The sequence below is a fragment of the Camellia sinensis genome, chromosome 10 (genome assembly GCF_055761805.1).
Source record: "Camellia sinensis isolate YWXY chromosome 10, ASM5576180v1, whole genome shotgun sequence".
NCBI lineage: Eukaryota > Viridiplantae > Streptophyta > Magnoliopsida > Ericales > Theaceae > Camellia > Camellia sinensis.
The window spans coordinates 12,293,975-12,366,063 of NC_138970.1; the positions used below are offsets into that span (position 1 = coordinate 12,293,975).

At 41.8% G+C, this 72,089-nt stretch overlaps 2 protein-coding genes across 4 annotated transcripts; both read right to left on the reverse strand.

The window, feature by feature from the left end:
- Positions 1 to 9,184: 9,184 nt before the first annotated feature.
- LOC145801498 (disease resistance protein RGA2-like) lies at positions 9,185 to 12,120 on the reverse strand. The gene is made up of 2 exons (XM_082893203.1): positions 9,608 to 12,120; positions 9,185 to 9,511 (listed from the first exon to the last, which is right to left on the reverse strand). Exon 1 carries the CDS (start codon positions 11,340 to 11,342, stop codon positions 9,960 to 9,962), a length of 1,383 nt encoding a protein of 460 aa, XP_082749329.1. The 5' UTR covers positions 11,343 to 12,120; the 3' UTR covers positions 9,185 to 9,511; positions 9,608 to 9,959.
- A 1,574-nt stretch (positions 12,121 to 13,694) lies between these two features.
- LOC145801497 (disease resistance protein RGA2-like) lies at positions 13,695 to 26,109 on the reverse strand. 3 transcript variants are annotated; one of them, XR_014343081.1, is made up of 3 exons: positions 23,677 to 26,108; positions 23,395 to 23,577; positions 13,695 to 14,534 (listed from the first exon to the last, which is right to left on the reverse strand). XR_014343081.1 is itself a non-coding variant. In XM_082893201.1 (2 exons), exon 1 carries the CDS (start codon positions 25,962 to 25,964, stop codon positions 23,718 to 23,720), a length of 2,247 nt encoding a protein of 748 aa, XP_082749327.1. In that variant the 5' UTR covers positions 25,965 to 26,109; the 3' UTR covers positions 23,279 to 23,577; positions 23,710 to 23,717. The 3 variants fall into 3 exon arrangements, 2 of the variants coding, with proteins under 2 accessions (XP_082749327.1, XP_082749326.1); XM_082893201.1 differs by lacking the exon at positions 13,695 to 14,534 and having other exon boundaries at positions 23,279 to 23,577; positions 23,710 to 26,109; XM_082893200.1 differs by lacking the exon at positions 13,695 to 14,534 and having other exon boundaries at positions 23,279 to 23,577.
- Positions 26,110 to 72,089: the final 45,980 nt, after the last annotated feature.

The following is a 72,089-nucleotide window of genomic DNA, read 5'->3' on the forward strand; positions in this document are numbered from 1 at the left end:
GTATATTGTAGAACTTACCTTGATATGGGAGTTGATTATGATATTGCATATGTTGGCTATATTGTAGAATTAGAGTTGTATCATGTATATTGATTATGATATGAACTGTGAACCACGTGTGTGGGAAATGGTTGAAAATGGAAGGAAATTGCATGTTGATAATGCACTTGTAATATATGTTGTGAAATGCCTCTTGAAAAGAGATGGAATTGACCGGTAATGGGTCGAGTTGTTTAATATCATGTTGTGATATCGTTGAGAATGGAGAAAAACCTGTTTTTGAAAAACTTGTGTTTAATTTCGGGGACGAAATTCTTTAAGGGGGGGAGGTTATAGCGATCTCGGTTGCCCCTTTTACTGTTCTGTTGTATTCCGGACTCGGTTCCGTGAAGTTGGTAGTGGTATCTATCTTGTTGACGTCCTTTAATTCCACTTGTTTGAGTTTTAGGATGTTTTGGGCAGGGTTGTTACAGGTTGGTTAGGCCTTGGTTTCAATCCCCTGTTGCCCAGTTTTTAGGCGTTCTGCTCGAGCGGGTCTTCTTGCGCTCGAGCGGGGATTGCACACCTCTAGTATTTTGTGTCCCTGCAAAACTTCTGCAGATGTGATTTTTACGCTCGAGCGGGTTTGCTTACACTCGAGCGGTGGCGCTCGAGCGGGTTTGTTGGCGCTCGAGCGGGTAGTACTTTCTGGGTTTAAGTTCTGGGAGGTGGAGATCTACGCTCGAGCGGACTGGTTTTCGCGCTCGAGCGGAAGTGCTTTATTCTTGTGTCTTGGCGCTCGAGCGGGCCTTGTTGCGCTCGAGCGTGTTCAGATTTTTGTTCTTGGCGCTCGAGCGTTGTGTTCTTCGCTCGAGCGGGTCTTACGTATATGAGTTATCCGCTGGGTGATTTTAAATCACTTTTTGCTTTTCTTTCTCTCTCCTACTTTTTCTAAAACCCATTTTTGAGAGCCTCTCTCTCTAGAAACTCCCTTCTCTCTAGGGTTTGATCTAGTTAGAGTGTCCTCCTTCTCTTCGGCCTTTGTAAAAGTTGTGTGGATCGTCGAAGGCGTCGTTTTGATCCGAGAATCTTGGTCTTTGGAGCACTTTGGTTTTGGTTTCTTCTCCATCCGAGCTCTAACTTCGAGGTAGGGATATCCTACTCCTCTTTATGAGCTTTGTCTTTAAGTTTTAGTATTTTGAGATGTTGGGGTTGGTTTGGTAATTTTGTGAAAGTTTGGGGCCTTTGTGTAAATTTACAAAAGTTAGGGTTTTAGCTGTATAAAACCTAGATGCATGTTTGGCATGGAAAAGTGAAATTAATGATAAAACATTAATGAAAATGGAACCTAAGGGTTGTAATGTTAATTATGGAAAATGCCCTAATTACATTGGTTAATTAATTTGCATAATTAATTATGAGAAATGAGGAATTGATTTGGAAAGTTGTGGGATTAAAGGGTGTAGTTGAATTATTTATCACTCACCTAGTTGAAATGTTGATTATATATCCATTGTTGCATTTATTTTCTGTATAGAAATAACTGCTTTGGGCTATCGGTGGAGGATAGTCTTGATTGTTGTAGACAATGCATGATGATTAGGCAAACTGGAACTAATCACTGGAATGTGTCATTGAGTATGACGGTTGAAAGAACACATTAAATTTATGTGTTGTGTGATGATGTGTATAATTATTGTTTACATGCATTGTGTTGTGTTGGAGGAGATAGGGGATGTACTCCACAGTTTAGGGGAAGATAGGGGATGGACCTCTAAACCGGATGTTGTTGGGAGGAGATAGGGGATGGACTCCATAGATAGAGCTCATATGCTTATCTATTAATGTGTTGACAGAGCTCATATGCTTGTCATTGGAAGTGTGATAGTGCTCATATGCATATCTGTGGAAGCGATGATATAACTTGTATGCTTATCTGTTGGTGTGTGATATAGCTAGTATGCTTATCTGTTATGAAAGGGAAAAGTGTTTAATATGAGTTACTGTCTCATATGAGTTGTTTGGCCAGGTTCTGAGCCATGGTTATAAATTGAGAATTTGAAAGGAATTGGAAAATGAATGGTAATATGGACTTGTACGTCACGAAAATGTAAAGTGTGATAAGGGAAAATATCAGTGTTGGCCATCTATCAACTGCTAGACTTTTAGTCATTGTTCATATTTGGTTTAGTATATTTCTACTGGGCTGTGGCTCACCCTATATGGGAATATCATTTTCAGGTACAGGTAGCATGCCACCTCCAAGGACGTAGCTTGGGAGGCTAGAGGCAGGCGGACTTTTGTTGTTTTATTTCTTTGATGTATTACATGTATATTCAAGCCAAGGGCTTAATGTGTAAATGAGTTAGTACTCTTTTGTTGTAACCAAGTGTTAACTTGGAAAGCTGTAAGCCTATAGGGCATTTGCTTTTGTTGTTAACATGTAATACTTTTGGTAATGGAACTCTGATGAATAGAAGAATGTGGAACTTTTATATATCAATCCATGTCTATATTGATGGGTTTAATGTTATTATTTTGAGGGCGTTACATATACTATCAATATCTTTTATAACTAGTCTGATTTGTATAAACTTAAAATTAAGCTTAACATAAAGCAAAAATTAAACCTTATATATAGATTTTCTCTCTATTCCATAATTAAATACAATTTTATTCCCAAATGAAATTAAGCACATCTATACTATATATATGTATATATATTTTTTTAAAATCTCATGTTTTTTTTTTTTTAATGATTGCATGATTTCTTGTGAACTCTTTCTCTAATCAATTTTTTCTCCAACCCTAAAATCATAACTATCATATATTATACTTTTTTCAAGCGGTTCAAGTCTTCCTTTCCTTATAAATATTACATTCATAGAGAGCGATGAAACTCATTGTTTTTTAACTTTCTTTATGAGACAATTTGGAGGTTAGTCTATGTTTAGTCTATTGTATTCTTTAAACAAATTCTTTCATCCTTTAGGTACACTATTTTTTGTTTTTGCATTTTATATTTTGTGTCATTTCTCCATCATCTCTACCAACCATTATCTATTTTTTGTTTATAACTATTTTTTGTTGGTTAATATTGTTTTACTAGAATTTTTATACTAAAATGGCATGATAGGGTCATTTGTATAATAAAAAGTATGTCACTCATTATAAAGTGATAGATTAAAATCAATACAAAATCATTATTAATAAGTTTTTTGTATTGATTTTATGTTTGTATATTATTACTTTTTGTAAAAAAAATTAATTTGCTTTTAATATTTTTTGATATTATGATGCGTGTTAATTGACAGTTGGTGTAGAGTATTACTTCAAAGGCATATAATAGTTTTTCAAAGCTATAAAAAGAAAATCTTATTTTTAATCTATTTTTCAAAGCTATTAAGGGTATTAGTCAATTATTTAATTATTTATCTTTCATATATGTAGCTCCTCTCTTCCTTTATGGTACTTCTCTCCCAATTAATTTTAATCTACCTTTACCTATCCTTATTTATATTATTATATAAACAAAAATATTGTACAATAATTAAAGTTGAAAGTCCTAATGTATTTTTTTCAAAATTTAAAATTGTTAAAATGCGTATGTTGCAATATCAATAATTTCTTCATGTTATAAATTTTATTTTAAATATGATAAGATTTGTTGAATGACTAATATTCAATTTTTGTAAAAAATTCCAATATGTTCTTTCCAAAAGTTAATATAGCAAGTCTACAAAATCATATTTTAAAACTCAAAATTATTAATATTTTTATTTATTTTTATTTTTGTTTTAAATAAGCATGGTAAAGTATAAATAGATATCCAAATAAAATTATACTTATTAATAAATATGGCATTAGTTTTAATTGTAATCACATCTTTTCAAAGTCCTAATTCATTTTTTTAATTTTTGTTTGATATTTTAAATTATATGTTATGATGATTCTTTCTTACTCATTAAGTTTTTAAAATTTCTTTAATTATTTCCCTTTCAAAAACCAATATAACCATTTTTTAAAATTAATATATTTTTATTATAAAATAGTGAAGTATTAAAACTACGTTAAATTTTTTTTTTTTTTTTTATAACAAAGCATAATGCTAATTATTAATTGTCAATACAACAATATAGTAAAGGAACATTTGAAACAATAAACTTATATATAAAATTTTATTTACGAGAGACAAAATATAAAAAAAATTAAATATAATAATCATATTTTTAATAAATAATATATTATTTTATCTTGTGCATGGCACGGGTGACATACTAGTATTAATGTATGCTAATTTGTGAAGCTTTGCCAAAAAGTTGATAAATTGTTGTTCTGTATTTTCACACATTCTTTTCTAAAGTCTGCTAAGAAATTTTGGACTAGTTGATTTTAAAATCTTACGCTCTAGTCAAATCCATATCGAAGAATCTCGTCGTCTGATTACACCTAGAGTGTTTTTTTCCTAAAATTTCCTAAAGTGGTGTATTGTGTGGTTGAGATTTAATGTTGAAAAATTGATGTGACTTGTCATTAAATCTCAACCACACAATGCACTACTCTAGGAAACTTTAAGAAAAAAAAACTCTACAGGATCCTTGCTCGTCTGATTACCTATACTCTTCTTGTTTGGAAGAAAAATGAAATATTTTCCGGCTCTATATGCAATAACCCTATATGTGAGAGTCAGTGGTAAAGTCACAAGCGTCGATTAACAATCTGAGTTACAGAACATTGATCAAGTTTTGCCAAATGGGAATCACATGTTTGCATGAAAGTATAAATTAAGGACTAGCAGTTGATAAATTTGAAACACATTGAACAGGCCAATTAAGGTAATATTAGTAAGCTAAAGAGGCTAAGATGGACAATCCAGAGCTATGAAGAACATTTATTGAAAAATGCAGTAGTTAAATAAAAATAGGAAACACAAAAGTTCAGAAAAGTATTTCACAAGAACACTACATAGATAACACACCCAACAAAATCAACATTAATATCAGAATCCTGAATAACTTAGGTCAAGAGATTCAACACAAGTCCCTTTTAGATACAAGCCATTCCTCGATTGATTGTACATTGAAAACCTGTGACTTCACGCTTCGCAGTTCTCTTAGTGATCTGAACACATTCATCGGCTGATTTTCCATTGAACATCTGTGACTTCAGGCTTCGCGGTTCTTTCTCCTAGTTATCTGAAATTAGTAATTTCATATCCATTTCGTGCACTCAGAAAATGTCAAGAACAATATTACATAAAACAAAAAAATATAAGCAATACTTTTTGAGTTCAAAGAGTTTGACTCACCTGGGAGAGCCATGAACTATAATATCTTGTACCCTTCAATTTATTGAAGCCTCCTAAGGCCTCTAAAGTCCTCCCACCCTGCCAAGTTAAGATTCGCACATTTACTAATCTCCAAATTCCTCAAGTTGGCTGGCTTCTTCATGTTATTTGGTAGAGAAATCAAATTGGGACACGCTGCGAAGGTCACTGTTGTGAGCGCGGTGAGGAGTTGCATCTCTTCAGGCAGAGATCTAAGGTTTTCACAGCCTATAATATGAAAGGATCGGAGAGAGGTCAATCGTTGAATCTCTTTCTCTGGCAAACAACTCTGTTGTGTGGTTAAGTACAACATATCGGTGTTCTTAATAGTAATGCATTTATCTTATGTGCCCTTTGCAAAAATGAAAATGAATCTACTTCACACGTTCTATTACACTGTCCATTTTCTTGGCAAGTTTGGTCTAACCTAATGCTATGGTGGGGGTGTGTTTGGGTGGTGCCAAGGACAATTAATTGTCTATTTCATTGGTGGATAGGTTGGGATTATAAGAAAGTGGTTAGGAGATTGTGGAGAGCCTTACCATCTATTGCTCTATGGTCCATTTGGAAGTTAAGAAATGATTGTATGTTTAACGGAGCGTAGCTATGTGGGTCTGAGTTATGTGAGACAATTAAGTTCAGATTTGCTATGTGGGTTAAAGCATCTTCTAAGGGATTCATGTACTCTACCATGGAATTAATTAATAATCTGGATCAGATTAAGCAATGCAGCTGAGGTGGATCCAGTTTGGAATTTTGCTGTGTGGATTCAGTTCTGGATGCAGGTTAATGGTCTGTGTTGGGCCCAGAGACTTGGTTGGTTTTGCTGACGGTCTGGGCAGTTAATTTGAGGTGCTCTTAGTCTTCAGAGGTTAGGTTGAGGGGCTAGCAATGTGATATGTTGCTGGAATCTGGTCTGCAATTGTGGTGCTCTGTTTGCTAAGGTTTATGCTGCTGATATGATGGATGGCTACTGCGTTCTGCAGATGGTGGAGTGGTTTGGCCTACAATTGGTATGTTGCTTTGTTGTGGCTGTAAGGTCTGAGGCTGGGGAGTGGTAATGCTAATGCCCTTTCTGTTATGCTTTTGAGATCCTGAGTCAGATGCTGCTTTGCTTGTGAGAGGATCTGCAGGTGGATGGCTACTATTTTCTGGTGTATGAATGGCTTACAGTGGCTGCTGTGGACTGCTGTATGTTAAGCTTTATTTTGCTGGACTGCCTTACTCAGTGGGTCTGCACCAGCAGATTGGTGGTGTTTTGCTGCTATGCGCTGTTTGTGGCTTGGTTTGTTGGTCCCTGCTCAGATAGGATCAATCTCAGATATGATGTGGCTCTAGGTTCAATCTCAAATTTGGTGTGTTGTTCTGTGGCTCTAGTTTCAATCTCAATATGATGTGGCTCAAGGTCACTAGCCAGGTTTGTTTCTGGTTTTGAGCCAGGTTCAATTCTGTTGCTAGTATGAGGTTGGTCTGTTTTTGGACTATTGGATTTCTTTGTTGTTCTCTTCTTTGTTTCTTTTCTTCTTGGGTTTGATTCCTCACCAAACTCCTGGGGGAGCAAGCTTGCTGCTCATCCCCTCCTTTGTTGATGTAATCTCTGCTTTTGTATGGTTTTTGCATCAATGAAGGTTCTCTTTGGCTGATCAAAAAAAAAAAAAAAGTACAAATGCCCGAGACTGATCAAGTTTCCTATTTTTTTGGGCAACTCTCGAATTTTAACACAATGCTTCTATGATTCATTATCCTCATTAACTGTACTTTGCGTCGCAAAGCTTCGTAGTGGAATTCATCGAGCACGTTGTCAGCTTCATAGAAAGCAGCTTCGAGTCTTTCTAGCCATAGGCTTATGACAAGGTTGTTGTTCCCTTGCTGCTGCTGCTGCTGCTGCTGCTGCTGTTTCTGATCAGCATCTACGAGCACCGCCTTGATCATCGACACCCTGGCCTCGAGTGTTTTCAACTCATCTTCAAGACCCAATGCCAAGCCAACTTCCCTTAGAGCAAGAGAACCTATCTTCTCCACAACTTTACTTGCTAAGTTGAATAGAATTGCTTCAGCCATGAATGTTCTTGATGATCAAGAAGATCAAATATAAGATTATAAGCAAATAGTTATTCTTATAGCTGAGAACGAACTCACTCAGCATCCTAGACTGTTTTCAATCTTAATGAATATTTATAGAGTAAACAAAAAACTGATCTAGAAGTTCTTTTTCAACAAGATACTCAAAAATTGTGTTTATTTTGTGAAGTTTTTAGTATAAATTTTATGTATGAATAGAGTTTTTTGATATTTATGTTTCTTTATTTATAGAAGGTGATATTGAATGGGAATTACAAGGATATTTCCAGACATAGAAATATTCGAGTTCAATGATATATTGTTCATTTTTAGTTTAGTTGTCAAGATCCCATATGCCAAGCATTAGCAGCTTCGCCTTGGCACCAGCCCAAAATGGTCCCATTTAGGAGGGTGTCCGTCTTGTCGTGTTGATCGTATACGTGTCATGTCAAAATTATATTAACTTTAACTTAATTTGTTTGTTTTTTATTTTATTATGTCTTTAAAATAAGTGGCATATGATTAGGCATTTTGGCTCAGCTCACATTCGCTAGCTACATGTAGCTAGCCTTCAAGGCTAGGCAAAATGTATTTAATCATTAGGATTATTTCCCTCCATCTTTGTTATTGACGTGGCATTCTATAAAATTAATAATATTTAGATGAATAGCTAAAATAAAGAGCATGGTTGGAGTAGAAACATGAAACAGTTGACATGCAAAATAAAATGTATACTTTATAGTAATATTTAGATAGGTAAAATGCCTACTACCATTGGAGATGCTCTTAAGAGAGTCATAAATGCATAACACCTCTTAATGAGAATACCTTAAACAATAAATAGCCCAATATGATAAATTTCATTTTGTACTCTTGCACTTTACTTCCATCTTAGTTTGCCTCGTAATTTTTTAATTGTTTTAGTCAATCCCCTAAACTTTGAGGTAAGTTGTAATTGGGTCTATTAGTATAACACCATTTCAAAAAACTAAGAACATGTACTTCATAGTATTAATTACACTCAGCACCACAACACATTAACCAAAACTCCACTTTAATCCCTCCAATTTAATCCTTAGCAACCCGTACTTTTATCAAAATCTCAATTTAGTTTTTCCGTCAAATTTTAAAACCGTATTATAATATCGAGCCCAATTGCAACTTGACTTAAAATCTAAGGATTTGATTGAGATACTTACAAAGTCAGCAGGAAAAGTAAGATTTGGTATAAAGTGAAATTTGTCCTAACCCAATATTTCGTTATGCCCTCAGAATCTCTTAAGGTAATTAATGAATTTCTTATATCTAAAATTATATTAATTAAAAATAAAAAAATTAATTTTCTCAAAGTTGTGTGTTTAGAAGCTTTTTTACCTTCTCAAAGGTTTTATCTTGGGTAGTGTTTGTGAGGTATGTAATAATGTAATGGAGCTCCAGAATCTGATATATATTGCTTGCTGGATTGATATTTTGCCTCTTTGAGGTTTGGAAATTATGTGGATTTCAAGATTGGGAGACTATCTAAAGAATAGAGGAACGGTGTTTGACTCCTACCCATTAAATGTGTGGATTCCACTCTATATAAGAGAGTTATCCGATTCTGTGATCGGATTCTGTGCACATTGAAGATCTGTTTGTTGTGGTTTTTGGGCTATTTGGAGCGACAGAAATGCAGTAAAATTTGGTGGGTGTGGCGTGGCAGAATTTACTGTTAACTACATTTCAAAGCCAGGTGCAATATTAGTTACAGCAGGCTAATTAGTGTAATGTTAGTTAATCTATGGAGGAAGAGACGGACAATTCAGAGCCATTAGGAACTTTTACTAAAAAGCAGTAGCTCTATAACAACAATAATGAGAAACACAATGCTTAGAAAAGTATTTCACAAGAACACTATATAGACAACATACCCAACAAAACAACATTAATAGCAGAATCCTAAATGCAGCTAAGTTCACACCCAACAAAACAACATTAATAGAAGAATCCTAGAGGCAGCTAAGGTCAAGTGCTTCTGATGGAGATAACAACTCCTTCCTCCCTTTCAGATACAAGCCATTCATCGGTTGGTTTTCCATTGAACACTTGTCACTTCATGCTTCATTGGTTGGTTCTCTTACTGATATGAAATTTCCAGTACATGCACTAAGACAATGTCAAAAAGCCCATCAGAAGCAGCAGTTAATGCTAGAAAGAAAAAAAATATAAGCAATACTTTTGAGTTCAAAGAAATTGACTCACCTGGGACAGCCACAAACTCATATAATCTTGTACCCTTCAATTTATTGAAGCCTCCTAAGGCCTCTGAACTCCTCCCACCTTGCCAGGCTAAGATTCGGACAATTACTAATCTCAAGATTCCTCAAGTTGGCTAGGTTCTTCATGGTACTTGGTAGAGAGGTCAATTTGGGACACGCTGCGATGGTCACCGTTGTGAGCGCGGTGAGGAGTTGCATCCCTTCAAGCAAAGATGTTAGGTTTCCACATCCTATAATTCGAAAGGATTGAAGAGAGGTCAAGCGTCGGATCTGTCTCTCTGGCAAACAACTCTGTTGTGTGGTTAAGTACAAATGCCTGAGACTGATAAGGTTCCCTATGTTTTTATGCAATCTCGAATTTTCACACAGTATTCGATTTGCAAAGTTTGCAAATTGTACAGTTTGCAAATGGCATTAGGGAGAGTCTCAATATTTGCATTCCCACTAAGGTCTAAAAATCTCAAATGCTTCAAATTTCCAATAGAATGAGGCAACTTTCGAAAAGATGAGTTACTCAAATCAAACACGCGCAGATACTTAAACCTCGAGATGCATTCATCAACAAAGCCTTCGTCACTGGCTTCCACTGCATGAAATGGAAATAGAACAGTTCGCATTTTCTCTAATTTGAACGATGACTTTGTGAGCTCTTTTTCCCCTGAACAATCAGAATCATGAAATGATACATGGCTAACCGTCTTAGAAATTGATCCAAAACGATAATTTGCTGTACTTATGCACTCTTCATTCGCCATATATACAGCAAGATCATGAATGATCCCAGGCATTCTACATGTATTTGATAAATTTCCATGTTGTTCAATCTTTTCTAAGAAAAATATGGAACATAATCGATTCAAATAATCAGCTCCAATATCTTCCAATTCATGATTTAAATCAGATGATTGAATGAGCCCCTGCGCCATCCACAACTGAATCAATTTGTCAATTTCGATTTCATAGTTTTTTGGAAAAATCGAACAATATATGAAACAACGTTTAAAATCAGTAGGTAACGGGTTGTACTTAAATCGTAACATGGGCAAAACGTCATGTTTGTTGTTCTGCTCCAATTCCCATAGTTCTTTGTCTTTTAAATACAACCATTCATTTTCATCATCCTTCATAAACAGTAAGTTGCCTAAAGTCTTTACTGCAAGAGGATATCCGTGGCACTTTTCCACAATTTCCATTGCAATTTCTGAGAGGTTTACATGTTGTTCTCCAATGTTTTCATGAAATGCCCAAAACCACAGCAATTCGTGGCAATCGTTGTCAGAAAGACTCTCTAAATTGTGCATGGGGACTGTGCCCACTGTCGAAGTGACTGACTTGTCACGTGTAGTCACTATGATCTTACTTCCGTTGTTACCATGTCTTAAAAAATTTAAGAACTTAACCCAATCTCGGTTATCACAATTACATACATCATCTAAGATGAGTAAAAATCTCTTACCGTCCAATTTTTCTGCAAGGATTGTCTGTAACTGTCTCAAATTGAAGTCAGCACAAGGAGAATGAGCTATGCATTGAATAATTTTTTGCAACACGTGCTTAACATTAAAATCTTGTGCTACTTTCACCCAAATCCTCATCCCAAAATGCTCAACTACTGCTTCATCATTGTACAAGATTTTAACGAAAGTGGTCTTGCCAATCCCTCCAAAGCCAACAACGGGGATGACAAATATGTAGTCACAATCAGCTTGCGGGGTCATTAAAAGTAGTAATATCTGTAGTTTATCATTTGCCCTTCCAAAAAATTCGAACTCATTTACGTTGGAGGAGACTAACGTGCTACCCGTGCTATTATGATGAGTTGTCTACTTTCTGTTATTGTGATGATGGGAAAAAAATCTAATTCTATCTTCTCCAATCATGTCTAATCTCTTTTTGATCTTTTCAATTCTACTACCCATTTCAAATTTGAATCAGAAATCATTCAAGTGTGAACAACATGAAAAGAATTTACGTACCAGCTTCTGTATTCGAATGCTGCTCCTGCTATGATGATGATGATTTAACTTCATTGACTGTACTTGACGTCACAAAGCTTCGTATTGGAATTCATCGAGCAGGTTATCTGCTTCATAGAAAGTAGCTTGGAGTCTCTCATACCATATTTTTACCACGTGGTTTTTCCCCTGCTTCTCCTCAGCATATGAAAGAACCTCTTTGATGGTGGACAAGGTGCCTTCCAGTGTTTTGAGCTCCTCATCAAGTCCCCATCCCAAATCCAACTTCATTGATAGCAAGTGAGCCTAAGCTCCCCAGAACTTTACTTGCTATGTTGAAAACAATTGTTTCTGCCATGAATGTTCTTGATCAAGAACAACAAGATGAAGAAGAAGAAGAAAGATTAAGAGATAGTTATGAGGGTGGGTCATTTCAATTTCAGATTACTATTTATCTTTATTTATAGAAGAATATTTCAAATTCAGTGGTCCAATGCGTTTTGGGTAAACAGTCCACATGTGTTTTTCTTTCATTTAATTTTTTTTTTCAATTACTAAAATGATATTTGCATATATACATTAAAAAAAAAAAAATGGACAAATTTATGGTGGACACCTTAAAAAAAATGACAGAATCCAGAGTCATTAGGAACATGTAGTAAAAAGCAGTAGCTCTAACAACAATAATGAGAAACACAATGGTTAGGAAAGTATTCAACAAGAACATTACATTACATTACATATCATAACATACCCAACAAAACAACATTAATAGCAGAATCCTAAATGCAGCTAAGTTCAAGGGCTTCTGATGGAGATAACAGCTCCTTCCTCCTCCCTTTTAGATACAAGCCATTCATTGGTTGGTTTTCCCTCGAACACCTGTCACTTGCTAAGTGGTAAAGAATTGTTTCAACCATGTTATTGATCAAGAAGAACAAATAAGAACGAGCAAATAGTTATGGAAGAACTCAGTCAGCTTGACTCATTTATTGAAGGTGCCATTCAATGGCTGGTTTTTTTTCTTCTGAGAACAGGAAACATGTAATTACTTGGGTATTTCCACAAAATTGTTAGGGAATCACACAAGACAAGTGACGAATTGTTAGGGTATTTTTTCTGTGTGTTATTACTCCTGACAAACGAAGAATTGCAAAACACACTAGACAAGTCATCCACTATTTCTTAATTACCTAATAAAAATAGATTAGTGTTGTTCTGCACATAATATTTTCTACACTACTGTGTAATTAATTTGAAGCACTACATAAACAACGTAACATAATATTCTGAAATTACTGTGTAATTACCCTCCCCACTTGAACATTTTCTTCCAAAGACTTCAATCAACATCATATGGGTCCACAGGAATGTGAGAAATTGAAACATTTTCTCGCAAAGACTTAAATAATATGAATGGAGAAAATAGAGTGGGGACAGGGGCAATCTTAATTATATGGTCATCCTTGGCAACTCAACTTGATAACTATTGATTTAACTAGTAGAACTGTTGAATGATGCCCCAGGAGCTGCTGAAGTTTGAGATGTAATAAAACAAATGTGGAATTGAAGTTGTCAAAGTCTGTTAGGCTTGACCTATTCTTCTGCTATTTTTCTGGAAGTTTCAATTACGTAACTGCAGCAGATTTATCTGCATTCTTTATGCTTTTTCTGTTTATATAAGTTGTATAAATAAGTGCTTTAATGATCAATAAAAATTAAGAAAAAGTAGTCTCAAAATTAAGTTTGTTTTTGCTAGCTTTTGCACTTTAATTCTGTCAAAAACCTACAAGAATCTATCATTTTTATGCTGATATTTTTAGAAATAACAAAACAAGCGTCACAACCCAAATATTGTGGAGCGCTGCTCTAAGACAACCAAATAAATACTCCCACCAATTCTAGACGTGTACCAGAAGTAAAGAATTTCGATTCGTTGATGTCAGGAAAATTACGAGACAGAGGATGGTAGTACTCAAGATCTGTTCACCAAAAAAACCAAACTATGTCCCTCCCAGATGAACCCAAATATTACAACTTTTGGAGCTCTGTCAAAACCTTAATACTATATGCTGGAATTAATTAGTAAGAAAGCTAATAAATTCAAATTATTATCAAAACTCTATCTGTAGAAAACCCATTTTTAGTAGCACCAAAAACAAAGTTTCCAATTAACAAGAAGGCTCATTAATAGAAAATCTCTACAAAATGAATTCATTCCTTTCATTACTCATACAATATATCTAATACTAGCACATTCAAAACATATTAACATCTTACCCTCAGTATCAAACTACTGCAAGACTACTACATGCAAATGGCCCTCACTTAATAACCAATTTGAAGAATCTATTAACCAAAAAATATTCCGACCAAAAACAAAACAAATGTAATAACACAACTTCGTATAAACATCCCTTTGCCAACCCACTTTCACAAAATAAATCTTTTTTGGGGTTGGCATATGTAGAAATTCACCATTGAAGTTGGAACCAAAAAACATAAATATATCTTCCCTCCCTCCCTCCCTCCCTCCCTCCCTCTCTTGAAATTTCTTCATAAAGGTATCCTCAGAAAAAACAAGAGCATGGCCACCACTTCACTTCACTTCTCATTAGAATAATCTTGGGTCATCAATGTCTTCCCAGACCAGTAACCAGCCACCAACCCCCTCCCACCAATACTCCATGGAACTTGTAATGTATGTCGGTTAATCTGATTTTTCTTGATTTCAACTAGCTAGCTTCCAGATGTAAGTATAACTTTACCTTTTCTACAGCTTCTCAAAATTGAGAACGCGAGTTCCCATGTCTTCCAAGACTGCTTCCAATATTGCCTGTTTGCACTGCCATCAAATGGAGAGCTGTAATCATCAGAAGGTCCTCTAGAAGCTCTACTTCCATTGCTCTCCTTCTGGGCATTCCTCAATTCCTCATGAAGATCATACTGTGATCGCTGAAAATTGAAAATGATAATTAATATTCAGCAACTCATATAGAACAGAAACAAATCAAGAGATAGTATCATAACTACTTTTATTATACTCAGCACAATGATCATGACAATCTTTTGTTACAAGGTACAAATTGCAGATAAGCCTCAAACTCAAGAATGTAATTTGAACCAAGCTAAAGAAAACACAGCCTTTTAGTCCTAGCAGAAATAGTTTTTGTACTGCAGCTAGTAGTTTTTAGATAGTGCATTAGCTGGTCTTTTAACGGGGCAGTAATGCCCACTACAAGACAACCTTGGATGGCGTGCCCAGCACCCAAACACTTTTCCACGGATAAACCAAGGTGCCATCAAAACATATTTATCCTGAACAAGCGCCCCATAGAACGAGGACACCGTGAAAATACCTTTGGCCGTAGGACAATCCCAAACCAAGGCATCGTTATCCGCCTGTCCAAGATGTAAACCATATAAAAAGCCAAGGAGGTCCACTAATTGATCTAGCTCCCAATCTTGGACATCACGACGCAACAGCACGTTCCACACCCTCAACTGCCTCTCCCCAACCCTCACAGCACCCACTAACACCTCAGAATTAGCAGCAATAGCAAAGATCAAAGGAAATCGAAACTCAAAAGACAAGTCTCCACACCACTTATCCCGCTAAAGCCGAACTCTATCCCCCACACCAATTTTAAACCTCACTCCCTGCCAGAACGCCTCCCGACCCAGCCAAATCCCTTTCCATAACCCACAGCCATGAGAATGACCCACCCGTCCCGAGCACCACTCCCCCGTACCCACACCAAACTTAGCAACCACCACCCGCCTCCAAAGATGCTCCCTCTCCTCCACAAAACGCCACAGCCACTTCCCTAATAAGGCCAAATTAAACAGGACCAACCTCCGAACCCCCAAGCCCCCTTGCTCCTTAGACATACAAATCCGATCCCAAGACACCAAGTGATAATGACCACCCTCACCCCCATCACCCCACAAAAAGTCCCTCTGCAGCTACTCAATCCGCCTCGCTACAGAGACCAGGATCACATGAACAGACATAAAATAAGTCAGAATACTCGACAAAAACACTTCTAATCAACATAAGTCGTCCTCCCTTAGACAAATACTGTTGTTGCCACCCTGCCAACCATCTTCGCACCTGTAGAAATTTAATGTATAAAGAGAAATGATTGTATTGTTGATTGTTGTATATTATTTATTACAATGATTCATGATTCCTATATATAGAAGAGGGTGAGTGTGTAGTAGGTAAGGAGTAGGTGAAGTGGAGGTGGTAGTGGTGTAGTGGGTTAGGTTTAGTGGAGTAGGTTTAAGTGGGTGAAGTAGGTTAGTGGAGTAGGTGAGGTGGTAGTGGTGTAGTGGGTTAGGTTTAGTGGAGTAGGTTTAAGTGGGTGAAGTAGGTAGAGAGTAGGTGGATTTTAACAGCCCCCCCAAACTCAAGGGGGATAGGAACTAACCAACTTGAGTTTGGAGAGAGTAACAAAACAAGAAAATACATAAAAATAAAAGAGGATAAGAGACACTGTATGGTCGTGTCAGACCATTGGTGAAGACACTGGATGGTGGTGTCATAACGTTGTAGAGGACACTGTATGGGGGTGTCATAACCATGTAGAGGACACTGTATGGTGGTGTCATAACGGTGTAGAGGACACTGGATGGCGGTGTCAGACCGATGTAGAAGACAGTTTATGGGGTCATGTTGGACCGTTGTAGCAGACAATGTCGTGACAGTTGTGGTGACAGTTTACGGAGTCTTGCTGGACCCTTGTAGAAACTAACCGGAATCAATGTCGGGACAGTTTACAGAGTCTTGTCGGACCCATGAAGGAGCTAACCGGAATCAATGTCGGGACAGTTTACAGAGTCTTGTCGGACCCTTAAAAAGTCGCACCCTCAAAAGGCGTGCCTAATTTTTTCAAAAAGGCGTGCCATCAAAAGGCGTGCCCAATCCATAAAAAAACGTGCCAAATCCATAAAAAGGCGTGCCATCAAAAGTTGTGCCCTCAAAAGGCGCGCCCACTTCATCAAAAGTCGTGCCCGACAGAAAGCGTCGAGCCATCAAAAGGTGAGCCGGAGACGCGGCGAGGCACGTGAGCGACAGAGCGGCGTGTCGGCCGCGTCGTCAGTGTCAATATAAACCAATGCGGAGGCGGAGGAAACCAAACCAGACTGAAACCTCTGAACTTGTCATTCTGAAACAATCTGTAAATACTTTGTATCCAACCCTTCTCGGAAACACTCAGCAACCCAAAAAACATGGCCTCTTCTTCCCGTTCAGCTACCCAGAACATGGCCTCATCTTCCCGTGGTCTGCTCACTCTCTTTCCCGACCTCAACGAGTCAACAGGAGAGATAACAGGTGCGGTGGCCCGTGAACCTCAACCAAACACCTCTGGTTTTGCTCCGTTGAACTTTCCGATGCGGTCGGTGGAGCAAAAAATGGCAGTGCAAACGGATATTGAGGCCAATCAGTATACATTGAAGTCATGTGTGGAAACCATGACTGCGGTCACAAACTTGTCGCACCGACTGCAGAGTAAGACAAATGAGGTACAGCAGTTAAACGCCCAACTGGCTCTGCTCCAGCGCATGTATAAGGATGCGCGAGCAGAGATAAGTGTGCTAAAGGCGGAAAATAAGGAGCTGAAGTGGAAGGCCACCGTGATGTTCCGATTTGGAGGTCCGCCATATGCTGCAGTGGAGGAGTATGGGGGAGTGAACGTGCTGGGCGGCGGGGAAAACACGGAGGCAGCACCGGCAAGGGCCGCTCAGGATGGAGGCAAGAAGAAGAGACCGGCGGCAGAGTAGAGAAGAAAAATCCCGCCTATGGATGTGGGTGTTTGGGTTTTTTTTTTTTTTTTTTTTTTGGGTGTAAAATTGTGATCAGGGCGAAATCCCGATAGAAATAAAATGAGTGTATTGTGCAAAAAAATTAGATGGAATGAATTTTTTTATTTTTATTTTTATTTTTAATTTTTTTATTTTTAATAATAAAAAATTGAGGTTCAAGGAAAAGTTGGGCTGTGGAAAGAAGAAAAAGAAAAAGTAGCACCCACGTGAGTTCCATCCAATTTTTTATATATATAAGATAAAGAAAAGGTTTGGACGGTGGAAAAATATTTTAAAATAGAAAAAATTATATAATATAGTTATCTCTTTGAAACTATATGCTGGTGTTGATAAAAAAAGTGGGCCAAATTACCAATACCGCCAATCTTGTAGACATCCTGAAGTGGGAGACGAAGAGGCTTGTCTGATGGCCTCTTGGGCTCTGTAATCATGTCGAGGGCATCAAGAAGGGTTGGGCCCTTGTACCATGTTACCGGTGTAGAAGACACTGTATGAGTGTGTATATAGACTGCCCAAAAGATATACATGGATATAGATATCGAGCCCTCAAAAGTCGTGCCCTATTTTGTGGCTTGGAATAGCAGGGGATTGAAACCAGACGCAAGGAAGGCCGGTGTCGCGACGGAGCTTTGGCAAAGGGACATCGACGTGCAAGCGGTGGTGGTCTCCGGCGACTGAACAGTAGTGCACTCAGAAAGGAAATTTCAAGGTATGTGTAGAAAAATTTTAGCAGATTAGGTTGAGGTCCGGCGGACTAGGTTGAGGTCCGGCGGGCGGCTAAGTCGAGGTTGCCGCCCGCCGGTGACGCGAAAAAAAATACTAAACTCTTAACCTTGCTCTGATACCATGTAGAAATTTAATGTATAAAGAGAAATGATTGTATTATTGATTGTTGTATATTATTTATTACAATGATTCATGATTCCTATATATAGAAGAGGGTGAGTGTGTAGTAGGTAAGGAATAGGTGAAGTGGAGGTGGTAGTGGTGTAGTGGGTTAGGTTTAGTGGAGTAGGTTTAAGTGGGTGAAGTAGGTTAGTGGAGTAGGTGAGGTGGAGGTGGTAGTGGTGTAGTGGGTTAGGTTTAGTGGAGTAGGTTTAAGTGGGTGAAGTAGGTGGAGAGTAGGTGGATTTTAACAGCACCCGATCCACCACCCCTTCCCATATCCCTATCGCTTTAAAGGACGCCCCCAAAGGCAACCCCAAATATGTCACAGGTAAGGAGACCACTTTGCACCCCAAAATGGCTGCCAGAACCGAAGACCTCGCCACCTTCCCTACTAGAATCAATTATGATTTTGCTAAATTCACCCGAAGCCTTGACATTGCCTCAAAACACAACAACACATATCTCAAATGCCCAATCTGGGCCTCCTCCGTATCACAGAAAATAAGCGCGTCATCTGCATAAAACAAATGAGACACCATCACATCCCTTGGAGCCACTCCTACCTCAAATCCATTCAACAAACCTGCTTGCACCGCCCTAGCCAACAAACGCCCCAAAGTCTCCATAACCAGAATAAACAGCAAAGGAGATAGAGGATCACCATGCCGCAGCCCGCGATGAGTCGGGAAAAACCCTGCCGGGGAACCATTAACCAAGACCGACATTCGCACAGTAGAAATGTAAAACTGAATCCAATGCCACCATTTCTCCCCAAATCGCATCCTTTCCAACAAATACATCAAAAACTCCCAATTCACATTATCGTAGGCCTTCTCAATATCTAATTTACAAATAATCCCCTCATTCCCTTGACACAACCGCGAGTCCACACATTCATTCGCCACAAGCACCGTATCCAAGATTTGCTTACCCCCCACAAAAGCATTCTGGGATTCCGATACCACCCCTACCAACACACCGCGCAAACGATTTGCCAAAACTTTTGCCAACACCTTATACACACTCCCCAGAAGACTAATAGGCCGAAAATCTCTAATATCCTGCCCCCCCTCGTTCTTCGGAATCAAGGCAATAAATGTAGCATTAAGGCTTTTCTCAAATTCGCCTGACTGATGGAACTACTCAAACATAGCTAGCACCTTCGACTTTACCACCCCCCAACACTGTTGAAAAAGGAAATAGTGAACCCATCGAGACCAAGCGCCTTATCCCCAAGCATACTTTGCAAAGCCTTAAACACCTCCTCTTCTGTAAATGGCCTTTTTAGTAAAGTACAATCTTCTTCAAAAATAACATAAAAACTTACCCCATCCAAACCCGATCGCCACCCCTACCCTACGAATCGAAACAAATGCTCATAGAAACCCACAATACTTGCCTTGACCTCCTCCGAGAACAAAAATTCCACCCCATTTACTTGAATACGTCCAATCTGATTAACCAGCCAGTGAGCATTCGCCATACGATGGAAAAACTCTGTGTTACGATCACCATCCTTCAACCACAGGCATCTAGACTTCTAGCGGAAACTCATCTCCTCCATGTGAGCAATGTGACCAAATTCCTGCCGAAATTTCTCTCGGTGAGCCATATCAGCCTCAGACAACACCTCGCCACCTTATTTCTCCTCCAGCGCCTGCAAAGCTACTAAGACTTTTGCCTTCTGCCCCTCCAATTGCCCAAAAACCTCCCTATTCTATCTCTTCAAGTCTAACTTGAGGAGCTTCAATTTCTATGCTAATCGTGAACTAGGCAACCCTGCCACGTTGTAAGTCACCCACCAGCCTTTAACCATCTCCACAAAGCCCTCAGATTGTAACCACATGTTCTCAAACCGAAAAGGCGTTGGCCCACTCTTAATACCCCCGCTATCCAGCAAGATTGGCCAATGATCCGAAGTTGGACGTTGCAATCGCCATTGAACTGTCTGAAAGAAATGCCCCTCCCAATCCCCTGTGACCAGAAACCTATCAATTCGAGACACTGCTCCACCCCCAGACCAAGTGAAACCACCACCCTGAAGCGGAAAATCTACCAATTCTATCTCATCAATGAATGAAGAAAAATGCCGCATTGGACCCCTCCCTGAGGAAGCCCCCAACTTCTCCTCCAGACACCGAACCACATTGAAATCCCCACCCACACACCACAGAACCCCCCACCAATAAGCAATACTCTGTAGCTCCTCCCAAAAACTTGGCCTCTCTACTCCACGAACTGGGCTATAAACCCCTGTGAAAGCCCATCTGAAATCATCCTCTACACACCGAAAGAGGCAAGACAACGAAAAATCCCCAGTTCTACATCCTCCTTTACCACCACTCGTTGATCCCAACACAAAAGAACACCCCCAGCTGCCCCTAGTGCAGGAAGGAAGTCCCAGTCCACAAATTGGCCACCCCAAAGATCCCAAACTGTTGCCCCCTAAATACAGTCCATCTTAGTTTCCTGAAGGCACACCACATTTGCCTTTGCACTTCTAAGGACGGATTTCACCAAAACCCTCTTCCCCTTGTCATTCAGTCCTTGCACATTCCAAGACAAAATTTTTAACCGCATGATAACAACAATGGCTAACCGTGCCTTTTTCTGGTACCCCGCACTCCACCTACCTTAGTTCGATCATAATTAATAGTACATTCCAACCTACGTAATTCCCTGGCACTCTTGACATTATGGCTAGCAGACTCCATCCCTTGCTGAAGAGGAGCATCACCTCTCCATGATTCCTCTATTGCCAAAAATAGTCTCAATGCTACCTCTTTATGGCCCTCAAAGGAGGCTCCCAATAATTGGCTTACCTCATTAATTCCAGACAAAACCCAAGCAAAAACCTCCTTTGGCAACGGTATATCATCTTCTGACCCAACAGTATCTCTCTCAAGATCAAGCTCAAAGTTCGCACCATTCTCCACAGCCACCTCATCGGAACCTGCCTCAAGCCTGACCACCATGGCCAACCTATCTGTCATATCAGCCCATTGACTTGCTTCACCTTCATACTACTGCGGTCGCAATTCCGAAAGGCCAGCTATACTAGGCCACTGCTTCGTCGCCTCATCAATGTACTGCTCCACCCCCTCTAAATCTGAAGGAGCATCGTCAACGACACCAGACAACGGCTGTGGACCAGTTGGCAACCTCCCGGTATTGCCCATCGAGTCGCGCAACACCGGCAAAGACCCATCATCTGGTCTAGGGCCAAACTCACCCTTCAGCGTGGAGAAGACCCGACTGATAACTGGATTCGCTTGGGCTTCCACTAATTGAACCCCTCCATCCCTCCTTGGGCTCAAAATGACAGCTTGAGATGGCCCACTTCAATGAACCCCTTGTTGTTTGGCCCACTTCTATTTGGGCATTCCCACATTTCTCTTAGCTTGGGCCTTAGCAAAGCCCAAACGTCCCCCCTATTTTCCCCTATTAAAATCCTGACCCAGGCCCATATGGGTTGGACCAAACAAATTACCCCGTCCACCCATATCCCCATTCGCCGCCCCAAATCTTTGCAGATAAATTAAGTTTCATAACAGAAATCCAAGTCCATGGAAATAAAATATGTCATAGGAAACACAAATGCAGAGGACTTACAAAATGAGGTAATGATCCAAGGAGTTTCCTTTTTTACCCTTTTCTTCCTCTGAGGATAGGCGGTGACAAACTTGTCTTAATTCTTTAACATTGCCACCACTTGGTTTGTCTGGTGAGTCATACTGTTGACCCTTATCGTGTGATTGCTTTCAAGAAGAGAGATTAGTCTATGAAGGTCACTGGCTGCTTGTTCCTACAAAATGGAGTCTTGAGGGTCATGGAGGAGATGGAGTTTTGAGGAGAGCTACTCCCGGATTGGACACATAGCATTCATTCATCACATTTGAAATCTCACTACCTTTTGATCAAACAGCTGAGGGTTAATGTAGAATAACCACTTCCATTTCTTGGGGGATACACTATAGATGCTTGGGCCAGGTGGCTATCATAGGACACTTGCACTTTTAAGAGCTAACCTAACATTCCACTAACCAATTGTGGAGAATCAGCCGGCCGCTCCTAACAATCAGGAGGTTCCCGTAGCTATATATATATATAAAAAAAAATACAACGCTTAATTAGTACACATTAATGTGTGTTTGGGAGGGATCATATTGAGTACACACCTAACCTTTGGCATAGTGCACAAAGTGGTGGTCGCAAGAATTGAACCCATAACCTCGAGGTTATTAGGCCAAGTCTTAACCACTGAACCAATGGTCATCTGTAGCTATATAAAGCCATTAAAAAATGGAAAAAAGGATACCTAACTCAAATAAAATATTTAGCAAGCCACCCATGTCAAAATTTAGCGTAGTTTAGTTCAAGGCATCCATGACAAACAATAGCCGTGTCGAATTTAGTTGTAGTTTTGGCTAAAGTAAGATTTGGTGTAAAGTACAGAGGTGCAAAGTGAAATTTTCCTTGACCCAATATTTTGTTTTTCCCTCAGAATCTCTTAAACTAATGAATTTCATATATCCAAAATTATATCAATTAAAAAATAAATTTTCTGAGAGTTGTGTTTAGAAGCTTTTTACCTTGTCAAAGGTTTTATCTCAAATAGTGTTTGCGAGGTATGTAATAATGAAATGGAGCTCCTGAATATACATTGCTTGCTGGATTGTTATTTTGCCTCTTTAGTTTTGGAAATTTTCTAAAGAATAGAGGAGCGATGTGTGACTTTGACCCATTAAATGTTTGAATCTCACTCCATATGAGAGAGTTATATCTGATTATGTGATTAGATTCTGTGCATATAGAAGACCTGTTTGTTGTGGTTTGGGCTATTTGGAAACACAGAAATGCAGTAAAATTTGGTGGGCGTGATGTGGCAGAATTTGCTGTTAACTACATTTCAAAGCCGGGTCTAATATTAGTTACAACAGGCTAATATGTAAAACATTAGTTAAACTAAGGAGGCAGAGATGGGACAATTCAAAGCCATCAGGACCATTTACTAAAAAACAGTAGATATATAACAACAATAATGAGAAACACAATGTTTAGAACAGTAGTCCACAACAACATTACATAGATAACATACCCAACAAAACAACATTAATAGCAGAATCCTAACTGCAGCTAAGTTCAAGAGCTTCTGATGGAGATAACAACTCCTTCCTCCTCCCCTTTAGATACAAGCCATTCATCGGTTGGTTTTCCATCGAACGCCCGTCACTTCACACTTCACGGTTCTCTTACTGATATGAAATTTCCATTGCATGCACTAAGACAATGTCAAGAAGCCCATCAGGAGAAGCAGTTAATGCTAAACACAAAAAAATATATATAAGCAATACTTTTGAGTACAAAGAAATTGATTCACCTGGGAGAGCCACAAACTCATAAAATCTTGTACCCTTCAATTTATTGAAGGCTCCTAAGGCATGTAAAGTCCTCCCACCCTGCCAAGTCAAGATTCGGACAATTGCTAATCTCAAGATTCGTCAACTTGGCCAGGTTCTTCATGGTACTTGGCAGAGAGGTCAAATTGGGACAAGCTGCAATAGTCACTGTTTTGAGTTTGACGAGGAGTTGCATTCCTTCAGGCAAAGATTTAAGGTTTCCACATCCTGTAATCTGAAAGGATCGGAGAGAGGTCAAGCGTTGGATTTGTCTCTCTGGCAAGCAACTTTGTTGTGTGGTCAAGTACAAATGCCTAAGACAGATTAAGTTCCCTATGTTTTTGGGTAACTTTCTAATTTTCACACAACACTTGAATCTCAAAGTTTGCAAATTGTACAGTTTGCAAACGGCGTTAGGGAGTGTCTCGATATTTGCATTCCCACTGATGTCAAAATATCTCAAATGCTTCAAATTACCAATGGAATGTGGCAACACCTGAAAACATGAGTTACTCAAATCAAGCACATACAGATACTTGAACTTTGAGATGCATCTGTTAACAAAGCCTTTGTCACCAGCTCCCAGTCCTTGAAATGGAAAGAAAACAGTCCTCAGATTCTCTAGTTCGAACAATGACTTTGTGACTTCTTCCGCTGAACAATCAAAATCATGAAATGATACATGCTTAACCTTATCAGAAATCGGCCCAAAACGATAATTTGTTGTAATTAAGCATTCTTCATTTGCCATATATACTGCAAGATCATGGATGATCTCAGGCATTCTACACGTGTTTGATAGATTGCCATGTCGTTCTTCAGTCTTTTCTAAGAAAAATATGGAACATAACTGATTCAAATAATCAGTGCCAGTATCTTCCAACTCACCAGTTAGGCCAGATGATTGAATGAGCCCCTGTGCCATCCACAACTGGATCAATTTATCAATTTCAATTTCATAGTTTTTTGGAAAAATTGAACAATATATGAAGCAGCGTTTCAACTCAGTTGGTTGTGTGTCGTAGCTCGATCTTAACACGACCAAAATGTCATGTTTCTTTTGTGCCAATTCCCATAGTTGTTTCTCTTTTAATTCTAACCATTTACTTTCATTAGTCTCCATAAACAAATTGCTGCCTAAAGTCTTTGCTGCACGAGGATATCCGTGGCACTTTTTCACAATTTCCTTTGCAATTTCTGCGAGCTTCGCATTCGCATGTTCTTTCCCCAATTTTTGACGACAACCTGCCCACTTCCAAAGCAATTCAAGGCAATCCTTATCTGAAAGACTCTCTAAATTGTATGTGGGAACCGTGCCCATAACTAAAGCGACCCACATGTTACGTGTAGTCACTATGATCTTACTTCCCACGGTACCACCACATCTCAATAAGTCATACAACTTACACCAATCTTGATGATCACAATCACATAAATTGTCCAAGACAAGTAAAAATTTCGTATTATTCAATTTTTCTTGAAGGAGATTCTTTAACTGATTTGAATTGAGGTCAGCACAAGGGAGGGAATCAGTTATGCGCTGAACAATTTTTTGCATCACATCTTTAACATCAAAACTTTGTGCTACCTTCACCCAAATCCTCAACTGAAAATGCTTGGCGACAATTTCATGATTGTACAGCAATTTGACGAGAGCTGTCTTACCAATACCCGCAATGCCAACAATGGGGAGGACACACATGTTCTCATCATTGTCAACACTTGGGGCCATTACAAGTTGTAACAATGTAACTCTATCATTGACCCTTCCAACAAATTCCGACTCATTTACATTGGAGGAGATTGATGTGCTGGTCGCGTTATGTCGTGACGCTGTGACAATGGGATGAAACTTATTCCTATCATCCGCGATCTTGTCTAATTTCTTCCTGATATTTTCGATTCTACTACCCATTTTAAATTTAAATGGGAAATCGAATGAAAAGAATTTGCTTACCACTTGACGTCGTAAATCTTCGTAGTGCAATTCATTGAGCAGGTTATCTGCATCATAAAAAGCAGCTTGGAGTCTGTCAAACCATACCCCCATCGCAATTGAGTAATTGTTATGCGCCTGATTCTGAGGAAAACCGCCATGGCCGTACAATCTCTCCGCATCTAAGAGCACAGCCTTGATGGTGGACAAGGTGCCTTCGAGTGTGTTCAGCTCCTGCTCAACACCCCATGCCTTGCCAACTTCCCTGATTGCACCGGGCCCTATCTTGCCCAGAATTTTACTTGCTAAGTTGAAAAGAATTGTTTCTACCATGTTCTTATCTCTTGATGACCAACAAGAAGTTGAAGAACAAAGAAAATTAAGCAATAGTTTTAGCTGAGAAATAACTCGAGTCAACCTAGGAACAATCTGTCAGATAATATTTATTTTATTTAGGGTCTCTATTTACACATCACTAATATTCATTGTAAAAGACACATACACACACAAATAATAATTTTTAAGGTTTAAAAAAATCTTATTTTACACCTTGCATTTTCATTATTAATCCTATATTAACACACTACTAACTATTTGAGTACACACTATTGCATACCAAAAACTCTTTATCTTCACCACTACAAACAACAAAAATCCCACAATTTTTAGAATAGTGGCCATCTTCATCAATCTTGATCTCCATTGCCGGCGGAAGTTCATTAGACCTTCATTTTTGCCCGTGTTGATATTCATAATTAGTGTTGAACTTTCGTCGTATTTGATCTTATCATCTCGTCATTTCAGATCGTCGACAGAGTGTTTCATTCTACCTTCCGCTTCGCCAATGTTTTTCTTCATTTTCAGTGTTAAGCTCTCGTTTCTCCTCATCGTTTCAAATTGCCATTCTCACCCTTGATTCACACCTTTCATTCCCACAATCAATTTCAACATTGCTACATTGGGTGGGTATTAAATTTTGTAAAAAAACTAACAAATTTATCAAATTAGTCATGTTCAAGAATACAAAGTTGAACAAACTTAATGTGTTCAAAAATTTATATCTGAACAACAAATAAAAGTTTAATTTATTTTAACCGAACTAACTTAAAATGTTCATTTTTTTTTATTTTATATATGAACATTTAATATTTGATCAATCTTAATAATTTGAACAAAATTGTGTTGTTCAAATATGAGTAATCAAATATTGTATAAAAGTTCAACTCTGTTATTCCGAATACGACAAACAAACTCATCTTCCCAACATACGAATAAGATAAATAAAAAATCAAAAAGTTAAGTCATAAACTAACATTTCAATGTTTGTATCGGAGCCAACCATCTCAATATCATCCATGGTATGCAAATCTTTAAAACTAATTTATTTCAATATTCTTAAACCCTAAATCTTCAAAGGCAATACCGTTTTGAGTTAAAAAAATAAGTATAATAGATAAAAGAATGAAGTGAGCTAATTGATAATGAATTATATCATAAATGTATGCTAATGGTAAAGATGATGAAGAAATACAATATTTATATGTTAAAACCCTAAATCCAATAAGGATGATAGTGTGTGAAGAGTATTTTGTGTTTTTAAATATGAAATTTTTGAATAGATAGAATACACTCCATGATGTCCTTAATGGTCATTTCATTGAAGGATATTATTGGAATATAAATTTAATCTATTAACGGTGTGTACTGAGAGTATTAGTGGTGTGTAAATAGAATCACCATTTTATTTAATAAGGGTAAATTATACTAATACCTTTCAAGTTTATGTTTAATATAGATTTCCACTCACATTAAAAAAATTACATTGACCCCCTGTCAGTATTTGTTCATGTCATTTCAAGGGAAATAACAATAATCTTATTTGGTTTAACTCACTGCTTAGAAAATTGAGTTTTTTTTATTTTCTGTATTTTTTTTTAATTTTTATTGTATTTTTTAAATATTTTACGCAATTTTTTTATTTTTTAAATACACCTAATCTAAATATATTTAAAAAAGTATAATATTTTGTGATTTTTTTTTAAAATTCACCAGTACAAATAAATATAAAATATATAAAAATTCAATAAATTATCATATTGTGTTATATTCAATGAATTTTTTAAAAAAATTTTGTACAAATTATATATTTTTTAAGTATATTTGGATTAAATGGATCTAAAAAGTAAAAAATAAATAATAATTAAAATATTTTTAAAAATTATTAAAAAATATAAACATACAAATTAAAAACTCAAAATTTTATTTTTGAAAATTCCATGAGGGTGTGGAGTACATTTTTGTTGATGTTATTTTTGTATAAATGTATCTATATGTATTGTATTTTTATACTTTCAAGTTTGATTGGGTGGTTGGTTAGATTTTACGTGAATGGTGTTGTTTGATAATACTGTAATAAATGCAAGTGAATGGATAAGAAAGAAAAATGATGGTTGAAATAAAAATGAAAATTCTATTCATGTATAAAAAAATTATACAAAAAATATCATAAAAATGATCTGGTAGTGATATTGTTGTAAATAAAATTATTTTTATGGGTGTTTTGTTTTAAAGTGAAAGCTCACCATTAAACTATATCATTATGTTTGAAAATTCTGTATAAAATTTATATTTGTATATTATCACTCAATAATAATATGTTAAGGTAGAATTTAATGATGTAAGATTGTAGAGTATAGTAATTATGATAAAAATAAGAAATGGTAAGAAAAGTGGCAAAATGGTCATTTAGAAAATTTTAGGGTAGAACATCAGTAATTTTGTTTTGTTCTTAACATACACTTTACAGAAAGAGGTAATTTGTAATGAGATTATAAATCTCAGGGAAGTGAATGTAATTTTCAGAATGTGAGGGGAGAAACTCCATTAAACATAAACCTCAGGAGGTGTAAGTATAATTTACCTTATTAATAAATTATCAAATCAATTAACCGTTCATGTTAAATATATATTTACATTAATAATTCAGATAATTTTATTGTTAAATACAAGAGTAGTTAGAAATTTTATTTTTTTTATTAAATAATAAATTATGACTTTTAATTTTCAGAATCACAGAAAATAATTCATATTTTAGGAGCTTTTCCCAAATTAAGGCAAAATAGCAAGCTATTTCCCAAACTAGTCCTAGTTTGGACGGAATTCCCAAACTAAGCTAAAACGTGGTTGTGAACCACGCTTTCACCGTTTTTGTGGCCCTCCCGCGAAAAATTTGTAAAATCGTAAAAGCGTGATTACAAACCACACTTTTAATTAAGAAAGCGTGATTACAAACCACGCATTTAAGGAAATTTGATTTAACCACGCTTTTAAGTAAATTTTTTTTTTTCCAGAAAATGTGTTTGTGAACCACGCTTTTACTGTGCTTTTAAATAATATTTTTTCGTCTTCAGAAAACGTGGTTCACAACCACGCTTTCACTCACCAAGGAAAGCGTGGATGACAACCACGCTTTTAACCGAATACAATTTTTAAGGAAAGCATGACCACTCACTATTGATTATTATTATTATTATTATTATTATTATTATTATTATTATTATTATTCAATCCACATTCTATAATTCGCTCAATCATCTTGTAGATCTCTCTATATAACCTTAAATAATGGGGCAGAATGAGGAATTTTTTGTTGGAAAAATTGGTTTTTATAGGCTTATTTTGGCCAACTTTGAGCCCAAATGCCCAAACTAGAGAGGGCCCCAAACGTCTTTTGGGATGGGTCCAAAGAGGTGATGTGTTTCTTGCCGCGTGGCAAGTCACACGTTGAAAACGGTTCGTCAAAACCCTTGATGAGTGAATGAGAACTTGACGTCGTTTTCGGGTTCGTGGAATGGACAATTAAAGAAGTAAATATGGGTTTCCTTGAAATGGGTTGTCCCATATTGAAACTTGAAGAGAACTTATGTGTGTATATAAGTTCTAGATGACAACACTTGGGTCGGGCTCTAAGGGGCACTGCAAGTTTATAGAAGAGAGAAGTTATGGACAATGTGAACCTTAGCCCAAACCACCACACCCACATCGCCGCCGTCCGACCAAGCCGTGCCGAGCACGGTTGTGGGTCGGGTCGGTTCTAATATTAATTTTTTTGGAGGAAATTTATTTGAACTTTTTCCAAAATTCTTAACGAAATTAATTCAAATTTTGTGCCAAATTTGAATTTAATTTTTCTGCCCATTTGTTACTTCCTCTAGTCCAATTTTCCAAACAGATCAAACTGTTCAAACAATTTTGAATCTGTTGAAACCCAGACAGATTCAAATCTGCCAGACAGGTTCAAATCTGCCAGACAGGTTCAAAACTGCCCAGAACAGATTCAAACTGCTGTGCCGCTATCTGTTGAAACTGCCACCGAATCTGTTTGAATTTCAAACTAAATCTGTCCAGTTTTTTGCACTTGTTTATGCTCAAAATCAGACCTGTTCGGGTCTGTCTTTTTGCCTATAAATATCTTCCATTTTCAGCAGTCTTGGTGGTCGAAATAGGGACTGAAAAATTCATTTTTTGCTGTCCAATTTTTCGCTTTGTTGCATATATTCTTCATATAATTTTAGGAATAAATTTAGAGTGTTTAGAACACAGGTTTTGTTCGCCATATAAATTATTTGGAGTACTACTACAATTTGTGAAGATCATTATATCTTGGGAGATAGACGCCACTTAACTGTAAGCACCATAGCGGGGCAAATTTGTCTTAAGGACTTGATCTTTTAAATTCTTTACTTGATTCGGTAAAATAAATTCGGTAAGTAATTTATTTTTATTTGTTTGATTTGTTTCAATTTATTTATTGTACACAGAAGATTGTTCCTACACTTTTCAAGCCTGATTCCAAAATGCAAAAATTCATCAAAATGTGTATGAAAATCAAATATGAAAAATGTAGATACATCAGGCACAACTTATTGGAAACTACATAAAACAATACAAAATTATGAAATGTATCAATATGCAATCAAAATTTGTATAATAAATGAGTTTCATAATAGAAATCCAAGTCCATGGAAATAAAATATGTCATAGGAAACAAAAATGCAGAGGACTTACAAAATGAGATAATGATCCAAGGAGATTCCTTTTTTATCCTTTTCTTCCACGTGGCGACGAGCTTGTCTCAATTCTTAACATTGCCGCCAGTTGGTCAGTCTGGTGAGCCACACCGTTGAACCTTGTCTTGTGATTTCTTTTCAAGAAGAAAGGTTAGTCTATGAAGGTTAGTGGCTGATTGTTCCTACAAAATGGAGTCTTGAGGAGAGTTACTCCCAAATTCGACACATAGCATTCATCCTTCAGATTTGAAGTCTTACTACCTTTTGGTCAAATGGCCAAGGGTTAATGTAGAATAATGACTTCCATTTCTTGGAGGACACACTAGAGATGCTTTGGCAAGGTGGCTACGGCAAGGTGGCTATCACGGGACACTTGGCAGTTTAAGAGCTAACCTAGCATTCCACTAATCAAAGTGAGGAGAATCAGCCGGCTGTTCCTAACAATTAGGAGATTCCCATTGCAATATAAAGCCATTCAAAAATGGAAAAAAAGACATCTAATCCATCTCAAATCAAATATTTAGAAAGACATCTGTGTCAAAATTTAGCCTAGTTTAGTTTAAGACATCCGTGCCAAACAATATCTGTGTCGAATTTAGTTGTAGTTTTGGCTAAAGTAAGATTTAGTGTAAAGTGAAATTTCCCCTATCCCAATATTTCATTATGCCCTTAGAATCTCTTAAACTGATGAATTTCATATATCTGAAATTATATCAATTAAAAATAAAATATTAAATTATCTCCAAGTTAGGTTTAGAAGCTTTTTTACCTTGTCAAAGGTTTTATCTCCATTAGTTTTTGCGAGGTATGTAACAATGTAATAGAGCTCCTGAATCTGATATACAGTGCTTGCTGTATTTTTATTTAGCCTTTTGAGGTTGGAAATTATGCGGATTTCAAGATTGGGAGACTATCTAAAGAATAGAGGAACAATGTGTGACTTCGACCTTTATGTGCGGATCCTACTCCATATAAGAGAGTAGTATCTGATTCCGTGATCAGATTCTGTGCACATAGAAGACCTGTTCGTTGTGGTTTTTGGGCTTCTAAATGCCACTTCTTCCCGTCGCATCGACGAATCTAGTCACAAGGTTTCACTTTTCAGTGAGTGAAAGATTTGTTCCCGGGTGTACGTTGAAAACTTCTATAGTAGAAGTCATTTGAGGGGGCTTGGCCACACTCTAATAAGTTCCCATCCCATCTGTTTTTTTTTTTCATTAAACAATAATGGACTTGGCTTCGTTCACTCCACAATCATTGAATCTGGATCCGGAAGTGGCTGCACTCTTTAGAAGTAAAAGAAAGACGGTAAATAACGAAAAAGCTTGCCTTGGAAGAGTCTAGGAATTAACTACATATGACTGACTATACTTCTCTTTGTCCCCCGCTGGGTCAGCCTCAAGTGACAGAAATGCAGTAAAATTTGGTGGGTGTGACGTGGCAGAATTTGCTGTTAACTGCATTTTAATGCTAGGTGTAATATTAGTTACAGCACGATAATTAGTGTAATGTTAGTTAATCTAAGGAGGTAGAGATGGACAATTCAAAGCCATTAGGAACATTTACTAAAAAGCCATAGATATGTAACAACAATAATGAGAAACACAATGTTTAGAAAAGAATTCCACAAGAACATTACATATACAACATACCCAACAAAACAACATTAATAGCAGAATCCTAAATGCAGTTAAGTTCATACCCAACAAAACAACATTAATAGTAGAATCCTAAATGCAGCTAAGTTCAAGGGCTTCTGACACAGAAAACAGCTCCTTCCTCATCCCTTTTAGAGACAAGCCATTCATCTGTTGGTTTTCCATCGAACACCAGTCACTTCACACTTTGTGGTTCTCTTACTGATATGAAATTTTCATTACATGCACTAAGACAATGTTAAGAAGCCCATCAGAAGCAGCAGTTAATGCTAGAAAGAATAAAAACACAAGCAATACTTTTGAGTACAACGAAATTGACTCACCTGGGAGAGCCACAAACTCATAAAATTTTGTACCCTTTAACTTATTGAAGCCTTCTAAGGCCTACAAAGTCCTCCCACCCTACCAAGTCAAGATTTGGACAATTACTAATCTCAAGATTCCTCAACTTGGGTAGGTTCTTCATGGTACTTGGCAGAGAGGTCAATTTGGGACAAGCTGCAATAGTCACTGTTTTGAGTTTGAAGAGGAGTCGCATTCTTTTAGGAAAAGATTTAAGGTTTCCACATCTTGTAATCCGAAAGGATTGGAGAGAGGTCAAGTGTTGGATTTGTCTCTCTGGCAAACAACTTTGTTGTGTGGTTAAGTACAAATGCCTAAGACAGATTAAGTTTCCTATGTTTTTGGGTAACTTTTGAATTTTCACACAATACAAGATTCTCAAAGTTTGCAAATTGAACAGTTTGCAAATGGCATTAGCGAGTGTCTCGATATTTGCATTCCCATTGATGTCAAAAAATCTCAAATGCTTCAAATTACCAATGGAATGTGGCAATACCTGAAAACATGAGTTACTCAAATCAAGCACATACAGATACTTGAACTTTGAGATGCATCTGTTAACAAAGCCTGTGTCACTAGCTCCCGGTCCGTGAAATGGAAAGAAAACAGTCCTTAGATTCTTTAGTTCGAATAATGTCTTTGTGACTTCTTCCCCTGAACAATCAAAATCATGAAATGATACATGCTTAACCTCATCAGAAATCGGCCCAAAACGATAATTTGTTGTAATTAAGCATTCTTCATTTGCCATATGTACTGTAAGATCATGAATGATCTCAGGCATTCTACACGTGTTTGATAGATTGCCATGTTGTTCTTTAGTCTTTTCTAAGAAAAATATGGGACATAATTGATTCAAATAATCAGTGCCAGTATCTTCCAACTCACCAGTTAGGCCAGATGATTGAATGAGCCCTTGTGCCATCCACAACTGGATCAATTTATCAATTTCAATTTCATAGCTTTTTGGAAAAATTGAACAACATATGAAGCAACGTTTCAACTCAGTTGGTTATGTGTCATAGCTCGATCTTAACACGACCAAAATGTCATGTTTCTTTTGTGCCAATTCCCATAGTTGTTTCTCTTTTAATACTAACCATTTACTTTCATTAGTCTCCATAAATAATTTGTTGCCTAAAGTCTTTGCTGCACGAGGATATCCGTGGCACTTTTTCACAATTTCCTTTGCGATTTCTGAGAGCTTCACGTTCACATGTTGTTCCCCCAATTTTTCATGACAACTTGCCCACTTCCAAAGTAATCCAAGGCAATCCTTATCTGAAAGACTCTCTAAATTATATGTGGGAACTGTGCCCACAATTGTAGCAACCCGTATGTAACGTGTAGTCACTATGATGTAAACCTTTCTTCAGCTTAGTCACTATGATGTAAACCTTTCTTCAGCTTAGTGAAGAAAGCCACAGACTTCTTATGGATAGAAGAGTGCGAAGTCGCCTTGGCCGACTTGAAGAAGTATTTGACCACAGCTCCAGTTCTCTCAAATCCTGTACCTGGAGGGGAGCTGTTCTTATACTTGGCAGCTTTAGAGCTGGCAGTGAGTGCAGTAGTAATCAGAGAAGAAAAGGGAGAGCAAAGGGCTGTTTACTATGTTAGTAAAACCCTAGCTGATGCAGAGACCAGAAACCTACCATTGGAGAAGCTAACACTGGCTTTAGTAATGGCTTCCAAGAAGTTGAATCATTACTTTCAAGCCCACAAAATTATGGTGTTAACCAAGCATCCCTTGAAGTCCCTGTTGCAGCAGGGAGATCTGACAGGCAGAATAGCAAGATGGGCAGTGGTGTTGGGCCAATACAACCTGGAATTCAGACCTAGAATAGCAATCAAAGGCCAAGTTTGGCCGACTTCGTAGCTGAGTTCACACCAGGTGCCATCATACATCGGGCTTCGTTGAGCCGAGGTATACGATGTCCAAGTGAACAAGGAGAAACCTAGATGAAGATAGCAGAACAAAGGAATGAAGAGAAACTCAGGCCATGCAGTATTTACATCGGCGACTCCTTCCTTCTGTTTGTTGATGGGAGTTCAAACCGACAAGGAGTGGGGGCAGGAATAGTGCTAGTATCGCCAGATGGGCAGATATTGGAACAATCCATTCGTTTGAGGTTTAAAGCCTCAAACAATGAAGCAGAGTATGAAGCACTGATTGTAGGATTAAATCTGGCTGTAGCAATGGAAGTTGACAAGGTAATAGTCTTCTGTGACTCCCAGCTTATCGTCAACCAGGCAACAGGCGAATACGCAGCCCGAGATAAAAGGATGCCGGCCTATGTAAAGGAGGTGGGTAGACTGATAGCCTTATTCCAAAATTGCCGACTACAGCAGGTTAGTCAAGATGACAACAGTCATGCTAATGCCTTGGCCAACCTGGCTAGTGCAATGAAATTATGAGAGGGAAGGACAATAATGATTGAATACAATAATTATTCCAAAACATTATTTTCTTTCCAAACTCATTCTTCAAGCATTATTCAACTATGACATCCTATTTTGATTGAAAACCCCAAAAGTTAAACGTAATTCCTTTATTTTCTTTAAAAATGCTTTTTTAGCCACAAACCGGTAAAAATTTCAAAACTAATCAAATCGAAGTCCGTTTTTGTTCAAATTAAAAACATAATTCTTTCATAACCTTACAAACATATTCCAAGTTTACACTTTTGCAATTGGGGCATCAACTTTTTATTTTTCTCAAAATTTCTCTTTTAAGCAAATAAAACACAAAATTTTTAAAAATTCTAATTAAATTATGTACAACTCTAAACTCCATATAATCAAGCAAAAGTGCATAAAGAAGTGTAGAAAAAATCTCTACTTAAAAATTTATTCAATATTCCTCAATATCAATTTATTTTTCTCAAAAAAATAAATTCCAAAACTCAAGGACGAGATAAATATTTCAACATTAATTTCTCAAAATAAATTATCTAACCATAATATGATGTAGATATAATTCATACAACTATTAAATTCTATTTTCGGATTTCTTTTACAAAATTAACAACACAAAATGATTTTTCCAAAATCAATATCAAAATACCAACATTCTTAACATTACAACATAATTTTTCTTCCAAAAATTATCAAACAAAAACCTGAAAAGATACCTATATACAATACCTCTTATAATGATATATTTTTTCAAAATAATCCTAACATAGTTTTAATGTAAAAATATGAAGAAAGTCCTTACCTCAAATAATAAAGAAAAACAGATCTGGAAGGCAAACATCGCCCAATCATGAATTCGAGACTACCATTGCGAAGAATACGACGAGCTCTCCACCTTTCATTTATAACACTTTTGCAAAATCTCATTCTAAAGACTCTCACTCTAAGCTCAAAGATTTTATCATTTATGAGGGAAAGAGACGAAGCAAAGAGCTGCCTAGGCTCTCTGCCACACCAAATGAGAAGGAAGAAAAAAAAAAAAAGAATGAAAACAATTGAGGGGAGCCAACTAATTTGAAAAGAGGGAAAGCAAAAGGAGGTGTAGGGACAGCCCCTCATGGATTGTCTCCCACTACACTTATTATAATATGTATAAAATTTGTAATAATATGCTAAAATTTTATAATATAAATTATAAAATAATATAATTTTTCTCACCATATGGTACATACCATAAAATCAACTATCAAATATTTATTATAATCCCTATATAATAAATAATAACAACTTTCAAGGTGGTTACTACCAATCCCATAATTAAAAAGGACCAAATAATTAAACACGAGTCACTAAACAAATTCAAATTAAATTGAATCTAAATCATGGGTCTCATCCATAAGTCAAACATGGTTCAATTATACACTAAAATAGACCAAACTAATTTATCTCAAATCATGGTCTAAACATTAAAATTAAATAACAAAATTCTGCTATAAATTAAACTGAATGCCAATCAGTCCGCGAATTTTCATAAAATAAATATACATCAATAAATTCTGAAATGTTTACCCGACGTGATAGACTCGTATATGAACAACATATAAAAATTTCATAATTTTCTGAGAATGGTAACTATTTTTAAAAAATACAAAACCAAACTATTTTTGCACAGAATTTACACAGCACTCAAATTCGAAAATTTGCTTAATTAAATTATGCACTGGTGTAGACACCCCATTTTTGACCGTCCTCAAGACTTGGACGTCACCGTTTAAACACTCGGTGATTATCCATGTTTGTGTTTATTTGGAGTTCCCGGAGGTCTCGGCTCGCGCGCCTTGCCTCAGGATCCCCGAACTTGACCGTTTAGTGTCTGGTTTCACACCAAACACTTGTGTTTTGCCTTGGAAGGGCAGGGTAGGGCTTGTAGACCATCCCCACCCACCACCGGCAGTGGCTAGAGGCCACCGGCTGGTTTTTGCTGCCACCGGCAATATAGTTTGCCGGCTGGCACTCTTTGTCGCCGGTCAGCACTCTTTGTCGCCGGTCAGCACTATTTTGTGCCGGCCGGCACTCCTTTTGGCCAAGATGGCATTTTTGGCCGGCCGATTGCTGTTCATCTGCTTTTGCAGATATTTTTAGACAGCTGTCTTGCTTTTGCATCCCTCCATACACGTGTATGGAGAGATCTCCCTCTTGTAAAGCTTGTCTTGTAAGCTTTACAAGACAATATAGAGAGAAGCTCTCTCTAGTGGCAAAGGAAGAGACTTGGTTAGAAACTTAGGATATTTTGAGAGCAACGACAGCCATTGTTAGGGTTTGAGTTCTAGGGTTAGAGTTAGATATATTTTCTATCTCTCTTTCCCTCTCATTTGTGCTCTAGGTGTTTTGTGTCTTACTATTGCACACAAACACCTAGTGTTTCACCTTCTTCTTGGAGCTGAGGTTCTAAGGGGTTTGTTTTGAAGTTTTGGTGTTGGATTCAAGCTAAAGGAGGCCATTGGAGCACCATTGTCGAAGAAGGCTTCAAGGGTAAGAAACTTACACCATTATTCCCCATTTTTGCATTGATTCTCTACCTATCTTAGAGCTGTTTTTGTGCTTATTGTATAATACAAAAAAGTTCTATTTTTAGGCCCTCTTTATTGTTTATTAAGAGTGTTTTGTTGTTTGAGGGTAGTTGACCCCTCTTAGGCCTTGAAAGGCCTCATTTTGAGCCATTTTGTATTAGCTCCGGGATTTTGGTGTTGGGATTTCAGTGGTGAAGATGATGCCTTGAAGTCCCAAGAAGGAGAGGGCCACCCCCTCTCCTTGTTGTCCTTGAAAAGGGCATGTTTTGGCCTCTTAAGGAAGCCTATGCTTGAGTGTGTGTTGAGCATGTTTGGGCTGTTTTTCATGCTTATATATCCATAATATAACATGATTTTAAGTTGGTTTTGGTACTCCATGCATGCTTAGCATAGTTGCCTTGTAATGCCTTTTTATGCCTTAACATGTTTTAGGTTGTTAGCCTTTATTGGAGCATGTTTTAGGCTTAGTCTTGTGAATATTTTGTGCTTATCTTGACATGTTTTAGGTCTGTCCATAAGTGTTTGGGTTGATTTTGGCATGCTTGATATAGCTCCTTTGTATTTGGGCTCGTTGGCCTTGAGTATGTGCATGTGTAGCATGACATCTTTGCATGAACTTTGTGATTTGAGACCATCTTACATGTTATTTCAGTCCCATTTCCATGCTTGTTTGATTGCCTTGCATGCCTCTTTAATGCTTTGAAAGCATGTGTTGCATGCCCCATGTTTTGGCCATTGTGCATGCCTCTAAGTTTTGAGTCATTTAGATGCCATCTAAGTGGTCCTTGGGCCTTGTATTAATGTCCCAAAACTCTGTTTTTGGTCAATGAGTTCATGCCATGTTTGGTCTTGCTAAGTGTAGTTCAATACCCTATCGGTTTGCTTTGAACACTTAGGCCATTTGTTGCATATTTGGCTTGGTTTATTGCTTGGTTTGGTACCATGTTTTAGCATGATTTCAATGCTTTTGTTGCATGCTAATTAGTTCATGATTGTCCCTTTCAAGTGTGCTTGAGAGTTGTATAATTTGTGCCTAAATGTTGGTCCTTGTGTGCATGTGTGTATGCATGCCATCTAGCCCTCATTTCATGGCACTTTGGCTACTGTTTTCGGCCTATTTTAAAGTTGCCTAATTCATGCATAAGTCCATCTTTACATCCACTTGCATGCCCCTATGTTTGCTTGTATGCTTGCATAAGTTTGTTGCCATGCCATATTGCATCCTTAGCTTGTATGCTTAGGTTGCATTGCATCTTGCATGCATGCCTTGTTCCTTGACTTGATGATAGGAATTGGGCCTTGTTTGGTTTGTTTGGTTTGCATGCATTTGAAATCAAAGTTGCATACTTGGTTCTTTGGGCCATCATGCATGGAAATGCGTGATTGGTGGTCCGAGAACCGAGGCACATGCCCCTTTGAGTCCTTACAATGATAAGGGACATGGTTGGTGCATATATGCCTTGAATTATGCTGCCATGCTTTGCCCTGCCTTCTGTTGCTGTGAGTTGCAGATTCTGCAGGAACACCCTGCCGACCGGCAGTGTAAGGTGCCGACCGGCAACAAATTCTCTGCCGACAGATTAATTTTGTGCCGATGGCCATAACACACTGCCGGTGGAAATTTTATTCAGCCGGTGATGATCCCCTCTGTCCAAGGGAGCAGTCCTGAGGTTTTGACAGCCTCCAGAGGAGTGAAGGAAAGAAAACAGAGGCAGCCTATGCATGGCGGCGCGTTTCCCGAGGCGTTTTACTGTTTTTCTTAGTTTATTTTAATTTGTTAATTAAATTAGGCCATCTGTAATATTAATTAGCTTGCGTAGTTAATTAATTTGTAATATTTATTTGGTCCCTCCGAGTGAGGGCAAATCTGTAATAAGTGTGTGTGGGTGTGTGAATGTCTTCCAATCCCCACCTCTTTCTTCCCTTTTACTTACCTGCTTTGATGGTTAGTATTAGGGCACGTTTAATTTAGCATGCCTTATGCTATGCATGTGTACATCCATGCTTTTGTATCACATGCATTAGGCTCGGTACATCACGCTAACTGCATTTGTACTTCAATTCCCAAACTGAATATGTGATAGTTGCGCATTTTCACATGCCATGTTTAGGATAGCCGAGCCTATTCTAGATTGCATTTTTGCATGCGATGCATTAGGCACTTAACATGGACTTGGATCATGCATGTTTGCTAACAAGTTCTTTGTTTTGGCATGGAGTACTATGTAAGTATTTTAATGCTTTAGCATGTCGCATGTGTGTGAATGCTACCATGACAGTATGTTTACCATGTGGCTAGATGCTTATGTGTTAAACTATTTTAATGCCTGTGGGTGGAGGTTGGATTGTTTGAGTTGGAAAAACTCGTTGAAATCCGCATTTTAGCCTACTTGCGAGTAGCAAATTCCAAAACACTTTCAAACCGAACGGATATGCAATGTTTATTTCCAAATTAGGCAATCTAGTCTATACTTGTTTGCTGCGCGCATAACATAGTAATTCTAGGCTAATAAATGGAATAAGAACACATAACGTTTTCAAAATCGGATATTATGGTTAGTAGAGGCCGGTCTTCGGACCGGGCGAAAGGGGGTGTTCATAGCTGACCTTCCCCGATCGTACCCAAGCTCCCGAGCCGAGACAACTCTGGTGATGACGGACATGTGGCCTTCGGCACCGAGTCAGGGTTTCCTAAATTTCCCCATTTAAAAAATATTTAGGTGGCGACTCTGTATCTGGCAAAGCAGTCCATGTTTGGCACTACTTTTCAAAACAAATCTGTTTTCTCAAACGATTTGCCAGATTTGGACTCTTTGGTTCAAGATTAAGAACCGCGACAACAAAATCGCGAGTCCGAACTGTAGTAGCGAAGGGCCTCCTCGCGGGGCGCGTCTACAGTTTCTGGCGACTCCGCTGGGGAATTTAGAGAGCTTGACTCGAACTCGTGATATCCTGTTTTGATTTCGCTCATGTGTTTCTTTGCATTGCATGTGCATTGGTGCGCCTAGGAACACAGTGTTTGCCATCTGCCATTCCTGAACGGTTTGCCGGAGGCTTGTCTTGTCAAGGCATGTCCATAAGGCTAACCGGTTATGGGCTCTGACAGCATGGGAACACAAACCCCGGTTTACCGGGGCACCCTTTTGACCATTCGACCTAGTGCATATTCGGATCCATAGTGACCATTCCAAACTAGGACAGGTTGCTTACCCAATGCTAAGTTGTTTGAAACTGCTGTGTGCATAGTGAAACCCTAGCTCCTGACAAAATAGGACAGGGAAACCCTACCCCAACATAGGGGTGTTTTGGTTCTCTTTACTTGCTATGTGCTTTTTAGAATGTGTTTCTACAGGGAAAGTGCATATCAGTTTGCAAGTTTGAGTATCGTACCTGAAGACACCGGTGTCAGTGTCAGTTATGAGAATCAGTTATCTGTGGGTATCGGGTTCAGTTTTGGGACAGTAATTTTTGGGAACAGTGATCAGCAGTGGGGTACAGATTGTTCAACCATGCCAGTATTTGATCCGTTTTGGGCTGAAATGCTGTTTGTTTCTCCTTTCAGTTCAGAGTACCCAGAACCGGTACAGAATAGCCAGTATCCCCCTTTGCCGCGGCAGGGCTCGTAATGACGCAGAATTCAGAAGAGATTGTAGTTATGACGACTGCATTAGAGCAAGGGATCACCCCGCAAGGTGAGGCCAGTGTTGATGTGTCGCATCCACCTAGGTTGCCTGTTGTGCACCCGGGTTGGGCTCCCCAGTTATACCAGGCTCGCGAGCCTACTACTTTTGAGTTGATGGGAATGATAGGTGACCTCCAAAGGTCTATGGCGGATCTCGCCTATGGGATGTCAGCTTCGCCCCCAGCGGCACCGTATGCCGGGAATTTCATACCACAGGAGCCCTCGCTGCTGGGGCGGATTGTGATAGAGCTCAGTCAGCCAGAGGTGGTTTCCAGTTACAGCCACGACATGTCAACAACGACCGGGCTTCGCTCTGAAGTAGCAACCCAAACCCTTGACCAGGCTGAGGCCGGAAGAAAAGACAAGATAAAAGCAGATGCCGACCACATTGAACAGCTGCTGTGGGCAGTCCAGGCTTTGAAAGCCGGGGGAATGAACAAGCAACAAGTATCCGCAGTTGTGACAAAGACTGTGGGTGATGCTTTCCCCACTCCGACCGAAGGCAGTTCAAGCCAGGCAGAAAATCGGGATGGGCCCCGTCATGCCCAAACAATTCCTGTCGTTCCCAACCCTGCACCGGGAAAAGGTCAAAAAGCCAAGGCAGCGCCAGCCGACCCTTTTGCTAGCACATCTAGCAAAGGTCCTCAAACTTCAAAGTACCTGCCTCGAGGACGCAGAGCTTTTCACGCCCTCTACATGCCTTTGTCTAGGGCATTTCTAATATTGGCCAAAAAGGGGCACCTTAAACCCCTGGAGCCTCGGCCACTCCCGAAGAATCTCCCCGCCACTCACGACGCTACCTTGTACTGTGCGTACCACCAACAGTCCGGCCACAGCACCGATGGTTGTTTTCGCCTTCGTCATGAAGTGCAGGATCTGATTGATAATGAGGTCATTCTTCCACCTACCTCGGCAAATTCCGTCACTACTGAGCTGTTGGACTTCGAGGATACTGCAAGTTTGTGATCAGGGGTTGGACCACCTACGGGCGGCGCTCGTTGTATTTCAGACGTGGCGTTTGGCACGCACTTTTTGAGCATTTGTAAATGCAGTTTTGTAGCTCCTGGCTTGGGGTTTTGGGTCAGTTCTCAGTTTTGTTTTGAGTCTGCCTCTTTCCTTTGAGTCAGTCTTTTTGTTTTTGGGTCTGTCTTGTGCTACCGAGTCAGTCCCGTTGTATAGAATGTCGAGTGATTCTGGGGTTGTTGCCTTGGACACCGTTTTGTATCTAATCTTTTTGCTATCTTTTTGAGTCTGTCTCTGCTGTGAAGCCAGTTGCATCCAAGAAACCTGAATGAAACGGCTGCGGCTATCATGTTTCCGTGCTTATCATGTGTTTTGGGCTAGTTGTGCCAGAGGACTTGAATGGATTGACAGTACATCTCGCCTGCTCTCCTGCGTGCCAAACTCATTGTATTAACCTAAGTTTTTCAAAAACCTCTTTTGAATACTGCGGTGATAAAAACGAAGAGGAAGGAATTCCTCGGGTTTTGCAAAACTTTGATCATTTGAGAGAAAGAGAAGCATGCTAAGCCTTTTAATGAATGAAACCATGCTTGTCGGCGTGAGTACTGAGAAGGACCCTGGTTTGATCCAGATTGGTTCCATACTATCTTCGGCGCGAGCGATTTGTCGCTTTCTTAAAAACTTTCAAAAACAAATATTTTGCGCGGCCTTGTGAAGACCTGTGTGGAACCGCTCTTGAGATTGCGCAGCCTAGGATCGCTCTCAGCCTCAGCATTCAAACCCGTTCAAACTTTGAACCCGTTCAGAACATTCGGAAAGTTCAACGGTCAAACATCATGCAAGGTCTGTATGGCCAATTCTGAAGCAGCCCTCGAGCAAGAGGCACCCAAACCGAATCAGAAAGAGTAGATCTCGCCGGAAGAAGCTTGTGGAGCAACCGGGATAGATTCTCTTGCAAAACATTGCAATAGCCGTCTCCTAGACACAGAGAGGCTTCAATTTCAGAAACCATTTGGCATGGACCAGCTACATTTCTACCCTTGAGAGGCTCGCTGGGCCGAAAACCCGGAAGGGCGGTCCAGGCAAAAGTTAGAGCAAGAAAAAAATACAAAAAAAGAAAAGAAAAAGAAAAGAAAAAAAAACAAATGCAAAAAAAAAAAGAAGAAAAAGAAATGAACAAAAGAAAAAGAAAATAAAAAGAAGCTCGCAAGGTCGAAAACCTGCATTGGGCGCCTTGGCAAAAGTGAGAGCCTAAGAAAAGTGAAGGTTAAAATACTCGAGTGTACCTTAGCCGGAACTACGTGAGGCTTGATTCCCATGTTTGGGATACGTAGGCAACTTCATCATGAAGTCCAGCCCCCAACGCTTTCATAGCATCTCAGTCCATGCAATGGTTTCGATTTCATCCGAAAGTCCAGTCATCAACGCCTTCCAAGGTGACTGTGTCCATTTATTTGTTGTGACCGTGTTCGTCATCTCTGTGTCCGAGAGTTCGACCACCACCAATGAAGACTGTTTGCAGACTGCTGCGGCATCATCCAAACAAGGGGCAACTTTCCGTTGCCATGAGCCGTGAGCCGCCATTCAAACTAGGGGCAACTTTCCGTTGCCTCCTACCCCCCTTCAAACCAGGAACAATTTTCCAATTGCCTCCGCTCCGAGGTTGCGCATCTCAAAGAGTAAGTTCCATGCCCGTTGAGCATTGACTGTTTGCAAAATAGTTTTTGAAAATTTTTACTGAGGTTGACTATTTTCTCGAAAACTATTCCATTTTCCAAAACTGGACCATTGTCTTGGACCCCAAAAGGAAAATTTTCAGTGCTTACAGCCTGACTTGCATGGTTTTCAAATAAAAAATCGAACAAGTACGTTGATCCGACTCTCATTTTGATCAAACTTGTTTTAGTAGAAAACCAAAACGAAAAGAATGGTTAAAATGATGAACTAGGGGCACAGTTGAGCCAGGCGTTCTGTCTTCCCCCCGTCATCGACGTACTCGCCAAAAGAATGCTCTACCCGCCAGAAGAAATAGCCGTGAGCTAACGATGTTGGGCGTGAACCCGCAACTTCTTATTCATCCATCAATCACCCCGGGGAGGGATGAAAAATGAGAGAATGAAGAATAGAGAGGTGTGAGTTGAGAGAAAAGCGAGAAAAAGGGTTTTGAGAGAAAAATCCGAGCTTGAGAGTTGAGTGATGTGAGAATCACAAATCAGAAGGGGTGGGAAACAATACCCAGATTGAACTGGCTCCTCGTGATCCGAGGTCCCCCGTCTTCGTTAACGCGTCCGTGTGTCGTGTCTTTTTGATTTGTCAGTCTCAACCTTTGTTTTAGGTCTTTTTCGAGCGTGTCTCGTTATGTTTGGGTCGTGTACCTTTGTTGAGTCTTTTTCTGCTGTGTTCAGTTGTAGGCTCGATACCCCGATTTGAAAAACCTTCATTCGATTTCAAAAATCGTTTACACTCAGAGTGCTGTGCCATTCTCTACATTGGAGCATGATTCAACTCCAGCCAGTTTCACCCCCGTAGTCCGTCTTGTCAGATTGGGCCGTTTGTTCAGAGTTTGCCGTGTGCAAAATGAACCGAATGCTGTGTTTTGAGCCGTATGCAGATCAATCCCCAACAGAGTAAGGGCTATGTGTCCAGAATCAGGCAGTAGGTTATTTTGCTGTTGGCTGTTCAGTTATCTGATTATTACAGTGCGAGTGTTCAATTTTCAGACAACCAATCAATTTCATTTACATTGGGATGTAATATGATGGGATGCGATGCAGTACACGAGATATGTAAATGTAACACTTTTTAAGCAAAAAAATCTGTTCATTTCATAATCTTTTTCAAGTACATAGTTTTGTGAAAAAAAAAAAAAAAAATCTGCCTGCGGCAGTACAAGGTAATCTAACTACCAACAAAGAAAAAAGGAAAAGTACAAAAAAGAAGAAAAATAGCAAAAATCCGCATCTGCGTCGAGCACCCCAAGGGCTGTCAGTCGGTCCTAGTCCTCTTCCTGGACGAGGGTCCAGGAGCATCATCAGCGTCATCGTCAGAGCCCGAGCTAGAACCGCCTCCGGTCTCCTCCTCCGATGACTCGGACTCCGCCTCTGCCTCCGCCTCTGACTCCTCATCGTCATCGTCCGGGACTGGAGCTCATGAGCTACTCCCGACATGAGTACGCCCCCCTGGTACGGGGAAATATCCTGCCCCCCTCGTCTCTCCCCCGAGCAGGGACGGAAGGTCCCGCTGGAGCCCCTCCTACCATGGGAATCTGGAAAGGAGGCTGAAAAGTACGTAAAAAGAGAAATGCATCAGTATACTGTGAACAGTTTAAAGGTGCAGAATGCAGTGTATGAATACAGTGTGAGAATGCCGTGAGCAGTTTATCAGTGCAGAATGCAGTGTATGAGTACAGTGTGTGGATGCCTTGAGCAGCTTAATAGTGCAGAATACAGTGTATGCAGTGTATCAGATGCTGTGAGATCAGTGTATCAGGTGTGGTGCCACGAATCAGATTATGCAAAGCAGTGTATGAACGGTTTGAGGCCAGTGTCAGAAGAACATACCGGTATGCTGTAGAGGGCTAGGAGATCGAATGTCCGCTGAAGCATCCCCATCATCGAGGCATTCATCGCCAACGACTGACGGGTGTACTCAGAAGAAGCCTGCAAAAGTATCAGATGCATCAATATTCTGTGGAATATCAAACTGAAATGAAATGACTGTACAAAAATGCAGTAATACATACCGGAGGTAAGCCGGGGACGTCGATGAACTCGTGACCAGCCGGCGGAGGGGCGAAAGGGAGCTGATAAGTCGTCCCACCCTGCCCCTGGAAAGTCAGTACAGCGGGCAGGGCAGGCCAGCCAACTCCCCGTCCTCCCTGCACTCCGCCCCTACCACGGACTCGGGCCCTCCTCGTAGCCCCTACTCCAACTCCCGCTCCGGCCCCAGCCGCTGATGCCACAGGCCTGGCCCCCTCTGCTCGACGGCCACTCAGCGGTCGCATCAGGTATGTCCGCACATACTCCCCGTAGTCTCCGGTGCCTCGGAAGCCGGCCTCCTCCCAGCCGATGGTATAATCATTCAGCTGCTCAGCGGTGAGTCTCTCGGTCTCCCTCATATCCGCAGGAGGGTGAACCGGGACTATCTGCTCAGGTAACCCGCGGGTCTGGCGTAGAAAACGCTCCCCCAGGTACCAAGCCCGACAGACCGGGCCCTCTAGCAAGATCCGGAAACGCGAGGTCTCCTCCGCACCAGGGAACCGACCCCGCATCGCCGCCGGGAAGGAAGCCCACGGCCGCCAAGTGATCTGAAAGTGACAGACAGTTTGTTATCTACTGTTATTGAAGTATGCAGTGGGAAAGCGAAGCTTAAATAAACTGCAAGTAAAACATACCTCGGCCGGGGTGATGGTGTCGAAATATCGGCGGAAGAAGCCGAATGTCTCCCGTGGTTGTAACAAGCCCGCGGGGGACCCCCGCTACAGTTCGGACTCGATTATTGTCACAGTTCTAAATCTGAACCAAAGAGTCCAAATCTGGCAAATCGTTTTGAGAAACAGATTTTTTGAAAAGTAGTGCCAAACATGGACTGCTTTTCCAGATACAGAGTCGCCACCTAAATATTTTTAAAATGGGGAAATTTAGGAAACCCTGACTCGGTGCCGAAGGCCACATGCCCGTCATCACCGGAGTTTGTCTCGGCTCGGGAGCTTGGGTACGATCGGGGAAGGTCAGCTATGAGCACCCCCTTTCGCCCGGTCCGAAGACCGGCCTCTACTGACCATGATATCCGATTTTGAAAACGTTATGTGTTCTTATTCCATTTATTAGCCTAGAATTACTATGTTATGCGTGCCGCAAACAAGTATAGACTAGATTGCCTAATTTGGAAACAAGCATTGCATATCCGTTCGGTTTTGAAAAAGGTTTTGGAATTTGCTACTCGCAAGTAGGCTAAAATACGGATTCCAACGAGTTTTTCCAACTCAAGCAATCCAACCTCCACCCACAGGCATTAAAACAGTTATGACACATAAGCATTTAGCCGCATGGCAAGCATACTGTCATGGTAGCACTCACACGCATGCGATATGCTAAAACTGGAAAATACTCACATAGTACTCCGTGCCAAAACAAAGAACTTGTTAGCAAACATGCATGATCCAAGTCCATGTTAAGTGCCTAATGCATCGCATACAAAATGTTGCTAGAATAGGCTCGGCTAACCTAAACATGGTATGTGAAAAATGCGCAACTATCACATATTCAGTTTGGAATTCGAAGTACACATGCAGTTAGCGTGATGTACCGAGCTTAATGGATGTGATACAAATGCATGGATGCACACATGTATAGCATAAGGTATGCTAAATTAAACGTGCCCTAATCTACCATCGTAAGCAGGTAAATAAAAGGGAAGAAAGAGGTGGGGATTGGAAGACATACACACGCCACCCACACACACTTATTACAGATTTGCCCTCACTCGGAGGGGCCAAATAAATATTACAAATTAATTAACTACTCAAGCTAATTAATATTACAAATTGCCTAATTTAATTAACAAATTAAAATAGACTAAGAAAAGCAGTAAAACGCCTCGGGAAGCGTGCCACCATGCATGGGCTGCCTCTGTTTTCTTTCCTTCACTCCTTTGGAGGCTGTCAAAACCTCAGGGTTGCTCCCTTGGACAGAGGGGATCACCATCGGCCGAATGAAATTTCCACCGACAATGTGGTATGGCCACCGGCACAAGATTAATCTGTCGGCAGAGAATTTGTTGCCGGCCGGCACCTTACACTGCCGGTCGGTAGAGTGTTCCTGCAGAATCTGCAAATGACAGCAACAGAGGACAAGGCAAAGCATGACAGCACAATTCAAGGCATATATGCACCAACCATGTCCCTTATCATTGTAATGACTCAAAGGGGCATGTGCCTCGATTCACGGACCACCAATCACGCATTTCCATGCATGATGGCCCAAAGAACCAAGTATGCAACTTTGATTTCAAATGCAATGCAAACCAATCAAACAAACAAGGCCCAATTCCTATCACCAAGTCAAGGAACAAGGCATGCATGCAAGATGCAATGCAACCTAGGCATACAAGCTAAGGATGCAACATGGCATGGCAACAAACTTAGGCAAGCATACAAGCAAACATAGGGGCATGCAAATGGATGCAAAGATGGACTTAAACATGAATTAGGCAACTCTAAAATAGGCCTAAAACAGTGGCCAAAGTGCTACAATGAGGGACCAAATACACATGCACACATACATATGTTGAAAGGCCAACACTTAGGCACAAATTGTACAACTCTCAAACACACTTGAAAGGAGGAATCATGGACTAATTAGCATGCAACATAAGCATTGAAATCATGTTAGGATGGTGCCAAACCAAGCAACAAAATCAAGCCAAAACATGCAACAAATGGCCCAAATGCTCAAAGCAAACCAATGGGGCATTGAACTACACTTTGCAAGACTAAGCATGGCATGAACTCATTTACCAAAAACAGAGTTTTGGGACATTAATACAAGGCCTAAGGACCACTTAGATGGCATCTAAATGACTCAAAAAACAAAGGCATGCATAATCACCAAAACATGGAGCATTGCTACACAAGCTTCCAAGGCATTAAAGAGGCATGCAAGGCAATCACATAGGCATGAAAATGGGACTGAAATAACATGTAAGGTGACCCCAAATCACCAAATCCATGCAAAGATGCCATGCTATACATGCACATACTCAAGGCCAACAAGCCCAAATACAAATGAGCTATATCAAGCATGCAAAGTTCGACCTGAACAACCTAGGACAGACCTAGAATATGGCAAAACATGCACAAAATCTTCACAAATGTAAGCCAAAAACATGCTCCAACAAAGGCTAACAACCTAAGGCATGTTAAGGCATAACAAGGCATTACAAGGCAAGTATGCTAAGCATGCATGGAGTACCAAAACCAACTTAAAATCATGTTATATTATGGATATATAAGCATGAAAAACAGCCCAAACATGCTCAACACACACTCAAGCATAGGCTTCCTTAAGAGGCCAAAACATGCCCTTTTCAAGGACAACAAGGAGAGGGGGTGGCCCTCTCCTTCTTGGGATTTCAAGGCATCATCTTCACCACTGAAATCCCTCAAGATTTCAGTGGTGAAGAGACTCCAACACCAAAATCCCGGAGCTAGCACAAAAGGGCACAAAATGAGACCTTTCAAGGCCTAAGGGGGGTCAACCACCCTCAAATCACAAAACACTCTTAATAAACAATAAAGAGGGCTTAAAAACAGAAATTTTTTGTATTATACAATAAGCACAAAAATAGCTCTAAGATAGGTAGAAAATCAATGCAAAAATGGGGGAAAATGGGACTAGATTCTCACCCTTGAAGCCTTCTTCACAAATGGTGCTCCAATGGCCTCCTTTAGCTTGAATCCAACACCAAAACTTCAAAACAAACCCCTTAGAACCTCAGCTCCAAGAAGAAGGTGAAACACTAGGTGCTTGTGTGCAATAGTATGGACTAAACACTATTTTACACACACAAGAGGAAAAAAAGAGAGAGATAGGATGTGTATCTAATCCTAACCCTAAAATCAAAGCTTGGTCTATATTTTCCTCTCCCTAAAATGTCTAAAATCTCCAACCAAGTCTCTCTCTTCAACTAGAGAGAGCTTCTCCCTATATTGTCTTGTAAAGCTTACAAGACAAGCTTTACAAGAGGGAGATCCCTCCATACACGTGTATGGAGGGATGCAAAAGCAAGACAGCTGTCTAAAAAATATCTGCAAAAGCAGATGAATAGCAATCGGCCGGCCAAAAATGCCATCTTGGCCAAAAGGAGTGCCGACCGGCACAAAAAAGTGCTGACCGGCAACAAAGAGTGCCGGCCGGCAAACTATATTGCCGGTGGCAGCAAAAACCAGCCGGTGGCCTCTAGCCACTGCCGGTGGTGGGTGGGGATGGTCTACAAGCCCTACCCTGCCCTTCCAAGGCAAAACACAAGTGTTTGGTGTGAAACCAGAGACTAAACGGTCAAGTTCGGGGATCCTGAGGCAAGGCGCGCGAGCCGAGACTTCCGGGAACTCCAAACGAACACGAACATGGATAATCACCGGGTGTTCAAACGGTGACGTCCAAGTCTTGAGGACGGTCAAAAATGGGGTGTCTATAGTTGCCCCTCTTTGACAGAACTCGAAAGTCATAACAATGACGGGAGTGAATGTCAAAGCCCAGAGACGACCCATTTTTGACAAGGCCGAAGACTTAGACAAACATGCAAGACAAACAAGATATGCGCCCGAAGGCAGGGGCAAAATGCAAGACAATGCACAGAGCCGAGCATAACTCATAATCATGCAAAGAAAGCTGTAATGAAGCATACATGCGACAGTTTTAAGCTAGCATACACCAAACTACACTACAATGTAGAAAGGATGTAAGAGAATTATGCAATTCTCAATACGTCTCACTCGGGAGATACAATACCTGTGCGGCTCGTCTGGTTGCACCAGCCTCAAATGAACCGTACATACAATATCGTGCTTGAAAAGAAAACAAACTCAACAGGTACAATATTGTTAGCAACATGCATGACAATGCAAGAATGGATGCAAAATGATATGCAATATATAATGCAATATATACAAAACAATGTATAAACAATGCAAATGAAGATGCAATGTAATTGAAACAATGCAAACTAAATGCAAAGCAATCGAATCACGATCCAATCACGAGTGGTTCGAAACCATACCTATGTCAAATAGATTGATGGAGGTAACAAGTCTGTCTACCACAGAACGGTCAACTGAACTGTGAGCATTGTAGACAGACACAAGAACAAGTATTGGGTGGAATTGACATAAGTGGGGAAACGACCCGCTGGAGAAAGGACAATGATCCTAATGCCGGATGCAAAAATTACACTACAATGTAATGGACATGAATATGGCACACATGCCAAACCAAATCTTGCCTAGGAAAGGTATGTACACATATAAGCCATGTCTAACACAGAAAAGGTGCCGCAACCCTCAAACCAACATACCAGCGTGGAATCGGCGCGATACACATGCAGAACTGTGTTTTACGTGAAAAGTAAGGGCACATACCAGACCAAGCTCAACATGGAAAGGCGCAAGCCATAGATGGAAGGCGTGATGCAATGAATGCATGCAAGCTACAATGCAATGGATATGGCACGCGGGCCAAACCAAATCTTGCCTAGGAAAGGCATGTACACATACAAGCCATGTCTAACACAGAAAAGGTGCCGCAACCCTCAACCAACATACCAGCGTGGAATCGGCGCGATACACATGCAGAACTGTGTTTTACGTGAAAAGTAAGGGCACATACCAGACCAAGCTCAACATGGAAAGGCGCAAGCCATAGATGGAAGGCGATGCAATGAATGCATGCAATCTACAATGCAATATTTACAAATATGCAATGGAATGGATATTTACAAAATGCATGACAATGCAGTATGATGCGATCTACTGGGGAAAATGCAATGAATGCAAGCTACAATGGAAATGCATGACAATGCACTATGATGCAATGGCTATGATTGCAACTTTCCCTATCTTACCAACAGGGCGATATACTAGGTTGGTTCAGTATCCAGAACTGAGGCGCCGACATGCTGCCTCAACCTATGGGGCTTCCATACAGACTTCAAGCCGAGGGTAAACCCCTAGGTATTTAAACCAGACTTTAGTCTCAGAACTCCCGAACCTTTGCATTCTAGGCATAAGCCGTTCGAACTCTAGTTTCCACCGTCCCAGTTGGTCTTCTAGGAACTCATTGCAAACATAGGCAGGTGGCTTTACCAGACCACCGAAAAGTCGTTCGGGCACGACAAACACCGAAGGAATTGCACCTTCAGAGGATTTAAGGTCTCCTAGACCGTGCGTGTTTAAGGTCTCGCCAGACCGCCGCGCGTGTTTAAGGTCCCGCCAGACTGGCGCTATACCTGTGGCTCGCTATGCTGAAGGTTTCGCACCTTCAAAGGATTTAAGGTCTCCTAGACCAGGATGCAAAATGTATGCATGACAATGCACCGAAGGTTTCGCACCTCCAAAGGATTTAAGGTCTCCTAGACCGTGCGTGTTTAAGGTCTCGCCAGACCAGCGCGCGTGTTTAAGGTCTCGCCAGACCGGGCGACATGCGGAACAACGCGAGAATGAGGCACACAGGCCGATGCAAATGAAGCATGATACAAGATGATACAAATGAGACACGTGTGCCTCGTAAGATGCAAAAATGATGCAAGTGTGACACGTATGCCACACGAAATGCGAAATTTTGAAAATTGGACTTACATGCTACGCGAAGCCAGTTTATATGCAAAACAATGCAATGTACTAACAAGTACAAGTAAGGTGCGCAAGATAGCGCGATAGGATGCATGCAAAATGCAAATGAGGTGCACAAAACAGTGCGATGTGCAAAACAGTGCAAACAAAATACGATGCACAAAACAGTGCGATGCGCAAAACAGCGCGAACAACACAATGCACAAAACAGTGCGATGCGCAGAACAGCGCGAACAAAATAATGCACAAAACAGTGCGATGCTAAGTGTGACACGCATGCCACGCGGAATGTAAATGGACTTAAATGCGCAACAACGCATGTATTCCGGAATGCATGACAATGCAAGATGATAATGCAATGACAATGCATGAGAAATGTGCACGACAATGCAAAAGGGTGCGTGTTACAACGCATGTAGTATGCAAAACAATGCGAATTCGAGGCGCATGACAGCGCGATGTAATGCACCGAAGTAGCATGATGAACGCGTACAACACACATGGGGCAACTTTTGAATTTGAAAGGATACAAAAAGGATACACCTTGCACGAATTCGAGTGCCACACACAGAAGACACGACCTGAGGTCACAACGGAGGCCGGTTGAGCTTCGGAGATGCACTTTCTTGTACTTTCTTGAGCTATGAAGACCACAAACTTCTCATATGGCCTAAACAAGGCTGTGGGAACCCCACCAGCCGAAAGGGGAGGTCACCGGCTGGCCACCGGCATCAAAATAAATCCATCGGCACAAAAAAGTGCCGGCCGGCACAAAACATTGCCGACCGGCAAACAGTTGCTGGTTCGGGGCAGTTTCGACTTTTCACCTCGGGTGTTTTAAAATAGGGCTTCAAGCCCTATTTCTTCACTTCCCCACTGCCGAAATCCCTTGCTCTCTCTCTCTAGAGTGTTCCCCTCTCCTTTTTCGTCCGTTTCTTCGCGTTCTACGCCCGTTTCGTCGTCGGATTCGCGTTTCTCTTCGCATTTCGGACATTTTCGACCGATCACATTTTCGTTTCGGTGCCTCGTTTGGCGTTCTCGCCTTTTCGGGGTTTGTTCCCCTCGTTTTCCTCTTCACTCCCGTGCCTTTTCACCTTCCGGCCTTCCCGGCCATTTCCGACCCTCTCAGGAGTTGACTTTTCAGTTGACTCTTCGCATTCCGGCCCGGTTTCCCTTTTTCCGGCCATTTTCACACCATTCTCAACATGGCAGACGACATTTCACGTGGCGGGACTCCCCCGGACCACGAGATGGATCTCGGGGTCGAGCTTCTACTGTTGGGCGAGCGCCCGTTCGACCCGGCGACCTACCGATCGGCGGTCCATGTTCTGTCCCCCGACGGTCTGCGTCAGTTCCGGAGCTTCGAGAGGTACGCGGCGCCTGAGCTACTACTGCGCGAGCCTACCTCCCATCTGTCATTCGGCACTTCTGAGGTAACTCTCTGTCTTCTGCTTTACTTTCCGTAATGTAGGATACAAACTGTCATAGCTAGTTGTATTCTTTAACTGCTGAAATCTGATACACCATAGACTGTAGTTGACTGTAAACATACATACAACTGATATCTGCTTGAGATTGGCACATGCACACACACTGCACTAACCCCGAATCACTCAAACACACGGCACACACTGTATTTCACTGCATACACACCGGTACCCGGTATTTGTCTGAATCTGTTGAATTTGCACACATGCTATATCCGTTCTGGAACACCCAAACATGTTGACGCATCACACACTGTAGTTCACTGTAAGCACACCGGCACCTGGTATTTGCTTGAATCTGACAAACTTGCACACATGCTACATCTGTATGCTTTTCAAAACTGCATTTTGAATCTCGTTTTGCCATTATTAATTTCTGTTTGCAGGAGGGTTCCCATACCATTCGTGGGTATGGGAATACTGGTGCACGGGAGTGGTATGATGAGCTCCTTGATGCAGTCCGACGCATCGTGGATCGGGCAGGCTTCGGCGCCTTCTGCCGAGGGCTCTCTAGGTTGTCCACATGCAGACCTCTCCTTGCTGCTCTGGCGGAGAGGTGGTGGGACACCACCGATTCGTTCCATTTTTCTGCAGCAGAGGATATGACGATGACCCCTTATGACTTCTCGATGCTCACAGGCATCAGGGTAGGGGGTGATCCGATCCCCTTCGACACCGACATGGATGAGTGGACCGCCGCTCAATTCCATCTGTTGGGGGAGGCGCCACCACTAGCTCGTCCAGGTTTTGTGCGGTACTCTTGGTTTGAGGTCCAGTTTCGGGTCCAGCCCGCGTTGGAGGATGAGGCGCTGATGACCCAGGAGGACGTGGAGAGGTATGCTCGCGGCTTCGTCATGTTCCTGTTCGGGACTACCATCTTCGCCGATCGGGCGAACACCGTGCCTCTCTGTCTTCTCAGCGCACTGGTGGACGTCCGGGACATTTTGCACTATGACTGGGGTGGCGCTGCTCTGGCCACCCTCTATGGGTATATGAGCTCGGCTTCTCGCGGCAGCGGCCAGCTACTTGGAGGCTACTGGCGAGCTTGGGAGGTACACTTCTTCTCCGCTTTTCATTTCTGTCCGATATTCTCTGTACTCTGTACACTGCACACACTGTAGTCTGCTTTATACTTGCTGTATACTGTACACACGGCACACACATACATTCTGCTTCACACTGACTGTACACTGCTCACACTGTACACTGTACACAATACACTGCACAACACACGGCTCTGCCATTTCTGCTTTATTTCATGTACATTCTGCTTTATCTGATAGTCATACTGACATCTGTTTTGCAGCTGTGGGTTTACGCCTACTTCCCTAGGCTTGCACCCGTACCAGTCGCGGAGCCTCCTCCGGCCGTCCCGTTCTCGAGTCGCTTCGACTGGAGATGCACCCGGCGACCACGGGAGACATTCGGCTTCTTCCGCCGATACTTTGACACCATCACCCCGGCCGAGGTATGTTTTACTTTCAGTTTATTTAAGCTTTGCTTTCCCACTGCATACTTCAATAACAGTAGATAACAAACTGTCTGTCACTTTCAGATCACTTGGCGGCCATGGGCTTCCTTGCCGGCGGCGATGCGGGGTCGGTTCCCTGGTGCGGAGGAGACCTCGCGTTTCCGGATCTTGCTTGAGGGCCCGGTCTGTCGGGCTTGGTACCTGGGGTAGCGTTTTCTACGTCAGACCCACGGGTTACCTGAGCAGATAGTCCCGGCTCACCCTCCTGCGGATATGAGGGAGACCGAGAGTCTCACCAGCGAGCAGATGGACGACTACACCATTGGCTGGGAGGAGGCCGGCTTCCGAGGCACCGGTGACTACGGGGAGTATGTGCGGACATACCTGATGCGACCCCTGAGCGGTGGCCGTCGAGCGGAGGGGGCCAGGCCTGTGGCATCAGCGGCTGGGGTCGGAGCGGGAGTTGGATCTTCGAGGCGGGCCCACGTCCGTGGCAGGGGCGGAGTGCAGGGAGGACGGGGAGTTGGCTGGCCTGCCCTGCCTGCTGTACTGACCTTCCAGGGGCAGGGTGGGACGACTTATCAGCTCCCCTTCGCCCCTCCGCCAGCTGGTCACGAGTTCATCGATGTCCCCGACTTACCATCGGTATGTATTACTGCATTTTGTACAGTCATTTCATTTCAGTTTGATATTCCACAGAATATTGATGCATCTGATACTTTTGCAGGCTTCTTCTGAGTACACCCGTCAGTCGTTGGCGATGAATGCCTCGATGATGGGGATGCTTCAGCGGACATTCGATCTCCTAGCCCTCTACAGCATACCGGTATGTTCTTCTGACACTGACCTCAAACCGTTCATACACTGCTTTGCATAATCTGATGCATGGCACAACACCTGATACACTGATCTCACAGCATCTGACACACTGCATTCTGCACTGTACTCTGCATTCTGGACTGATAGACTGCTCACAACATCCACACACTGTACTCATACACTGCACTCTGTACTGCTAAACTGCTCACGGCATACACACACTGTACTCATACACTGCATTCTGTACCTGATAAACTGTCTACAGTATACTGATGCATTTCCCCTTATGTACTTTTTCAGCCTCCTTTCCAGGTTCCCATGGCAGGAGGGGCTCCAGCAGGACCTTCCGTCCCTGCCCGAGGGAGAGACGAGGGGGGCAGGATATTTCCCCGTACCAGGGGGGGACGTACTCATGTCAGGAGTAGCTCGCGAGCTCCAGTCCCGGATGATGATGATGATGGGGAGTCAGAGGCGGATGCAGAGGCGGAGTCCGAGTCATCGGAGGAGGAGACCGGAGGCGGTTCTAGCTCGGGCTCTGACGATGACGCTGATGATGCTCCTGGACCCTCGTCCAGGAAGAGGACTAGGACCGACTGACAGCCCTTGGGGTGCTCGACGCAGATGCGGATTTTTGCTATTTTTCTTTTCCTCTTGTACTTTTCCTTTTGTTTTTGGTAGTTAGATTACCTTGTACTGCCGCAGGCAGATTTTTTTTGTTTCCTTCAAAGCTTTGTACTTGAAAAAGATTATGAAATGAACAGACTTTTTGCTCAAAAAGTGTTACATTTACATATCTCGTGTATTGCATCGCATCTCATCATGTTACATCTCAATGTAAATGGAATTGATCGGTTGTCTGAAAATTGAACACTTGCACTGTAATAATCAGATAACTGAACAGCCAACAGCAAAATAACCCCAAGCAGCCCACTGCCTGATTCTGGATAACCAGCCCTTACTCTGTTGGGGGTTAATCTGCACACGGTTCAAAACACAGCATTCGGTTCATTCTGCACACAGCAAACTCTGAACAAACGGCCCAATCTGACAAGACGGACTACGGGGGTGGAACCGGCTGGAGTTGAATCATGCTCCAATGTAGAGAATGGCACAGCACTCTGAGTGTGAATGATTTTTGAAATCAAATGAGGGTTTTTCAAACCGGGGTATCGAGCCTACAACTGAACACAGCGGGGAGGACTCAAATACAGGTACAGGACCTAAACATAACGAGACACGCTCGAAAAAGACCTAAAACAAAGGTTGAGACTGACAAATCAAAAAGACACGACACACAGACGCTTTAGCGAAGATGGGGGACCTCGGACCACGAGGAGGCAGTTCAATCTGGGTATTGTTTCCCACCCCTCCTGATTTGTGATTCTCACATCACTCAACTCTCAAGCTCGGATTTTTCTCTCAAAACCCTTTTTCTCGCTTTTCTCTCAACTCACACCTCTCTATTCTTGATTCTCTCATTTTTCATCCCTCCCCGGGGGGTGATTGATGGATAAATGGAAAGGTGCGGGTTCAAGCTCAACATCGTTAGCTCACGGCTATTTCTTCTGGCGGGTAGAGTGCCCTCCTGGCAAGTACGTCGATGACGGGGGAAAGACAGAACGCCTGACTCAACTGTGCCCCTAGTTCATTATTTTAACCATTCTTTTCGTTTTGGTTTTCTACTAAAACAAGTTTGATCAAAATGAGAGTCGGATTAACGTACTTGTTCGATTTTTGATTTGAAAACCATGCAAGTCAGGCTGTAAGCACTGAAAATTTTCCTTTTGGGGTCCAAGACAATGGTCCAGTTTTGGAAAATGAAATAGTTTTCGAGAAAATAGTCAACCTCAATAAAAATTTTCAAAAACTATTTTGCAAACAGTCAATGCTCAACGGGCATGGAACTTACTCTTTGAGATGCGCAACCTTGGATTGGAGGCAATGGAAAATTGCCCCTGGTTTGAAGGGGGGTGGGAGGCAACGGAAAGTTGCCCCTAGTTTGAATGGCGTCTCGCGACGGCTTGTGGCAACGGAAAGTTGCCCCTTGTTTGGATGATGCCGTAGCAGTCTGCAAACAGTCTTCGTTGGTGGTGGTCGAACTCCCGGACACAGAGATGACGAACACGGTCACAACAAATATATGGACACAGTCGCCTTGGAAGCGTTGGCGACTGGACCTTGGGATGAAATTGAAACCATTGCATGGACTGAGACGCTATGAAAGCGTTGGGGGCTGGACTTCATGATGAAGTCGCCTACGTATCCCAAACATGGGAATCAAGCCGTACGTAGTTCCGGTTAAGGTCCACTCTGGTATTTTAACCTTCACTTTTCAGGCTCTAACTTTTGCCAAGGCGCCCAATGCGGGTTTTCGACCTTGCGAGCTTCTCTCTTTTTTTTTTTTCTTTTGTTCATTTCTTTTCTTCTTTTTTGCATTTGTTTTTTTCTTTTTTGTTCCTTTCTTTTTTCGTATTTTTTTTTCTTGCTCTAACTTTTGCCTGGATCGCCCTTCCGGGTTTTCGGCCCATCGAGCCTCTCAAGGGTAAAAGTGTAGCTAGTCCATGCCAAATGGTTCTTGAAGTTGAAGCCTCTCTGTGTCTAGGAGACGGCTATTGCAATGTTTTGCAGGAGAATCTATCCCGGTTGCTCCACAAGCTTCTTCCAGCGAGATCTACTCTTTCTGATTCGGTTTGGGTGCCTCTTGCTCGAGGGCTGCTTCAGAATTGGCCATACAGACCTTGCATGATGTTTGACCGTTGAACTTTCCGAATGTTCTGAACGGGTTCAAAGTTTGAACGGGTTGAATGCTGAGGTTGAGAGCGATCCTAGGCTGCGCAATCTCAAGAGCGGTTCCACACAGGTCTTCACAAGGCCGCACAAAATATTTGTTTTTGAAAGTTTTTAAGAAAGCGATGAATCGCTCGTGCCGAAGATAGTGTGGAACCAATCTGGATCAAGCCAGGGTCCTTCTCAGTACTCATGCCGACAAGCATGGTTTCATTCATTAAAAGGCTTAGCATGCTTCTCTTTCTCTCAAAATGATCAAAGTTTTGCAAAGCCCGAGGAATTCCTTCCTCTTCGTTTTTATCACCGCAGTGTTCAAAAGAGGTTTTTGAAAAACTTAGGTTAATACAATAAGTTTGGCACGCAGGAGAGTAGGCGAGATGTACTGTCAATCCATTCAAGTCCTCTGGCACAACTAGCTCAAAACACATAATAAGCACGGAAACATGATAGCCGCAGCCGTTTCATTCAGGTTTCTCGGATGTAACTGGCTCCACAGCAGAGACAGACTCAAAAAGAAAGCAAAAAGATTAGATACAAAACGGTGTCCGAGGCGACAACCCCAGAATCACTCGACATTCTATACAACGGGACTGACTCGGTAACACAAGACAGACCCAAAAACAGAAAGACTGACTCAAAGCAAAGAGGCAGACTCAAAACAAAACTGAGAACTGACCCAAAACCCCAAGCCAGGAGCTACAAAACTACATTTACAAATGCTCAAAAAGTGCGTGCCAAACGCCACATCTGAAATACAACGAGCGCCACCCGCAGGTGGTCCAACCCCTGATCACAAACTTGCGGTATCCTCAAAGTCCAACAGCTCAGTAGTAACGGAATTTGCCGAGGTAGGTGGAAGAATGACCTCATTATCGATCAAATCCTGCACTTCATGACGAAGGCGAAAACAACCATCGGTGCTGTGGCCGGACTGTTGGTGGTACGCACAGTACAGGTAGCATCGTGAGTGGCGGGGAGATTCTTCGGGAGTGGCCGGGGCTCCAGGGGTTTAAGGTGCCCCTTTTTGGCCAATATTAGAAATGCCCTAGACAAAGGCATGTAGAGGGCGTGAAAGGCTCTGCGCCCTCGAGGCAGATACTTTGAAGTTTGAGGACCCTTGCTAGATATGCTGGCGAAAGGGTCGGCTGGAGCTGCCTTGGCTTTTTGACCTTTCCCCGGTGCAGGGTTGGGAACGACAGGAATTGTCTGGGCATGACGGGGCCCGTCCCGATTTTCTGGCTGGCTTGAACTGCCTTCGGCTGGAGTGGGGAAAGCATCACCCACAGCTTTGGCTACGATCGTAGATACCTGCTGCTTGTTCATCCCCCCGGCTTTCAAGGCCTGGACTGCCCACAGCAGTTGTTCAATGGGGTCGACATCTGCCTTCATCTTGTCTTTTCTTCCGGCCTCAGCCGGGTCAAGGGTTTGGGTTGCTACTTCAGAGCGAAGCCCGGTTGTTGTTGACATGTCGTGGCTGTAGCTGGAAGCCACCTCTGGCTGACTGAGCTCTATCACAATCCGCCCCAGCAGCAGGGGTTCCTGCGGTATGAAATTTCTGGCATACGGTACCGCTGGGGGCGAAGCTGACATCCCATAGGCGAGATCCGCCATAGACCTTTGGAGGTCACCTATCATTCCCATCAACTCAAAAGTAGTAGGCTCGCGAGCCTGGTATAACTGGGGAGCCCAACCCGGGTGCACAACAGGCAATCTAGGTGGATGTGACACATCGATGCCGGCTTCACCCTGCGGAGCGGTTCCTTGCTCCAATGCAGTCGTCATAACTACAATCTCTTCTGAATTCTGCGTCATTACGAGCCCTGCCGTGGCAAAGGGGGATACTGACTATTCTGTACCGGTTCTGGGTACTCTGAACTGAAAGGAGAAACAAACAGCATTTCAGCCCAAAACGGATCAAATACTGGCATGGTTGAACAATCTGTACCCTACCGCTGATCACTGTTCCCAGAAATTACTGTCCCAAAACTGAACCTGATACCCGCAGATAACTGATTCTCATAACTGACACTGATACCGGTGTCTTCAGGTACGATACTCAAACTTGCAAACTGATATGCACTTTCCCTGTAGAAATAAATTCTAAAAAGCACATAGCAAGTAAAGAGAACCAAAACACCCCTATGTTGGGGTAGGGTTTCCCTGTCCTATTTTGTCAGGAGCTAGGGTTTCACTATGCACACAGCAGTTTCAAACAACCTAACATCGGGTAAGCAACCTGTCCTAGCTTGGAATGGTCACTATGGATCCGAATATGCACTAGGTCGAATGGTCGAAAGGGTGCCCCGGTAAACCGGGGTTTGTGTTCCCATGCTGTCAGAGCCCATAGCCGGTCAGCCTTATGGACATGCCTTGACAAGACAAGCCTCCGGCACATTCAGGAATGGCAGATAGCAAACACTGTGTTCCTAGGCGCACCTATGCACATGCAATGCAAAGAGACACATAAATGAAATCAAAACGGGATATCACGAGTTCGAGTCAAGCTCTCTAAAATCCCCAGCAGAGTCGCCAGAAACTGTAACAAGCCCGTGGGGGACCCTCGCTACAGTTCGGACTCGATTGTTGTCACGGTTCTAAATCTGAACCAAAGAGTCCAAATCTGGCAAATCGTTTTGAGAAACAGATTTTTTGAAAAGTAGTGCCAAACATGGACTGCTTTGCCAGATACAGAGTCGCCACCTAAATATTTTTAAAATGGGGAAATTTAGGAAACCCTGACTCGGTGCCGAAGGCCACATGCCCGTCATCACCGGAGTTTGTCTCGGCTCGGGAGCTTGGGTACGATCGGGGAAGGTCAGCTATGAGCACCCCCTTTCGCCCGGTCCGAAGACCGGCCTCTACTGACCATGATATCCGATTTTGAAAACGTTATGTGTTCTTATTCCATTTATTAGCCTAGAATTACTATGTTATGCGTGCCGTAAACAAGTATAGACTAGATTGCCTAATTTGGAAACAAGCATTGCATATCCGTTCGGTTTTGAAAAAGGTTTTGGAATTTGCTACTCGCAAGTAGGCTAAAATACGGATTCCAACGAGTTTTTCCAACTCAAGCAATCCAACCTCCACCCACAGGCATTAAAACAGTTATGACACATAAGCATTTAGCCGCATGGCAAGCATACTGTCATGGTAGCACTCACACGCATGCGATATGCTAAAACTGGAAAATACTCACATAGTACTCCGTGCCAAAACAAAGAACTTGTTAGCAAACATGCATGATCCAAGTCCATGTTAAGTGCCTAATGCATCGCATACAAAATGTTGCTAGAATAGGCTCGGCTAACCTAAACATGGTATGTGAAAAATGCGCAACTATCACATATTCAGTTTGGAATTCGAAGTACACATGCAGTTAGCGTGATGTACCGAGCTTAATGCATGTGATACAAATGCATGGATGCACACATGTATAGCATAAGGTATGCTAAATTAAACGTGCCCTAATCTACCATCGTAAGCAGGTAAATAAAAGGGAAGAAAGAGGTGGGGATTGGAAGACATACACACGCCACCCACACACACTTATTACAGATTTGCCCTCACTCGGAGGGGCCAAATAAATATTACAAATTAATTAACTACTCAAGCTAATTAATATTACAAATTGCCTAATTTAATTAACAAATTAAAATAGACTAAGAAAAGCAGTAAAACGCCTCGGGAAGCGTGCCACCATGCATGGGCTGCCTCTGTTTTCTTTCCTTCACTCCTCTGGAGGCTGTCAAAACCTCAGGGTTGCTCCCTTGGACAGAGGGGATCACCATCGGCCGAATGAAATTTCCACCGACAATGTGGTATGGCCACCGGCACAAGATTAATCTGTCGGCAGAGAATTTGTTGCCGGCCGGCACCTTACACTGCCGGTCGGTAGAGTGTTCCTACAGAATCTGCAAATGACAGCAACAGAGGACAAGGCAAAGCATGAGAGCACAATTCAAGGCATATATGCACCAACCATGTCCCTTATCATTGTAATGACTCAAAGGGGCATGTGCCTCGATTCACGGACCACCAATCACGCATTTCCATGCATGATGGCCCAAAGAACCAAGTATGCAACTTTGATTTCAAATGCATTGCAAACCAATCAAACAAACAAGGCCCAATTCCTATCACCAAGTCAAGGAACAAGGCATGCATGCAAGATGCAATGCAACCTAGGCATACAAGCTAAGGATGCAACATGGCATGGCAACAAACTTAGGCAAGCATACAAGCAAACATAGGGGCATGCAAATGGATGCAAAGATGGACTTAAACATGAATTAGGCAACTCTAAAATAGGCCTAAAACAGTGGCCAAAGTGCTACAATGAGGGACCAAATACACATGCACACATACATATGTTGAAAGGCCAACACTTAGGCACAAATTGTACAACTCTCAAACACACTTGAAAGGAGGAATCATGGACTAATTAGCATGCAACATAAGCATTGAAATCATGTTAGGATGGTGCCAAACCAAGCAACAAAATCAAGCCAAAACATGCAACAAATGGCCCAAATGCTCAAAGCAAACCAATGGGGCATTGAACTACACTTTGCAAGACTAAGCATGGCATGAACTCATTTACCAAAAACAGAGTTTTGGGACATTAATACAAGGCCTAAGGACCACTTAGATGGCATCTAAATGACTCAAAAAACAAAGGCATGCATAATCACCAAAACATGGAGCATTGCTACACAAGCTTCCAAGGCATTAAAGAGGCATGCAAGGCAATCACATAGGCATGAAAATGGGACTGAAATAACATGTAAGGTGACCCCAAATCACCAAATCCATGCAAAGATGCCATGCTATACATGCACATACTCAAGGCCAACAAGCCCAAATACAAAGGAGCTATATCAAGCATGCAAAGTTCGACCCGAACAACCTAGGACAGACCTAGAATATGGCAAAACATGCACAAAATCTTCACAAATGTAAGCCAAAAACATGCTCCAACAAAGGCTAACAACCTAAGGCATGTTAAGGCATAACAAGGCATTACAAGGCAAGTATGCTAAGCATGCATGGAGTACCAAAACCAACTTAAAATCATGTTATATTATGGATATATAAGCATGAAAAACAGCCCAAACATGCTCAACACACACTCAAGCATAGGCTTCCTTAAGAGGCCAAAACATGCCCTTTTCAAGGACAACAAGGAGAGGGGGTGGCCCTCTCCTTCTTGGGACTTCAAGGCATCATCTTCACCATTGAAATCCCTCAAGATTTCAGTGGTGAAGAGACCCCAACACCAAAATCCCGGAGCTAGCACAAAAGGGCACAAAATGAGGCCTTTCAAGGCCTAAGGGGGGTCAACCACCCTCAAATCACAAAACACTCTTAATAAACAATAAAGAGGGCTTAAAAACAGAACTTTTTTGTATTATACAATAAGCACAAAAACAGCTCTAAGATAGGTAGAAAATCAATGCAAAAATGGGGGAAAATGGGACTAGATTCTCACCCTTGAAGCCTTCTTCACAAATGGTGCTCCAATGGCCTCCTTTAGCTTGAATCCAACACCAAAACTTCAAAACAAACCCCTTAGAACCTCAGCTCTAAGAAGAAGGTGAAACACTAGGTGCTTGTGTGCAATAGTATGGACTAAACACTATTTTACACACACAAGAGGAAAAAAAGAGAGAGATAGGATGTGTATCTAATCCTAACCCTAAAACCAAAGCTTGGTTTGTATTTTCCTCTCCCTAAAATGTCTAAAATCTCCAACCAAGTCTCTCTCTTCAACTAGAGAGAGCTTCTCTCTATATTGTCTTGTAAAGCTTACAAGACAAGCTTTACAAGAGGGAGATCCCTCCATACACGTGTATGGAGGGATGCAAAAGCAAGACAGCTGTCTAAAAAATATCTGCAAATGCAGATGAACAGCAATCGGCCGGCCAAAAATGCCATCTTGGCCAAAAGGAGTGCCGACCGGCACAAAAAAGTGCTGATCGGCAACAAAGAGTGCCGGCCGGCAAACTATATTGCCGGTGGCAGCAAAAACCAGCCGGTGGCCTCTAGCCACTGCCAGTGGTGGGTGGGGATGGTCTACAAGCCCTACCCTGCCCTTCCAAGGCAAAATACAAGTGTTTGGTGTGAAACCAGACACTAAACGGTCAAGTTCGGGGATCCTGAGGCAAGGCGCACGAGCCGAGACTTCCGGGAACTCCAAACGAACACGAACATGGATAATCACCGGGTGTTCAAACGGTGACGTCCAAGTCTTGAGGACAGTCAAAAATGGGGTGTCTACAGTGGTCGCCGGGTGCATCTCCCGTCGAAGCGACTCGAGAACGGGACGGCCGGAGGAGGCTCCGCAACTGGTACGGGTGCGAGCCTAGGAAAGTAGGCGTAAACCCACAACTGCAAAACAGACGTCAGTATGACTATCAGATAAAGCCGAATACGGAATAAAGTAGAAATAGCAGAACTGTGTGTTGTGTAGTGTATTGTGCAGAGTGTGCAGTGTGAGCAGTGTACAGTCAGTGTAAAGCAGAGTGTATGTGTGTGCCGTGTGTACAGTATACAGCAAGTGTAAAGTAGACTACAGTGTGTACAGTGTACAGAGTACAGAAAAGATAGAAAAGCAGAAATGAAAAGCGAAGAAGAAATGTACCTCCCAAGCCCGCCAATAGCCTCCGAGCAACTGTCCGCTGCCGCGAGAAGCTGAGCTCATGTATCCATTAAGGGTGGCCAGAGCGGCGCCACCCCAATCATAATGCAGAATGTCTCGGACGTCCACCAGTGCGCTGAGAAGGCAGAGAGGCACGGTGTTCGCCCGGTCGGCGAAGATGGTCGTCCCGAATAAGAACATGAGGAAGCCGCGAGCGTACCTCTCCACGGCCTCCGGGGTCATCGGATCTGCATCAACGAGAGTGGGCTGGACTCTAAACTGCACCTCAAACCAGGAATACCGTACAAAGCCTGGACGAGCAAGAGGTGGCGCCTCACCCAGCAGATCGACCTGAGCGGCGGTCCACTCATCCATGTCGATATCAAAGGGGATCGGATCACCCCCTACCCCGATGCCTGTGAGCATCGAGAAATCATAAGGGGTCATCGTCATGTCCCCTGCTGTGGAGAAGTGAAAAGAATTGGTGGTGTCCCACCACCTCTCCGCCAAAGCGGCAAGGAGAGGTCTGCATGTGGACAACCTGGAGAGCCCTCGGCAGAAGGCGCCGAAGCCCGCCCGATCCACGATGCGTCGGACTGCATCAGGGAGCTCATCATACCACTCCCGTGCACCAGTATTCCCATACCCGCGAATGGTATGGGAACCCTCCTGTAAACAGAAAATAACGATTGCAAGATAACATTCAAAATGCAGTTTTGAAAAGCATACAGATAAAGCATGTGTGCAAGTTGTTCAGATTTTGACAAATACCGGGTGCCGGTGTGCTTACAGTGAACTACAGTGTGTGATGCGTCAACATGTTTGGGTGTTCTAGAACGGATATAGCATGTGTGCAAATTCAACACATTCAGACAAATACCGGGTACCGGTGTGTATGCAGTGAAATACAGTGTGTGCCGTGTGTTTGAGTGATTCGGGGTTAGTGCAGTGTGTGTGCATGTGCCAATCTCAAGCAGATATCAGTTGTATGTACGTTTACAGTCAACTACGGTCTATGGTGTATCAGATTTCAGCAGTTAAAGAATACAACTAGCTATGACAGTTTGTATCCTACATTGCGGAAAGTAAAGCAGAAGACAGAGAGTTACCTCGGAAGTGCCGAAGGAAAGGTGGGAGGTAGGCTCGCGCAGTAGTAGCTCAGGCGCCGCGTACCTCTCGAAGCTCCGGAACTGACGCAGACCGTCGGGGGGCAGAACATGGACCGCCGGTCGGTAGGTCGCCGGGTCGAACGGGCGCTCGCCCAACGGTAGAAGCTCAACCCCGGGATCCATCTCGTGGTCTGGGGGAGTCCCGCCGCATGGAATGTCGTCCGCCATGTAGAGAATGGTGTGAAAATGGCCGGAAAAAGGAAAACCGGGTCGGAATACGAAGAGTCAACTGAAAAGTCAACTCCCGAGAGGGTCGGGAATGGTCGGGAAGGCCGGAATGTGAAAAGGCACGGGAATGAAGAGGAAAGCAAGGGGAACAAACCCTGAAAAGGCGAGAACACCAAACGAGGCACCGAAACAAAGATTTGTTCGGTTGAAAATGTCCGAAACGCGAAGGAAATCGCGAATCCGACGACGAAACGGGCGTAGAACGCGAAGAAACGGACGAAAAAGGAGAGGGAAAAGCTCTAGAGAGAGAGAGCAAGGGATTTCGGCGGTGGGGAAGTGAAGAAATAGGGTTTAAAGCCCTATTTTAAAACACCCAAGGTGAAAAGTCGAAACTGCCCCGAATCAGCAACTGTTTGCCGGTCGGCAATGTTTTGTGCCGGCCGGCACTTTTTTGTGCCGATGGACTTATTTTGATGCCGGTGGCCAGCCGGTGACCTCCCCTTTCGGCCGGTGGGGTTCCCACAGCCTTGTTTAGGCCATATGAGTAGTTTGTGGTCTTCATAGCTCAAGAAAGTACAAGAAAGTGCATCTCCGACACTCAACCGGCCTCCGTTTTGACCGCTGGCCGTGTCTCCAGTGCGTGGCACTCGAATTCGTACAAGGTGTATCCTTTTTGTATCCTTTTAAATTCAAAAGTTGCCCCATGTGTGTTGCACGCGTTCATCATGCTACTTCGATACATTACATCGCGCCGTCATGCGCCTCGCATTCGCATTGTTATGCACATACTACATGCGTGGTAACACGCACCCCTTGCATTGTCATGCACATCTCTCTTGCATTGTCATTGCATTTTCATTCCATGCATTGTCATGCATTCCGGAATACGTGCGTTGTTGCGCATTTAAGTCTATTTACATTCCGTGTGGCATGCGTGTCACACTTAGCATCGCACTGTTTTGTGCATTGTTTTGTTCGCGCTGTTCTGCGCATCGCACTGTTTTGAGCATTGTTTTGTTCGCGCTGTTTTGCGCATCGCACTGTTTTGTGCATCGTATTTTGTTCGCGCTGTTTTGTACATCGCACTGTTTTGTGCACCTCACTTGCATTTTGCATGTATCCTCTCGCGTTATTTTGCGCACCTTACTTGTACTTGTTAGTACATTACATTGTTTTGCATATAAACCGGCTTCGCGTAGCGTATAAGTCCAATTTTCGAAATTTTGCATTCCGTGTGGCACGCGTGTCACACTTGTATCATTTTGCATTTTATGGGGCCCGCGTGTCTCATTTGTATCATCTTGTATCATGCTTCATTTGCATTGGCATGCGTGCCTCATTCTTGCATTGTTCCGCACAGCGCGGTGGTCGGGCGAGACCTTAAACACGCACGGTCTAGGAGACCTTAAATCCTTTGGAGGTGCGAAACCTTCGGTGCATTGTCATGCATACATTTTGCATACTGGTCTAGGAGACTTTAAATCCTTTGAAGGTGCGAAACCTTCAGCATGGCGAGCCACAGGTATATCTCCGGTCTGGCGAGACCTTAAACACGCACGGTCTAGGAGACCTTAAATCCTTGGAAGGTGTAAGACCTTTGGTGTTCGCATTGTCGTACATCTCGAAAGCCGCGTGTTGTCGCGCATTTCATGTAACATGCATTTTGTACATCATTTGCATTTCAAAAACAAAAAAAAACAAAAACACATGCATTGTCATGCATACATTTTGCATCCCGGTCTGGCGAGACCTTAAACACGCATGGTCTGGCGAGACCTTAAACACGCACGGTCTAGGAGACCTTAAATCCTTTGGAGGTGCGAAACCTTCGGTGCATTCCTTGTGCAACATCCCGGTCTAGGAGACCCTAAATCCTCGGAAGGTGCAATTCCTTTGGTGTTTGTCGTGCCCGAACGACTTTCGGTGGTCTGGCAAAGCCACCTGCCTATGTTTGCGATGAGTTCCTAGAAGACCAACTGGGACGGTGGAAACTAGAGTTCGAACGGCTTATGCCTAGAACGCAAAGGTTCGGGAGATCCGAGACTAAAGTCTGGTTTAAATACCCAGGGGTTTACCCTCGGCTTGAAATCTGTATGGAAGCCCCATAGGTTGAGGCGGCGTGTCTACGCCTCAGTTCTGGATACTGAACCAACCTAGTATATCGCCCTGTTGGTAAGATAGGGAAAGTTGCAATCATAGTCATTGCATCATAGTGCATTGTCATGCATTTCCATTGTAGCTTGCATTCATTGCATTTTCCCTGTAGATCGCATCATACTGCATTGTCATGCATTTTGTAAATATCCATTCCATTGCATATTTGTAAATATTACATTGTAGATTGCATGCATTCATTGCATCACCTTCCATCTATGGCTTGCGCCTTTCCATGTTGAGCTTGGTCTGGTATGTGCCCTTACTTTTCACGTAAAACACAGTTCTGCATGTGTATCGTGCCGATTCCACGCTGGTATGTTGGTTGAGGGTTGCGGCACCCTTTCTGTGTTAGACATGGCTTGTATGTGTACATGCCTTTCCTAGGCAAGATTTGGTTTGGCCCGCGTGCCATATCCATTGCATTGTAGATTGCATGCATGCATTGCATCACGCCTTCCATCTATGGCTTGCGCCTTTCCATGTTGAGCTTGGTCCGGTATGTGCCCTTACTTTTCACGTAAAACACAGTTCTGCATGTGTATCGCGCCAATTCCACGCTGGTATGTTGGTTGAGGGTTGCGGCACCTTTTCTGTGTTAGATTGTATGTGTACATGCCTTTCCTAGGCAAGATTTGGTTTGGCCTGTGTGCCATATTCATTTCCATTACATTGTAGTGTAATTTTTGCATCCGGCTTTAGGATCATTGTCCTTTCTCCAGCGGGTTGTCTCCCCACTTATGTCATTCCACCCAATACTTGTTCTTGTGTCTGTCTACAATGCTCACAGTTCAGTTGACCGTTCTGTGGTAGACAGACTTGTTACCTCCATCAATCTATTTGACATAGGTGTGGTTTCGAACCACTCGTGATTGGATCATCATTCGATTGCTTTGCATTTTAATTTGCATTGTTTCAATTGCATTGCATCTTCATTTGCATTGTTTGTACATTGTTTTGTATATATTGCACATCATCTTGCATTGTCATGCATATTGCTAACAATATTGTACCTGTTAAGTTTGTTTTCTTTTCAGGCACGATATTATATGTACGGTTCATTTGAGGCTGGTGCAACCAGACGAGCCGCACAGGTATTGTATCCTCCAAGTGAGACGTTTTGAGAATTGCATAATTCTCTTACATCCTTTCTGCATTGTAGTGTAGTTTGGTGTATGCTAGCTTAAAACTGTCGCATGTTATGCTTCGTTACAGCTTTTCTTTGCATGATCATAAGTTATGTCCGGCTCTGTGCATTGTCTTGCATTTTTGCCCCTGCCTTCGGGCGCATATCTTATTTGTTTTGCATCTTTGTCTAAGTCTTCGGCCTTGTCAAAAATGGGTCGTCTCTGGGCTTTGACATTCACTCCCGTCATTGTTATGACTTTCGAGTTCTGTCAAAGAGGGGCAACTGTAGACACCCCATTTTTGACCGTCCTCAAGACTTGGACGTCACCGTTTAAACACTTGGTGATTATCCATGTTTGTGTTTGTTTGGAGTTCCCGGAGGTCTCGGCTCGTGCGCCTTGCCTCAGGATCCCCGAACTTGACCGTTTAGTGTCTAGTTTCACACCAAACACTTGTGTTTTGCCTTGGAAGGGGAGGGTAGGGCTTGTAGACCATCCCCATCCACCACCGGCAGTGGCTAGAGGCCACCGGCTGGTTTTTGCTGCCACCGGCAATATAGTTTACCGGCCGGCACTCTTTGTTGCCGGTCAGCACTATTTTGTGCCGGCCGGCACTCCTTTTGGCCAAGATGGCATTTTTGGCCGGCCGATTGCTGTTCATCTGCTTTTGCAGATATTTTTAGACAGCTGTCTTGCTTTTGCATCCCTCCATACACGTGTATGGAGGGATCTCCCTCTTGTAAAGCTTGTCTTGTAAGCTTTACAAGACAATATAGAGAGAAGCTCTCTCTAGTGGCAAAGGAAGAGACTTGGTTAGAAACTTAGGATATTTTGAGAGCAAGGACAGCCATTGTTAGGGTTTGAGTTCTAGGGTTAGAGTTAGATACATTTTCTATCTCTCTTTCCCTCTCATTTGTGCTCTAGGTGTTTTGTGTCTTACTATTGCACACAAACACCTAGTGTTTCACCTTCTTCTTGGAGCTGAGGTTCTAAGGGGTTTGTTTTGAAGTTTTGGTGTTGGATTCAAGCTAAAGGAGGCCATTGGAGCACCATTGTTGAAGAAGGCTTCAAGGGTAAGAAACTTACACCATTATTCCCCATTTTTGCATTGATTCTCTACCTATCTTAGAGCTATTTTTGTGCTTATTGTATAATACAAAAAAGTTCTATTTTTAGGCCCTCTTTATTGTTTATTAAGAGTGTTTTGTTGTTTGAGGGTAGTTGACCCCTCTTAGGCCTTGAAAGGCCTCATTTTGAGCCATTTTGTATTAGCTCCGGGATTTTGGTGTTGGGGTCTCTTCACCACTGAAATCTTGAGGGATTTCAGTGGTGAAGATGATGCCTTGAAGTCCCAAGAAGGAGAGGGCCACCCCCTCTCCTTGTTGTCCTTGAAAAGGGCATGTTTTGGCCTCTTAAGGAAGCCTATGCTTGAGTGTGTGTTGAGCATGTTTGGGCTGTTTTTCATGCTTATATATCCATAATATAACATGATTTTAAGTTGGTTTTGGTACCCCATGCATGCTTAGCATAGTTGCCTTGTAATGCCTTTTTATGCCTTAACATGTTTTAGGTTGTTAGCCTTTGTTGGAGCA

Coding starts and splice junctions, on each gene's coding strand:
- LOC145801498 (XM_082893203.1), bottom strand. CDS start 11,342: ATGACCCCGCAAGCTGATTGTGACTACATATTTGTCATCCCCGTTGTT.
- LOC145801497 (XM_082893201.1), bottom strand. CDS start 25,964: ATGGTAGAAACAATTCTTTTCAACTTAGCAAGTAAAATTCTGGGCAAG.